Source organism: Cryptomeria japonica, chromosome 6, assembly GCF_030272615.1.
Source record: "Cryptomeria japonica chromosome 6, Sugi_1.0, whole genome shotgun sequence".
Classification (NCBI taxonomy): Eukaryota; Viridiplantae; Streptophyta; class Pinopsida; order Cupressales; family Cupressaceae; genus Cryptomeria; species Cryptomeria japonica.
The window spans coordinates 610,272,047-610,344,135 of NC_081410.1; the positions used below are offsets into that span (position 1 = coordinate 610,272,047).

General features: G+C 34.3%; 2 protein-coding genes and 1 pseudogene across 2 annotated transcripts; all 3 read left to right on the plus strand.

Annotated features, from left to right (window-relative positions):
* Window positions 1-6,532: 6,532 nt before the first annotated feature.
* Window positions 6,533-9,656, plus strand: LOC131037747 (iridoid oxidase). The gene is made up of 2 exons (XM_057969943.2): window positions 6,533-7,522; window positions 8,871-9,656. The coding sequence occupies exons 1-2, from the start codon at window positions 6,635-6,637 to the stop codon at window positions 9,501-9,503; spliced, it is 1,521 nt and encodes a 506-aa protein (XP_057825926.2). The 5' UTR covers window positions 6,533-6,634; the 3' UTR covers window positions 9,504-9,656.
* A 10,109-nt stretch (window positions 9,657-19,765) lies between these two features.
* Window positions 19,766-21,188, plus strand: LOC131037722 (7-ethoxycoumarin O-deethylase-like). Its single transcript, XM_057969905.2, has 3 exons — window positions 19,766-20,400; window positions 20,451-20,652; window positions 21,060-21,188. Exons 1-3 carry the CDS (start codon window positions 19,766-19,768, stop codon window positions 21,186-21,188), a joined length of 966 nt encoding a protein of 321 aa, XP_057825888.2.
* A 14,969-nt stretch (window positions 21,189-36,157) lies between these two features.
* Window positions 36,158-37,774, plus strand: LOC131037704 (flavonoid 3'-monooxygenase CYP75B137-like; annotated as a pseudogene).
* The last annotated feature ends 34,315 nt before the right edge of the window (window positions 37,775-72,089 follow it).

The following is a 72,089-nucleotide window of genomic DNA, read 5'->3' on the forward strand; positions in this document are numbered from 1 at the left end:
TTACATTTATGCTAGACAATTATTCACATTTTAGTCATGGTGCCAACACTTCTTATAGAGTGACTAAATTTGGGACAACTAAAAATATCATGCTATTTATCACCACAAAAATAATAGGTGGAGTTTTCTCCTATTTTTATTTTGCACTCATTAATAAAATGTCCTAGTTTATCATAGTTATAGAATTTTGTCCCTCTGGTCCCACCTCTTTCTTTGATGCCTCTATTATTAATGTGATACGCTGATAGCCTCCCCTACCACCTCCTTCTCTATAGTTATCATGGTATCTTGTAGAGGGTCCTACATCTTGAATTTGTGGTACCACATAGTGCATATTGTTAAATGCTCTTATACTTGCTCTCAATTGAAGCTCCCACTATTCATGTGCCAATTAAACATTCAGTGTTCTCATAGTTTGATGGTATGTCGTATACATACTCCTATCCAAAATCCTTCTCTAGTTAATCCATGAACCATTGGTTCATATTTATCGTCTTCATGAAGAAAAATTGAACACCTTGTTTTGTCATGTTTGTCCCACTTTCTATTTTATAATTTATACACATACTATATTTCTAGGAGAAATTAACCCTGTTAGTGTGGTAGCCCTCTTGGTACCTTAGATGGTCAAATATTCATTCCTTAGATGTTTTTTCATACTGTAATTTTTAAACCAATTTTTACTCCTTCTAAGTTGGGTAGAGGTATCAACTTTTTCACCTTTCATTAGGAATTCTTATTCCAACATTATGTTTCAACTCCAATTTGAAATGACCATTTTAATCTTTTCTCACTAAATCATTCTCCCATATCTTTGAACGGGATTCTAATAAATCCCTATAGGAAGTGGAAATCTAATAAATCTCTAAATGAAGTGGAAATCTTCTCATCTACTTCTATTATAATATGAAGTGGAAATCTAATAAATCCCTATATAAAGTGGAATTCTAATAAATCCCTATATGAAGTATTAAATCTTCTCATCTACTTTTATTATAATATGAGGGGTTAACCTTAAGATAAACCACTCAATTTTATTAAACTTTTATGTCAAGGTTTCTTCTAGTGTTCTAACCACACTATTAAATTATTATTCATAAATTTTTTTTGATTCCTCAATTTTTTTCATCTTCATTGTTTTATTAATTATTTTTTTTTCACACATTAGGTGAATGAAATATTTCAAAAATAAGTCACTCAATTATTTTTATGTTATATCATGCTTTGGGTATTCTTTAATGCACCATCTTAGTGCCTTGTTATTGAGGGTCTTCACAAAATAATATAATTGATTCTAATCATTATTAATGCCAATCGTACTCCAATGATTGTCTAATGTAAAGAGATGTTTTCTAGCATCCTTTGAGTATCTATTATCTCTAAAGTTTCCTCAAAAAAATATAAGTTTTTTCTGCACTAGATATTATCTCCTCTTCACCGATTAACAAATTCATTTCCTCCCTTATTTACTTCCTCTTCTTCCTCATAGCAACCCCACCTACAAGTATCCCTACAAATAAGGTCAAACTTCTCTAATTTCAATGTTGTCTTATTTTCTTTTAATTGCCTTAACTTATTTAGTTAGATTTTTCACTATAGTTTTGATTTACATTATAAACCATTCTAGTTATTTAATATTCACGATTTCCATGTCCATTGAGGATATATCTATCTCAATACTATAGTTTTTATCTATTGCATCTCTCTTGATGCTTCTCACACTTTTTTGAACATTTTTCATTATCTTTCCTCTCAGTCCTAGGATTGTTTCAATATTCTTTCTTCTTCCTTATTTTCTATCATGGTCATTAAATTATCTTCAAACCTAGATCTTTGATCATCTTACCAATATTTATTCTTTCTCTCTTGTTTCAACTTTTTTCATTTAATTGATTTAATTTATTCATCATTAACTCTTCTCTTTTTAGTACCTTAATTTATCAAGGGGTAATATACAAGACACCTAATACTACCACATCTTGCTTTTTAAAATCTATAATTATCTCTATCTTATTTTATATTCTAATAGGCTAATATTTACAAGACATATAGGTTTTAGTGCACTTATAGGTTTTTATCATTAATCTCTATTAGGTTGCTTTTTTTTCCTTTTTTTCAACTTAATAAGTATAGATCCAACCAACCTTTAGAAGTTTTAGAGAGGCATTCATGGGGATATCATGGCTCAATCTAAAAGCCTTTTTCAGGGGATAATGTGTTGCATAGGACTAAGAAATGAAATACCTTATCAAAGTAATCTAGATCATTGATGAGGGTGGTACTCAAAAGAAAATCTCTATAAATTAAGGGTAGATCTCCTATAAACTAAATATATGTATTGTTAGGGTGTGAAGAGGGATACATTTTTCTTGGATATTGATAGAGTTTTTTTTGGATATGGAGGCCTTTTGATTAGTCACTCTTTTATTTTTTAGAAAGGAAAATTTAAGCTTTTTCATATCAAAGAACAAAGCCGAATCCATATCTACTAAAGTACAAGCAAAATCCGCATAATCCCTAATAAGGTTTTGATGCCAAATACCAGCGGAGGACCTAATGATTCAGGATCGAGAAGGGGAAATATTCGAAGCAACTAACACACAAATTTTAACCAAAAAGAAACCATCCTCAAATACAGAGTGAGAAAGTAAGAACTTGCCAAAAGAATCCCCAATTTTCCTTAAGATATCAGAATCAACAAATTGAGAAGGCAACTGAGGAAGTTTAAACTAGGAAGAAACCTGTTTGGAGGAGACCCAAGAAGGCTCAAAGAAAGGTTTCCAAATCTCTACAAATATCAATTTTTTTCCCAACCAAAAAAATGGAACCTCTAAAGCCTTATCCCTAGCTTCAGATGAATCAAACACAACAATGAAAGAACTCGCAGATAAAACTTAAAAAAAAAAGGTGCCATACCAGTGCGAATGAATCTTACATTGTAAATTTGAAAGAGGAATGGCATCACCCCAAACCTGAATTATAATTGCAAGCGCTTGGAGATCATGGGCCTTCTTACCCAAAGAATTATCAAAGACATCAATCAAGAGTACCCGAAGCCACACAAACTGCGACTTCAAAGTATCCTCCTCAAGATTAGCTAGAGGATGACCATTACCAACAGCACCAACCGAGATTTCCCTCAATGAAGAAGAATTAGGGCATACCCCCGACTGTACCACAACCGGAGCCTACTTCGCAGAGAAAACCCTAGCCCCCTCGTTTGCCACCCCATTAAAACTAGGCCTTGCCTTATTGACATCTTTGGAAGCCCTAAAATTTATAGTGCCCAATCCATGCCGTCGAACACCCGAAGCCTTATTCCCAACCTTTTGACCATGTCCACCCTTCTACCGAAAAAAAACTATGGAAATAACCAAAGACTAGGAGATAGTGAAAGTCTCGTCGTTGATCAGCTACCCGATGCAAACCCTCACTGCCATATCGAGCACCTTGCTGAGGAACATAAGAACGAAACCCATGTGAATGGCCATATCAACCCACCATCCTCCACGGAAAACCCACTGAGGCACATGGTCCGTTTGTTAGCCAAAAGGATCTGCAGGTGGCAGCGGATCTGCCATCGCATCGTCTCCCCAGCCAAATTTTGGGATGCCCCCTTGCATAATGGAGCGAAAAATAATGTTAGCAGTAAAGTCCATTCCTATACCCTGGGTCAGTAGAGCAGGAATTGGTACACAATATAAATGACCCCATACCTTTTTCCACTACGAAACGGAGTCGAACCTGTGACCTCGAGGGATGTACCCCAAGCCCCAACCAACTCTGCTACAAGTGGCGGCCAAAATTGTGATTTTTCAATATTCATATTGAATCACAATTGAAATCTTCAGACATCAAATGTTTGGTGTCTAAATTGTCCTCACTGTGTTTACACTCTGCGCCAATTGTCCTGTGCATGCAAAAATAGCCAGCAAGAAGAACCAGGAATTATGTTTAAATTATGATCTTTAAATTATAAGATTATAATATATAAATTACAATCTTTCTACTAAGTACTTGCATATCTGTTTATAGTTTGATTTGATTACAATTTTTATATAAATTACAATCTTTTCACTAATTACTTCCATATCCATTTATAGTTTGATTTAAATATTAAATATTTTCGATTAAGTTTTATTTGTCATTTAAATTATAGTTTTAAACATAATTCATTTGCCAAACAAAGCAGGAACTACAGATTGAATGTATATTGCAATTCAAAGTATAATGGAAATTTTTAGTAGATGAAAATGTAATAGAAATCATTAGCTGCATATGATGAGCTCAATACCCAATAAAATATGCCAGAGACAAGGGTATAAGTTTCGTTAATCAAATCAGATCTAACTATATAAAATGAATGTATGAAATTGAAAGCAATAGCGTGGGCTACCCAAATCATGCATAAAAATATATACAATTAATATCAATTTACCAAACAGTGTGAGATCTCCATCCTGGACTACTGGAACTTTTCCAAAGAGATGCATGACACAAATACAAATTACAAACAACATAACCCATTAAAATTTGATGAGGAATGTGCACAAATTTTTTTGGCAAATGCAGGTTTAGGTTGACAAATATGGCTGTTGAGGTGCCTTACTCCAAAGCAAGTCTCAAGGAACACCATCAGATAAAATTTACAGCCACCCATCCAAATAACAAAAGAGAACAACTTAAATTTGCATTAAAATCATAATTATCTCTCTATATAATAGTAGCCCATTATTTCTTCTTTATTTTGCAATTGGAACAATAATAGTTGCCGGGAAGAATATTGAGCCAGAACAACTCTGAATGTCATATATCAATGATTAGCAATAGATTCGTCAAAAATTAAATGTAAATTCAATCCATATGTTGCATACAAATGTTGGTGTTAATGATTTAGTGTTGTAAAAGTGTTGTTTTGAATGTTTAGTTTTTGGTTTTTTACATTTACTTATACTATGTATCTTTTGAATAGTTCATTTTAGTTTTATTTATTTGTTTTTACTTAAAAGGTATTACAATTGATTTACATTTTAGCTGCATTATGACTTGACTTCAAAATTGTAAATATCACTTACAACATCAAGATGCACTTATTCAATCTCTAACATCTGCAGGCCTAACTTACATTTAAATATTTCAAGCAATTTGTGAACGATTTCTTAGTGCATGTGGCTGTGTCCATTTATTTCAAGAATCTATTAATCTGCTCTTTAAATTTCCAAAGCAATTTGGAAATGATTTTTTATGTTTTTAACCATATTGGCAATCTATCTAATTGAAAACATTAAGAATATATAAATCTGTTTTTTAATTTCCCAAAAAGATTTGTAAATGTTTTTATCCATCTTCATAATCTATCTACTTGAAAACATTACACTCTCAACAGGAACTTGACATCTCTTGTTTATTTCTATATTCAACCTTTATTACTACCATAAATCCTAATTAAAGATTCTTTTGGAGTATCTACATATACGGCAATACTACGTAATTTTAAAATAATGACCAACTATATTATTATTTCTTTCTAATACATGAATAATTGAGCAACTGAATATCTATTCGCAAGTAAAAATCAACATTATCATTCATTAATTGCTATATTCAACCTTGGAGTATATAGATATACAATGATAACATGCATGTTAATATATATATATATATATATATATATATATATATATACAACGTGCATGTTACTACCCAGAAGTCAAAACAATAGCTATAAGCAGTTAAGTTGCATGTAGAGACAACTAAAATAAATCATGGAATTCCGATGTACCATTTAGGATCTATGAATGCACCACGTTAGCTATATCGACCACTACAACTGATATGCTTCCCTTAATAACAACTCATATAATCTCTCAATTACTCATTATTAAAAAATTGTTGAATGTTTTGAAGATACCCAATCAACCACTTGCTACCTACCTATAATATATTAATGGAATCCCAGGACAAATTATTGTGTAGCAGGTGGCATGACCCTTCATTGGGTAGTTGTGAAAGTGAAGGTTGAAGTGTAAAAGAAAATGAGTTACAGCTCATTTGGCTTGTTCCCTCCTTACTCAACCTCAACAAAGAATTGGTGTCAATCATGGCTTCTCAAACGCAAACACAAACACGGGGGGCAGAAAAAAGAACGGCGTTATAAATGGCAACTGGATAACAAAGAATGCATGCGTGCTTTAGGCTTCACCACATACACCTTGGAATATATACGTAGTAAGGCTGACGTGGAGGCTTAGATGACAGCATTTGTTAAACATATCATGTGAAAGATAAGAGGGTGGTCACATCACAGAGAGAAATGGCGGACACATTTAACAACCTTGGAGTATATATATATACAGATGACAATAGACATTGTCAAATATGTTTTTATACACAGATCGAACATAATCATGTTCGATAAAATATATTACTCTTATTGTCATATACATATGACAATGGCCGTGACCGAATATATTTTTATATATACACGTTTCTTCCGAGGGAAGGGCACCTTTTTGTCAGATGTCATTAACGTTGCGCTTGCTATCTTGATACTAAGCGTTTTATATATAGAGATCTTTAATGTATTGTTGCTAGAGTCCCATTGAGTCTCCTTGGCAGATCTGAAATCCATTCAATGGAAGAGCAATGGCTCATTTGGCTTTCTGCGCTGGTGAGCAGTGTGCTGTCGTATTTCTTATTAGATCTAATCGCCAAAAGAATGAGGAAAAGAAGAGAATATCTTCCTCCCGGACCTCCTGGCTGGCCTATTGTGGGAAACCTTCTACAGCTGGGGAAAAACCCAAATGAATCTTTGTGGGCTCTTTCTCAGAAATACGGCCCTCTCATGACTCTCTCTCTCGGCATGAAAACTGCTGTGGTGGTTTCATCCTCTGAAATGGCAAAGGAGATCTTCAAAACCCACGACCAAAACTTTGCAGGACGGCCTGTGTTAGAAGCAGTCAAGGTTCTTTCTCACCACAAATCCTCAATAGTGTTTGCTCAGTATGGAGATTACTGGAGGAAATTGAGGCGAATCGCCACCACAGAGCTTTTCTCTACCAGCAGACTCCAAGCGCTACAACATCTCAGAAGAGATCAAGTCTCTGACATGATTCGAATGGTCTTCGAGAAGAGGGGACAAAGTTTGAACATTGCACATTTGGTGTTCTACGAGGGTCTCAATCTCATGAGCAACGCCATCTTCAGTAAGAACTTGTTCGATCCCAAAAATCCAGACTCTGCAGAATTGAGGAACACTTTTACTGAGTCGCTGAGGTTGGCCGGAATACCCAATTTGGCCGACTTTTATCCATTTTTGAGATTCCTGGACCCTCAGGGCGTGAGCCGTGGTGTGACCGTCCATACTAAGCGACTACATAAGTTGTTAGATGTATTCATACAAGATCGGCTGGCGGCGAGGAGGATAGGCGTGGATCTTCCCAAGGAAAAGGACTTTCTCGACATTCTGCTCGATTTGACTGCAGATGATTTCACTCTAGTGAACGTCAGGGCTTTAGTTTTGGTAAGTAATTGCATATTCTCTTAGTTTTTCACATCAACTTTACGATCTATTATTAGGATTAGTAAGAAAGAGATTATCGAGAGAAAAATGAGTCTGCAAGAGATTTTGGTTGTTTTGCTTGGTCATCTTGATAATAGATACGTCTAAAATATTTATGAAGAAAAATGATTACCTAGCATAATTGGGAATGGCTTAAATCACACACAATTTATACTTCTAGGCTTAAAAGTGTAAAACACTCAGAGTTGATTGACATTTTCTAGGCTTAATATGTTGCTTAAGGTGTGTGTTCACACTAAGAATACACTTCTAGGCTTAAAAGTGTTAAACACTCAGAGTTGACTGACATTTTCTAGGCTTAATATGTTGCTTAAGGTGTGTGGTCACACTAAGAATACACTTCTAGGCTTAAAAGTGTTAAACACTCAGAGTTGATTGACATTTTCTAGGCTTAATATGTTGCTTAAGGTGTGTGGTCACACTAAGAATACACTTCTAGTCTTAAAAGTATTAAACACTCAGAGTTGACTAACATTCTCTAATCCTAATATGTTGCTTAGTGTTTGTGGTTAAAGGTCGGTTGTATAATCTAGATATATTCAATCTAAATGTCATAATGTTTTTACAATTAGAAATGAGTAACATTTTTTTATTACCCTGCAAAAGTAAACAAAAGATACTTCTAAGAAGGTCCAATGCTTCACCTCTATGAGCATCACCTAGATGCAATGAGTGCTAAGTGGACCATTCATTCTCATGAGAGATGGGTTCTTGTGAGCCACTACTTATGAAATATGGGTCAATGAGTTTGACTTGAAAACTACATAGTTGAATCCTAATAGCAATATCATAAAACAAAAGATAATTAATTGATGTGGAGTCTTCACTCAATGGTTAATTTTTTATATTAAATATTTTAATAAAAAAAGAAATTTTTTTTAATAAAAATAAGATAATTATTTATTCTTTTCTATGTAAATAAATTATAAAATTGTTATAGACTATTTGATATTAAATTATTTGATTTATAAATAGAGTACACATAACCAATCATAACATCTCCATAATAAGTAATTCTCTAGGGCCTTAAATCACAATAAAATAAAACTTACATGTTTAATTGTATGTATGTTAAACGTTTATTTATTTCTTATATAATAAAAAACTAAAACATGTATGTTTGTTTTTATTTTTTTAGAAGTAAGAAAAGGTAGATAGCTCCACCAAGCGATTTCTTTTAGTTATATGAATTAGTTTGTTGTTCAATGCACACTTCAACTCATATTTTTCATTTTCAATAAAATATAAATTCGTATGGTTGATGGATCACTTCTTTATGATCATGTAGGAATTTTTGGCTGCTGGCAGTGACACTACTACTACAACAATAGAATGGGTTATAGTGGAATTGATTGCCAATCCTCGTGTAATGAAACAAGCACAAAAAGAATTAGAAGAGGTAGTTGGCCTCAACAAAAAGGTGGAAGAATCTAACATAAACCATCTACCTTATCTCCACGCTATAGTGAAAGAAGTGTTTCGACTACACCCAACACTTCCTTTGGCAGTTCCTCACAAAGCAGATAACTTATGTGAAGTAGGGGGGTATATGATACCCAAGGACACACAAGTGATTGTGAATGTGTGGGCAATTGGAAGGGATCCTAAAAATTGGAAGGAACCTTTAAAATTTATGCCCGAGAGGTTTTTTAATTGTGAGAATAGTAAGATCAAGTATAAGGGACAAGATTTTGAGTTGATACCATTTGGAGCTGGAAGAAGAATTTGCTTAGGACTTCCTTTGGCTCATCAAATGGTCCATTATACTATTGCTACTTTAATCCATTCATTTGATTGGAACCTTCCAATTGGGATGAATTATGAGAAAATAGACATGGCATATACCTTTGGAACAGTACTGAAGAAGGCTATAGAGTTGCATGCAATCCCCACACCAAGATTACCAAATAATCTATATTAGAATAATGTGTTAGAAATAAGGGTCAAAGAAATTTATGATAAGATTTTTCTCCTAAAAATATTACTTACTAGCTCTATTATAGGGTTTGGTGTAAGTTTATGTCAAGATATTATGAATGATTAAATAAATACTATGAAAATGCGTAATGCGTAATGCCTACATGCCATGTATTTTTGTTTCACTTTATTTTGTTACTAATATCATACTTATCAATGATGTTTTCTATTTCCATCAGTATATATTCTTGATGATATGTTGTATTTACATTATAGATGCTTAATGTTAGTAGATTTCCACAATCCATGAATTATATTGTTGTAGCAACTTTTGGATTAGATTGCATGTATATTTTTTTAATCAACGTCTCGGATCACACTCTTTGATCCGTAATCAGGATGATAGAGAGAATAAGGAGATTAAAAATGGGTTGGTTGTAGAACTGAGTAGAATAAATAAAAAGGGGAAGGGTGGAGGTAGAAGGTGCATGAAGTACAAGGCTAGGACAAGAGGGAATAGTTGACCTACATAGAAGAACTAGAAAATAATTCAAATATACCCAAAGCAACCTAAAATACAAAAATGGAAAGAAAGAACAAAAATAAATGAGACTAAAAATATATATCAAATTTTGAAAAAACAAACAAATAAAGAAACAAGGAAAAAACACCAACTAACTCATTGTTTGTGTATAGATTTTTTCCTTTTAGAAGAAAAAACAAAACCCTCTGCACCCTATTGATAGAGACAAATATGCAACAAATAGTTGGAGAAATTGATACTTAAATTAGCAACTTTCCTCTATATTTAAAGGTACAACTCCCTGTTATGATATAATTGGGGTTTTCACAGGTTATGCTTTTGACCAAAAAGTAGTAAAGGCAAACAAAAACAAAATGAAGGAAAGAACAGAGCTTATAAAGACACAAATAGGTAACTCAAAGTTCACCCATTAGTTACACATGATGAATGGACATAAGAAACTAACAGTTATCCTTCTCAAATGATGTAAATGCATCGAGACTCAAAGTTTTGTAAACATATGCATCCATAATAATAATAGGAAGATGAATTCAAAGAACTGATTGTAATTACCTAAATTTCTGGTGGCAAAAATTTTCTCTTGTAATTGGCCATTGTGATTATTAGCTTGCCTTTCTATCTTTCCTAGCAGAGTCACTGTCTCCCTATACCCTACAAAACAAGTTTGTTGCATCCATGCAAGAGCATATAATCCAAGGATAATGTCTTCTTGTTCATTCTCTAGCCAATTCAAATTAAGGTTAACTACAAGAAACTGATCATTATGTGGCAGAACCATTCTAAGAAGAATAATTCATGTTGATACATTTCTTCCGCTAGCTTCGAAGATCATAATGATCAAGTGGAAACATGATAAATGCCTTCGGCAAGAAATGCCATCATTAAATGCTATAACTCATGCCACCACCTTTGCATTTATTTCACCATTTAATTTGCCATTATGGAGACGTACATGCAAATCTTCATAGGATTAGGTCCTAGAAAGAGTATAATGCACAGTGATCAACAAGTTAAACATTTCAAAGCACGATTGCACAAATTCTTGAATCCTCTAATATCTTGATGCCATCATGACTCCTTAATCACTTAGTATGACCTATTATTTTCAGAGGAGTATTGGATTCTTGGAAAGGTCAGGCATTTGAACATCAGTGGAAGTGATGTCAAAGTTCCCAAATCAATTGATTAGTTGATAGGTACTAGTAATCATCACAAGGATTACGAGGTCAGGACTTCTTAGAACTCAGGAACCTTAAAGACAATTCCAAAACACTAAGGTTCATTGATCATCACTTGAGTTGGCACAAGGATGAGAGGAAATGGGGGAACAATCCTTTAAGGAACTCTGGAAGTAGAAAATCTCGGTTGCGAAGGGGAATTAAAGTTCGATAGTGCAACACAAGATGCTCATGAGGATGAGTTTCAAGACCAAAGGTGGCAAATGAAAAATTGGCTGGGAGGAGAGGAAACAATAATATAAAGAAGACAAAAATGCTTGTATGCAAATAAAGTTAGAGAAAACAAAAGAAAATAGAGAACTTGAAAAAGTTTTAAAAATGAGCCGAAATAACTATACAATCTAATATGGTATAAAATGAGCATGTTGCTAATAGGGTCTATCATAATAATATAAAGACAAAATGCACTGAAAAAAAAAGAAGATAAAAGTTCTATGAAGCAAGATAATTGAACTCAATTAAAAATGAATAAATGAGAAAGTAAATAAATTAATAAAACTAAGAAAAAGAAAAAGAGAGAAAGATAAAAAGAATGAACATACATAAACAAAATAAAATTACACAAGACAAGAATGAAATTAAAAAAAATTAGAAAAATAGAGAAAGATAATAGAGGGGGGAATAAAAAAGACAAGAACTAGCTACAAACAAGAGAAGGGGAAAGTGGGGGACCTACTAGCAGGGGGACAAAGGAACCACAAAAGGGAGAGCAAGGGGAAATTAAAGACAAGGAATAGGGAATCCAAGGGGATCATCTCAACAAGGTCACGATGTGCGGAGAGGAAAGGGACGACAAGAGGGGGAGGGGTGAAGCAAAAATATGGCTACACCAAGAGGGGTTTGTAGTGGTGAAAGGAGGGGTTGAAAAAGTTTTTGGATACAAAGCAAATACTTAAGCCATAACCTTCATCACGATTGAGGTTAGTGGGATGGTTATTTATTACAAAAGGTTGTCTATGTATTATGGGATGTACACATTCAGACATAATTTTAGAAATTTAGTAGTGGTTTGGCTTCACTATTCATTATATTTGTTATGTGTGATTATCATTATATTACCTAGTTCATCTATGATATCTAAATTTTTATAGCTTTACGTGTGTTCAATTGATGGAGTTAATTGATATTTGTTTTAACTTATATCATATCATATTGGATGTCCATGTTGTTCTTAGTATATTTTTTTGTTGGGAAAATATACCTAATATTTTATTGACTTTCCATGCATAGGTCTTTCCTAATGGTGGTTAATTGGACATAGGTGATTTGGATAAATATTGTAGGTTAGCCTTCCTCTATCTCACTTTATTTTAGCTACATGATGTGTCATGTGTATCTCTATGAAACCGTGATTTGAATTAGTATTGATTCTAGATGCTTGTATTGTAGATAAAAATATAAATTCAATGGTTCATTTATATTTTCAATTTAACTCTTGATTTCTCTTGTAGTTTCTAGTTTTTATAATGCTTGATTTGGAGTTTTCACCAATAACCTATGTGCTAGAGTTGAAGATTTATTTATTTTATTTCTTTCATAAAAATATCTCATGCATTTTTAATATTGTGAATGTAGAAACCTAAGATTAACCGCATCTAACCACAATCAATTTTATCCTTCTAGAATCAACTCAAGACCCTTTAATTTAACCTTCTCAATCACATTCTAGGAATTAATTAAATAAATCAAAACTATTTGTTTATTTAATTTATTATTTACCAATTTTCTCTATAGTTCACCCTTAATTAGATGAAACCATATTTATTCCATTTGTATCTTTATCCCCCCAAAATTAAATAATTATAAATTATTTATTTAATTACTCATTTTCCCCATCAGTTAATTAGTTGAATAAAATAAATAAATAAACTAAATTAATCCTTTTGCACATTTCTAAGAATGCTACAAGATCCACTTTTCACATACATCCCAGTTATCTACAAAACATTTCATCAAAGTCTAGCCATCTATTTATCCTAAAAGATATACACCCTCTACTTCACAAATGTGACTTTCACACATGTGTTAGATCACTCACTTGTCTAATATCACATCTCTGTGTGATTCTCACATGTTTCTGAGATCATCAGCCACACATCCCCATGATCATTATAGCACATGTGAGTCCTTTCACTCCCCAACAACTTTTCAAATTACATCAATTGTAGCTACCCAAATCCTCTTGATCCTTATCCTCTCTAAGTGCACCAATAACAAGGTTTCTCTTGGAGGCTCCTTCTCTTTCCAAATCTTGCAGTCATCCTTAACTATTAATCTCATGGATCAATCTCAATTTTTGATCAATCATCCTCTTAATCTATGAATCAAACCTCTCTCCAAGTTATTAAAGGAGGATCTTCTTAAACAAAAGTCATGCTAGTAGTTTGAAGAGAAACCCACATACAATGTCTTAATCAATCACATATCTTGAGAAAAACCACACACATTCTTGTGTGTGCACAACAAGAATTTTTGAGATGTCTTTTATAAGCCTTCTTAACCTAGGCACACTACCTCTTCAAGATCAATTGAAAGTGAATTTGGAATCAATTTAAAGGTTCATTTTCTTGTATGTGAATCTTAATTACATGATTTTTTTCTTCACATTCACATCTTGACATTCTTATGAGACTTCACATCGAAAATCCAAGAATCTTTCAAGTATTTTTTTAATCTTAAATTACATTTTTTGGTTCATTTCATCTACCCTATTTTTTCATGTTTTCTTATAGGTGTCGACACACCTACCATCCAAAAAAGAATCTACTTATGGCTTGATAAAAAACTTCACCCTATACTCCTCATCTCATTTTTCACATTTTATTTCTTTTTGCTAGCATTTATTTTGGATCTTTGTGCTCTCATATTTTAAGCAATTTCTATTGAATTTTCTAGTGTATATTAACTCATTTATTTTATAAATATTCCTTATCTTTCAATATCAATTTATTTCACCATGGTCACTTCATAAAGTGATTCATCTTATTTCTTATTACTCATTAGCTTCAAAAATTGAAGCCTTGAAATTCGGTGAACCCAATATGGAGTGATGCATTAATTCTTATACGATATTGAAAGTAAGCTTGTGGATTAAACTATGCTTATTTATTTAAACAACATTTCAAATCATGCCCTATGATCCATCATCAAGAATAAAAATTAGGTGATTGATTGTAGATATAGTTTTATATAGGTTGTGTGAGTTGAGGGAAATTAAAGATTAAAAATTAAAAAGTGAAAAATTAATTAAAAATGAAATAAAAATAATTAAAATATGTATAAAAAAGAGAAAACAAGAATAAGAACAAGAAAACAAGAAACTAAAAACAAGAAGAAAGAAGAAGAGGAAAAAATTAGGAAACCAAAAAAAACTTTTAAAAAAATTAAAGAACAAGAAAATAAACACAGTTTAATCCAAAAGCTTACTTTTAATATCTATGGACTGCGGAAAACCCATACCCTCTATTATTTTGTGATGTTTGTATTTTTTTTATTTAATACCTCCAATCCTAGAAACAAAATCTCTCACTCTTCTCATTTTAATATTTGATTTATCCATTTTCCATTTTTTATCTATATATCAACACGGTAACTTGTTGTTTCTTGAGAGGTTTAAATCTATATAGTTGTCACTTCCATGGCATAAACCTTAGAAAGGTAAAAAAGTCAGCCAAGTTAGGTTTCCTAGTCACCATAAGTAAAGCACTAAAATTATTCTTGAATCCCGCAAAGGCTACATTTTTTTTGGATCTCTTCTCATAGGTTGCATCTTTTTTTGTGGATAGTTGTGTGTTGGCACTAAAATTTTGGTTGTGTGTTTTGAAGATCTCCTTTGCCATTTCAGACTAGGAAACAACTGCAACAATTTTCATGTAGAGAGAGTCGTGATTAGGTTGTATAGTTGATAAATGACATTGCTAAATGTATTTGAGTTGAAGTCATATTAAGATGGATGTTCTTTTAATAGATATTGATTCTTCATTGCTACAAGCATCACCTAGACATAATGGGTGCTACTGGTAGGTGAATCTTTTATATACATGAGAGATTGGCTCAAGTGAAGTATGAGTCAATGTCTTTGACTAGAAAACTATGCAATTGATTCTGATTAAAGAACATAATTCTATACAACATGAAAATTACCTCCTCTTCATCATTAAATAAACTAAAGGAGATCTATAAAGTGTTGTGATGGATGGAAATATTAACACACAAAAAATAAGAAACTTATACAAACACATAAACATATATTTCTCAAATGCTACAACACATCATCCTCATTAATCTATTGATAACCTTACATATGCTTCAAATTCTACAACATTCATGATAGGCTAATACCTCTTCCTAACACTATGAAAAAAGCTACTACAGCTTTACTCTTTATCTTTGATGATTACAATGAATAGATTCATGCAATAGCTGCTAAAAAATAGTTATGTGCCAATAATAGATTCATGCAATATAAAACTATTTGATCTAATTTTATTATCTTCATGAAATTGTTAAACAATCTTGAAAGCTTCATATTCTTAAGACTACTTTCCATTTATCTGCCAACGTGCTATCTTGTTTTGATTTCAAATTTCTCACCAGAATTGCTATCCTTTCTTTTCCTTCAGACTATGGAAATTTTGAAAATGCAAGATATTGTTGACTCTACCCAATATTTTTTCATCAATGCATGATGGGCATCCTTAATTTTGATCATGAATGCTTCAACATACTCAAATTCCCTTGCCAGTGACTACAGTCTTTTCTCTTTTCTCTTATTTCTTTTTGATAATCATAACAAAATCTTTCTCTTCAAGTCAAGCATGAGATCAAGTGTTCTACTCCACTAGTTGATGCCACTTTGTATCATTAGATTGTTGGGAGTATCATCTATCTAACTTACGCCTCCCTAAATATTTATTTTGTGGTTGGCATTGTTTCACACTTTATGCAAGAACCATATGAGCTTCATTAGAAAGCCGCCAAAAACATCTTGCATTATACATAGGGTACTCATTATTATGAAATTCACTATGAAATAGATAGAGAATTGAACTTGTCTGGATATACAAATTCTAATTGGGAAAATGATCTTTATGATCATAAGTCCACATCTGGCTACAACTTTTATCTTGATTGTAGCCCCATTTATTGGTAGATTTAGAAGCAACATTTGATTACTCTTTCTTCAACCAAGTCTAAGTATTGGAGAGTTGTTAATGTTGTTACTAGGGCTCTTTGGCTTTAAAATATTTTGACTAAGTTTGGCTTCACTATTCCACAACTAAGTATCCTCCTTTGTGACAATTAGAGTGCCATCCAAATATAAAGGAATTTGATTCAATATTGGTGAACCAAGAATATCAAGATCCATATGCACAATATTAGGGAGTTCATATAGGAGAGGGCCATTAATTTACAATATTTTTTGACAGTAGAGAAAATTGCATACATATTCACCAAACCTTTCACTAAGAATAAGTATCATCACTTGTTAGCTCTCTTGGGGGTGGAATATATTTCTTCAATGAGGGTCACTTGAACTTATCTCTCCATTCACTCTTATGGGGGGGCATTTATCGTCAAATGAGGTTTTGTCCTCTTCTTTTTGAGAGAATTTTCTATTTTTTCTCTCTTTTGGGGAGGATTTTGTTTTAAGTGATTTCTCTCATTTTCTCCATTTGTGAGAGATTGCATTTGTACACAGCCTAGTAGTCAGGGCTCATCTTTGCATATTTTCACATTTTTTGTTGCACTTAAGAGGTTATTGGTGTGAATATGGGTATTACCTAAATAGTTTCACTATTAGGTGCCTTTCACATCTTACCGCTTAAAATTTCTTACACATACGATAACTATCACATTATGTCCCATATCATAAGATTAAGACATTTGTCATAATCTTGTGTTGTCCTATGCCTCACCTTGGCCTATATATAACCAAGTGTCTCTCATACGTTATACATCCTTTCTATTCGCATTCTTTGATAGGAATACAATTTATTCTTGTCATAATGATTTTATAAGTATCTTGTGCTTTACATAGGCCTTTAAATCTTGGGTGGCTATCTCCATAGCTAAATATTACAACCTAGAGTAGAGTTCTTCTAGAGCCTCATCAATGAGAATTTTTTTGATAACCTTATCTAATACAAACCAATTTATTTTTAATGAGAATACAAATTATTGACATGATATTTTTTTGTATTTTATCACTATTTAAAAATTATTAAATATTGGTATCATTTTACAATTAAAAAATAATTAAAATGTTGATGCCATTTCTATATAACACTGCAATTAAAAATTATTGAATATTGATGTCATTTATATAAAACATTACAATTAAAATAATTATTAATTACTTTACCAATTTTATCAAATTCAATATCTATTTCTGTTGATTTTATCTATTTTTAATTAACCAAGAACATAAATAATATCCCAAATCAATAATGTTTGCCTAAAAGACATTTTTTAACATTTATCAAAAAAATTTAGTTCCTACGAAGGAGGATAGTTATGCATTCATTCAATTCTACTTTTTCAATAATTTAACCAATCATAGCATAGAATTAAAAAAATTGAACAAATATTCTTAGTTATTTTTAATTATCTATTTTAAATAATTGTAAAAATATCATTTATTTTGTTTCTAGATTAGTTATAGTAAGCACAAATAAATTAAATTTCCTCTCTTATTTATTACATATTTCAATTCATTAATCAAAAGTCAAATCATGAGAATCAAAAATTTCTTTATAATTTATTTTTATATGATAGTGAGTACATTGTGCAATGTACTCTATATTTTTCATTGTTCATGCATACCGACAATTACCTATATCTTCTTAATTCATATAATTTTGTCAACTTTATTATTATTATTCTAATCTATTTACAACTATACAAATATTCATCCTAGCTTACCAAGCAATAAATGATGTCTGCCCTTATTTAAACTTTACACATTAAACTGCAATCAAAGTCCACTAAAGTGGCTCAAATTCATTGAAGAGAAGTTGGTGCGCATTTGGTACAAGTACACCATCAATATTTTAATACCAATACTTTTATCATATTTTTTCACACAACTTTTATCACTACGTTTTTAATACCAATACTTTTTATCTTAAATTAAGACTAGTATCCATCCGACAATGCTCGTAGAATTTTAGAGAAATGATGGGAACAACATAAAACATATTGCATATCCAATAAATCAGATGGACATGTTCCAATACCAACTTTCAATTAATATACCTCCACCCTATGGCTAAGAATAGTAGGGCTCTTGATGAACCAATTCTATTGGAATGCAAGGTTTGCAACTAGAACTCCCACTCCATACAATTGTAGAGTGAGTATTCAATAGCCTCCTCGTCCCACCCACCCCAATGGCATTAGCTTGTTAGAGTAGGACCCTTACAATTCTATAGGCAAACCTTCTACTATTATTTTCTCACCTTTATAACTATTTTTTAATTATATTTTATTGTTCAATTTAAAAATAAATGTATTCAAGATAAGATCATGAAGCATAACATTTGAGTTTGATATGGCACAAAATCTTGGTTACTTTGTGCTTGGCACACATTCAAATGGATTATAAAGCAATTTTCATGTCCCCGACAAAATACAAAAATATTATGTACCTAGTTTGTTTCAAGTGGGTTTGGCGTCGAATGTACATACTTCCTAAGGCTTTGTAAAGCCACAAAATAAAAAGTATTATTTGAGCTTGGTTTTATCAAATTGATATATGTTTGATTTTATATGGACAATTTTATATTTTATGTCTTATTAATTCCAAGTTTGCTAAACAATAGAACAAATAATTGACTACGTTTTTTATTAATTAACAAAAATATTTATTTACAATCTAGCAACACTCGTTTTCAACAATTAAATATTTATTCATATCTCTCTCTCTATCCCTCTATCACAATGTTACATTATCTCTCTCCGTGTGTATCTCCCTTTGCCTCTACCTCTCTCTATCTATTTCTCTTCCTCTTCCTCTTCCTCTTCCTCCATCTCTATCTATCTATTTCTCTCCCTCTTCCTCTCCTCCTTTATCTTCATCTCTACTTTTACTATTGACATGAACTAGATATAAACTTGAAACATTGCAGTCTCTTGTTTATATCACAATTGAAATAACAAAAAATATTATTCTCATTATCAAAAATATTATTGTCATTATAAAATACATTTTTATAAACATAAACACAAATGAAGAGAGAATAGATAAACATGGTGCCAATAAAATATACAGGTCCAAATATATAATACAAATGGATTCCACGTTTCTAGCGAGGGAGCTTCTGCTTGTATCTTTATAGACTTTGGCAGATTCCATGAATGGCCTGCTTGGTATCTTTATAGACTTTTCTTACCATGATGCATAGATTTATATATATATATACCAATCTTCTCAGGAAACAAAATCAAAATCATTGCTTTCCAAGCAGATCTGAAATTCATTCAATGGAAGAGCAATGGCTGATTTGGCTTTCTGCGCTTCTAAGCAGTGTGCTAGCATATTTCTTATTAGATCTAATCGGGAGAAGAATGAAGAAAAGAAGAGAAAATCTTCCTCCTGGACCTCCTGCCTGGCCATTCGTGGGAAACCTTCTCCAGATGGGGAGAAAACCGAATGAATCTTTGTGGGCTCTTTCTCAGAAATACGGCCCTCTCATGACTCTCTCTCTCGGCATGAAAACTGCTGTGGTGGTTTCCTCCTCTGAAATGGCAAAGGAGATCTTCAAAACCCATGACCAAAACTTTGCAGGACGGACTCTGATGGAATCAATGAAAGTTCTTTCTCACCACGAATCTTCAATCGCTTTTGCTCAGTATGGAGATTACTGGAGGAAATTGAGGCGAATTGCCACCACAGAGCTCTTCACTCCCACCAGACTCCACGCCCTGCAATATCTGAGAAGAGATCAAGTCTCTCAGACAATTCGAATGGTTTTCAAGCAGAGTGGAAAAAGTTTGAAAATTGCACATTTGATGTTCTACGTGGGTTTCAATCTCATGAGCAACGGCATCTTCAGTAAGAATTTGTTCGATCCCAACAATCCAGAGTCTGGAGAATTGAGGAACACTTTAATGAAACGGTGAGGTTAACCGGAAAACCCAACTTGGCCAACTTTTTTCCGATTCTGAGGTACCTGGATCCGCAGAGCGTGTGCCGTGATCTGGCTATCCATGAAAAGCGATTACATAACTACTTAGATGTAGTCATACAAGATCCGCTAGAGGCGAGGAGGAGGGGCGTGGATCTTCCCAAGGAAAAGGACTTTCTCGACATTCTGCTCGATTCGACAGCCCATGATTTCACTCTGGAAAATATCAGGGCTTTAGTTATTGTAAGTACCCTTAGAATTTTAACATCATTGTTCAGATTTTCATGTCAGATCGAGGAAGGAAAAAAAAGTTTAGTTGGTCGATCCACATTGTTAGAGGAATATAGGTAAAGTATTATTAAATATATTTAGTTTCTATTGATGGACATTTTTGCATTCATATGCAAATGTAATACGTCTTTGATTTAATAAAATGAATACTATTTTCTATCTTGGACAACTAAACATAAGATGATAAGTTTTTTTATTTTTTAGGACTAATAAAAGGGTAAATGAACTATAATAATTCAGAGATCTTTTAGTTTTATGAATTGGTTAGTTGTTCAACGCCTTCTTCAACTCCTATGTTTCGTTTCCAAAGAAAAGAAAATTTTATGATTGATGAGTGATTTTCTTTTCATTATGTGTAGGAACTTTTGTCTGCTGGTAGTGACACTACTAGTACAACAGTAGAATGGGCTATGGTGGAACTCATTGCTAATCCTCATGTAATGAAGCAAGCACAAAAAGAATTAGAAGAGATAATTGGTCTCAATTGAAGAGTGGAAGACTCTGATATTGATTATCTACCTTATCTTCATGCTATAGTGAAAGAAGTTTTTCGACTACACCCAACACTTCCTTTGGCAGTGCCTCATAGAGCGGACAATTCATGTGAGGTGGCAGGGTATATGATACCCAAGCACACCATGGTGATTGTGAATTTGTGGGCAATTGGAAGAGATCCTAAAATTTGGAAGGAACCTTTAAAATTTATGCCAGAGAGGTTTTTTAATGGTGAGAATAATAAGATGACGTACAAGGGACAAGATTTTGAGTTGATACCATTTGGAGTTGGAAGAAGAATATGCTTAGGACTTCCTTTAGCTCATCAAATGGTTCATTTCACTATTGCTTCATTCATCCATTCATTTAATTGGACTCTTCCAATAGGGATGAATTATGACAAAATAGACATGAGTGAAACCTTTGGAATAGTATTAAAGAAGGCTATAGAACTGCACACAATCCCCACACCAAGATTACCAAACCATCTATATTAAAACAATATGTTAGAAATAAGGGTCAAATCAAATTATATTGAGTTTGTGGTTCTATAAATACTACTTACTGTTGGTGTGAATAAGGACATAATCTTAGAACTAGTTCTTGTTTAGCACCTATTCACACATGTTAAGTTTAGTTAGCATAGTTTAGTTGTCACATGAAACAATTATTTAATATTTTTCATATTAGTTATCTTAGGTGTCATTTTAGATAGAAATTGGGTAGCATCATGCATTTAAGTTTGTTTCAAGGACAGTTGTAACTACTACATCATCTCTGGCCTATATAAGCAATCTCTTTTGTAACTTGTATATATCAATTCATAGAAATTTCTTATCTAGCATTTTAGTTCAATCTTCGTTGTTCATTATTGCTCAAACTACAACATTCTTGTGTGGTTGGATAGTTTCTTAGTTGATCCCTAGAAGTATGACCAACTTTATGATTGGCTCCTAATCTTTCAAATATGGTATCAAAGCTATGTCCAATCAAATTCCTTTCCCATTCAAAGAATAGAGTATTTGATAGAGATCCATTATTTGTTTCTCTCACAATCTAGTTTGCAGATCTGACATCATTTCGACATGGAAAATTCCTCCAATTTTCAAAAATTGTTCATTTGGGTTGTTGTTATACCGTTAGCAATATTATACAATTTCTCATTCTATTCATAGCAGCTACAATACTACTTGCTAGTTTTCATTGAACAATGATATCATTGATATAATAGGTTGATATTTGTTGTTCAATGTGTCTCTATCATTCAAGTTCAAGGTTCCTTCCAATCAGGTTGAGGCATCATGAGTGCAAATTACTATTGGAAGCGTATTGATAGTCAAGTTTTTTATTTATAGTGAACATAATTTAGTCAAGGTAGAAATCTATGAGGGACTATTTTTAATAAGGCAACATTGACTTTGATGATTATTTGTTCCATCACCTTTATTTTCAAAGTGGTATTCTTGTTGCAAGGTAGTGATTATTCTATTTTCTAGTTCATGACAATTAAGTGCTCCTCCCACTTTGGCTTGATCTCATATACAACCATCTTTCTTCCATGCAGACTTAGTATTTGTGAGTTGTAGTGACATTAAACAAGAGCTGCAAGCAACAAAGTTCTTGCTAGGGAGTGGTAGGAAGGAAGTGTGGTTGTTTTGTATTGTTGTTGATAGAGTTGGTAGAGTTTAAGCAATACTAAGACCTAATAGATTTTTATTTTGATCTAATCAAAATCAAATTTCAAATAAATAATAAATGCAACTATTAGAATCATTGGGAAGGCACATATGAGCATATGCAATATCTACTTAACACATATACACAACATTGCAATACCAAGTAGAAGAAGAATATATATATATATATATATATATATATATATTGACATGTATTGACATATATTTGTTAAATGTGTCTTCTTCCATTCTTATCTGGTCACATTGTTAACTCATTTATATGGAATTTAAAAATGAAAATGCTTGTTCTAAACATTGTTTGCCAATTAACCATGTTGTACATTTTAAAGATAAAAATAGTATAGTGGTAATTAATTGTGTATATTCATTTGATTTTTCTAAATCAGTTTCTTTGTGGACTTCCTGACTATTTTGAGCTTCTTTGTGGGCTTCTTGGTATAGTGGTAATGAATTGTGTAATTTCATTTGCTTTTTTTGAATTAGTTTATTTGTGGGCTTCTTGACTATTTTGAGCTTCTCTATGGGCTTCCTGGATATTTTGATCTTTTTCATTAAAAAACCTACAAAATTAACATGGAGATTGGCTAAAATAGAAATCAGTTATTCAGTGCAACCAAATTTTTGAAAAGAATAACAACTATATTGCACATAGAGATTGCCAATAGGCATGAGTGATCTAATTTTTAGATGGCTATTTTGTAATTTCTCAGACTTCCACTTTTATATTTGTACAAAAATCTTAGCATTTGAATAGAAACATCATAAAAAAAATTATTTGATAGTTAAGGTTTACCCATAAATTTAACCCTTAGTAATAAAATGCATTATATTTGACAATTGGCTTCCAATCAAATAAGCCATGACGGAGAAATTGAACTCTATCATAATATGATCTATTGCCCCCTCCTTTAGCTTGTTTCAAGTTATATTACAATCATACTTTGCACTATCTACATGTCCTTAAAAAAAATTGTGAGGATATAGTTTCCCTTTTTCATCTAGAAAGGGTTGAGAAACCACATAACAATCATACTTTCCCATTTAATTGAGTGCACCTGATGGATTGCTCTTTGTTTCAAACTGGGGCTTCATTTTAATTAGGTTATTTTTACTGATGCACCCCAAGTCTAAATCCTTTCAATTTAATTTTTTACTCTACCTAATTTCAGCATAGTTATTAAATTTTTGTCAATGCCCATTATGAGTGCATATAACAAATATAAATGAAAAAAAACTGTCTATATTTCATCTAAAAAAGAATATAATGGCAGGGTAATTGTCACATCTTATACTACAAAATAGAGAGTACAAAGCGGGATATCAATTTCACTTTTTAACCTAGAACTCTCACCCTTCTGCTACCTTCCAATGCATTGGCAAGTGTATTCTAGAATTTTCATTAGAACCATCTTGCTGGTGACATGAGTTAATTGGTCATTGCAAACTACTAGACCAAATCTCATTAGCACATTAACAATAAAAGCATTGCACAACCATTATATAACCAATCAATGCTAAATGACAAGGAAGAACTAAGATTGCATCATCTACATAAAGTAGTTAAGAATCATAAATAGATGATTTCACCATTTTAGTTTTTTATAAGGAAAAATAAAAAATATGAAGCTTGGGCAGATCCCTCAAACTAAGAATATTTATATGATTTTATGGTAACATGAATCTTATGATTCAACGTGCTTGGAGTGTAAGAGTATTCTGAGTATTAATACTTCTACTAGTACTTCAAAAAAAAAAACATCTAAAAGAGAATATTATAAAATTTAAACCATAGAAAACAAAGCAATGTTATTGCTGAATATATTGAATTATCTTATGATTAAATCCTATATAATTGAACAACTCAACTTTTAATGCATTGCTTGAGTTTTGGGTTCCATTGACCTTCTTTGGTTAATTGTGGCATTCATTTAATTTATTTATTTCTCCTACCTTAAACTTAGTTTTATATTCAACATAAGAGATCCTCTCCAAGGTTTCAATGGCCTTTGGTTCCCTCTATGCTCATCCATATTTTGTCTATTGTAATATGTATACAAATCCTCTATTTTTCTCACTAGTAGGTTTTCATTGTTAGACATAAAATATTTTACTTTTTGGGCTTCTTTATTCATTTTGTAATGATGCTTATCTAACTACTAAAGTGCACATTCCTCAAAGGAAATAGAAGCATTTGACAAAGTGATTTCATAAGTCTAATAAAATGCACTACACAAGTTCAATTTGACAACACGACAAGGACATAGGAGCTTCACTTAGTGAACCTGGGTTATAGCACTTGAATTCATGGTGTACTAAAGAATCCCTCTATTTTCAAAAAATATTGCCCTAAACTCTTTTTTTGTCACCCCCTCCCAATACACAACTCGAATTAAAAGCCCCCCTATTTTCACCAAATCTTGTATTTTTCATAGCCCAGATTAAAAACCCCCCTATTTTCACCGATAGGAAATATATTGTACCTCTTTTCTCATTGGTTTGTTCTTGATGACCACTAGTCTCCCCTTGATGGTTTTCAAATTCTGTTCTACCTCCTCCAAAGTTTCCTCTTCCTTTATTGTTCTTTCCTCTACCTCTGGCCTCCTGCTCTTGCCTCCTCTTGACCTTCTCTTTTACTCTTGTGTCCAACTAAAAACATTCTTCTACACTCCTAGGCGTAGTTAGACTCAATTTGTCTTGTATGCTATATATCAACCCAATCATATACCTTGCTATTTTCTCCACTTCATCTTCATGGTGCCCTGCCCTCAAGCTCAATTTATGAAACACCTTTGTATATGTCATCACATCCATTTCTTTTTGCTTTAAGTTTTGCAACCTCTTAAAAATTTAGACCTCATAATCACCCAATAGAAATTGGGCCTTCACCTTTGCTACCATTCTGTCCCAAGTATTAATCTTGGGCTTTCCTCTTCTCAATCTCTCTAAATGAGTGTAATTCCACCAAGTCAGTGCTGACCCCTTCAACTTGGTCTTGCCCAACTTCACCTTTTAGTCCTCTGAAACCTCCTTGAAGTCAAAATAGTTTTCAAGGGAATCTATCCAATCTAGTACCTCCTCATTATTGATCTTGTCACCATGCATTCGAAAGTCCAATTTCATGTCAGAATGGTCTCCTTTGACAGCCTTGAGCACCGTTAGAAATTTTTTCTCTTTCGGCCCCAACTGTTCCTCTTGGAGTATATTCTGGGGAGCTTCATTCTCCTTCTCACCTACTTATTCTTCCTCCAGGTCACTATCCACATTAAGAACCCCAGTTATCCTCAAATTTGCTTCCAGTGCTGCTATCTTGACCAACATACCATCTTGGTTCTCCTTGGCTGACCTCACCTCTTTTGTGAGGACTGCACTTCCCTTGGGAGGCATCTTGCCCTCCTCCTATGCAATCACTATTTCCACTCAGAGTTCACACACACAAAACTCCCAATCAGAACCTAAGCTTTGATACAACTTGATGCAAGACAAGGAGGGAGAATCGGTCTAATTGTTGTTAAAAACCCTAGTTACCATGACTAACCAAGTCACTATTGAAAAACTGCTATAACTTCTTCCTCCAACGAATTAGAAATACAAATCACTAGCAAAATGGAAGGAAATTTAATTATTTATCCATACATATGTCTATCCAATAAATTTGGATCCATACAACACCATACACGTGCAGAAAACAAATTAATTGTAGAAAAATGAGCTTCCAATTAGTTTCCAATGATTTCAAATCAGATTATAGAAATTCAAATTTTCAGAATTCACATAGCATCATCTGTTTCCAACTGTTGTCTTATATAATTTATACCAAAATTTAAACTTTCCTGCAATCCAAATAGACCTTTGGACCGCATGACTGCTCGACTCCCAAATCTGGAAAAATTAAATCTAGACACTAACATCGGAATAACAATCCTGAACTGACCAATCAATGTTGGACATCAACTTCGGAATAGCAATCCCATTCCGAGGTCTTGATCACCCATCAAAATAAACAATACATGTGGAGTAATCATTTTATGCAATTCTGATAGAGTAAACTTACCCCGATGTCCCTATTTCGACATAGCTATACCAAACAAGGCATTTGGATGTCTATCGGCATAGCCATCAAAAGTTGGTTAAATAGTATTTTCCAAACCTGATAGAGTAAACTATCCCGGTGACACTTTATCGGGTTAACTATTCTGATGATAAATTTTTACAACACTGACGCTTTATTGAGTTAACTATCCTGGTGACAACATTGACAACTTTTTACAAGAATGACACTTTATCAGTTTAACTATCTCTATGACAACATAATGACAACTTTTGAACAACTTTACAAACTTGCAAATTATGACTCCAAATTTGACATATAGACCTAAAAACATGAAATAACATTACAAATGATCTCAAAAGACCTTATTGAATCAAATGACATGATCCCTAACTCCTAAGACTCAAACACCTAATTGACATGATAACTAGACTCTAGGTGCTCCTACACCAAGTTTGTAAGCTTTATTCAATTTGGAAAGTAGATAGTTGTGGGTACATTAAGCTCAATGAAAGATTGTTATTCATATTAGTATGGGGAGGCACTTTCATTTATGCATGTAGGTGGAAGAGATGCACCTACCATATGTAATGTGCAAAGAAGAACTCACTTATATGCATAATTAATTAATTGATTTTCTTATTATAATTCATGTTGAGAATGGTAACTATAAAGTTATCTAAGTGTGAAATTTGGATTAAGTAACGAAGAGGAACTAAAAATATAAAGTTGTCTATGTATAAATTTTACCTAATTGAGTTTTGGGCAACATACCTTAAGTTGTAAATAGTTGCAATGTTAGCCTATTGAACTAGTTATGTTCAACCTATCAACTCAACTAGAATTTGAGAAATATTGTAACAAGTTGGGGAGGGTGGTGAACAATGACTATACTTACATTGTGGTTTGAAATTATATAAAAGCTTTGGCAAAGGTGGAATAGGATTTTGTATGCACTTTTTAGCTCACTTGATCTAGATGCACTACCTAGTCAAAAAGTCATCCTAGTTAGGAGGTACTTATACTGTGTGATTGACTAGAGTCATGTAGGTTCTAAACACCAAGTTCAAATTGCAATTAGGCCTAGACCTGTGTTTTCATCCTCATGAAGGGTAGGGCCACTTTTGAATTGAAGGTGTACCAGGGATTGCCAACTATATAGATGGAGGTAAAGCCCTTTGTGGTTGGTATATTTATAGATTTTGTCAACTATACTAAGATTTTGCAATGTTGTACAAGTTGGTATGTATACATATCTTTTGAGGAAACAAAATCATAGTTTTCTTAGCAAATCTTGTTTATTTAATGGAAAAGCAATGGGTGATTTTTATTTCTATACTAGTAATCAAAGTGCTACTTTATTTCTTATTATATTTACTAGGGAGAAGGAAAGAAGAAAAGAAAGGTAAACCTTCTCATCGACCTCCTACCTAGCCCGTTGTGGTAAACCTTCCATCCTAGGGGATCATCCATCCTAGAACTACTTTGACTCAGTTGCATTCATCCATGGAGTCTAATCTAAGATAAATCCTAATCAATTTGATATGTAATTTACAAAACCTTTAGCAAATGTTTTTCCTTTTGAACCATTCAATAAAAACCTCCTAAAGCTCATCTAATGACTGCTAGGAGTATTTTTTCATTGTATCAAATTATGTTTTTCAATCAATATTCAATTACATAGTTTATTACTCATATTTCATGATTAGTGGTTCACATGAGCTCATCTCTCATAAGCATGAATGCTTCAATCAACACTCAGTGCATCCATATGATACTAAGAAGGATGAAGTATTTAGAACTTTTAAGAGGTCATATATCCTAATACTACTACAATTCAAATATACTTAATCATGGAGTTTCTCCCAATGCTAGAAAGGTGAACCAATAATCCATGAGTGGAGGTTTATTTGCTAGTTTAAAACTATGTATGAAATGTATAATTATGTGCATATTAAGAGATCCTTTTACTAGTTGTCTTTGCTATTTTTATCTTTGTGTTATAGTTTGTTTTAAGGGCTATGAGTTGTATAGAATACAATCTTGTTATTTGAAATGCATTTTGTATAAAACACATTCTTCTTGTGATTTGAAATGCAGTTTGTAATGAAAATGGAGAAGTCTAAGAAAGACCTCTATTTAGGCATAAGTTGAATGGATATAATATTGGTGAGTGTAAAAAACAATATGAATTTATTGTTTACCTCTGTTTATTGTCGCAATGTGTTTATTTGTCTATGTTTCAAAATCTACACCCAAAACCAATCCCACTTAACGTACTATCCCATTTACAAAACCCTCGACAAATATCATTTCTTAAACCAGTTATTATAAATCTCATTTAATTCATATACAAATATAATCATTTTGTTCCATCAAAGATATTACTTTTATGACCAAAGTTAACACTATTATTGTCGAATACATACATACATATGATTGTTGTCATTATCAAATACATGTTTATATACAATTGATACTGACCATTATCCAATATGTTTATATATTAAAAATATATATATGATAATTATGTTCCATCAAAGATATTATCAAAGATAGCACTATTATTATCAAATACATTTATATTACAATAGAATATAAAAGGAACATGATCATGTTAGATAGAACACATTACTTATTGTCAAATATACACTAGTACTGTCAAATACATTTATATATATACACACGACAATGGCGGTTACCAAATATGTCTTTATATATACAAGTCTCATGCGAGGGAAGGGGACGTCTTTGTCAAATGCCATGAACGGTGCGTTTGGTATCCTTAATTTTTTATATATACGAACTCATCTCAGAAAAAATGACGTCTTTTGATAGATCACGATTTTTTTTGTATCCTTGGTATCAACGAAATCATTTTAGGAAAATGATTTTTATACATACAATATTCATATATATATTAGATCTTTAACGTATTGCTGCTAGAGTCCATAGAATCCCATTGAGTCACAGTGGAAATGATTTCACTGTGGTGAACGTAGGGCTTTAGTTTTGGTAAGTAATTGCATAATAAGTGCTATCAGGTTTTCACAATTCACGTTAAATGTTCAATAATTACATATTTTCTTAGTTTTTCAATTTCATGATCTATTATGATTAGAATGAGCAAGAAAGAGATCAAAATCTATTATCAGTATAAATATGAGTATGCAAGAGATCTTGATTGTTTTGTTCGGTCATCTTGATAATAGATAGATGTAAAATATCGATGAAGAAAAATGATTATGTAGTATAATCTGGAACGACTTAAATCACAAACACCAAGCTTACACTTCTAGGCTTAAAAGTGTTAAACACTGAGAGTTGACTAACATTTTCTAGGCTTGCTTAAGGTGTGTGATCACACTAAGAATACACTTCTAGGCTTAAAAGTGTTAGACACTCAGAGTTGACTAACATTCTCTAGGCTTAATATATTGCTTAGTGTGTGTGGTTTAAGGCTAGCCATATAATCTAGATATATTCAATCTAAATGTCATAACTTTTAACAATTACAAATGAGTAACAAATGAGTAACATTCTATAAGGATCACCTAGATGCAATGAGTGCTAAGTAGACCATTCATTCTCATGAGAGATGGGTTCTTGTGAGCCACTACTTATGAAATATGGGTCAATGAGTTTGACTCGAAAACTACACATTTGAATCTTAATAGCAATATCATAAAACAAAAGATAATTAATTGATGTAGAGGGCCTCAACTCAATGGTTATTTTTTAATATTAAATAGTTTAATAGGAAAAGAAAAAACTTTTGAATAAAATAAGATAATTATTAATTATTTTCTATATAAATAAATTATAAAATTGTTATAGACTATTTGATATTAAATTATTTGATTTATAAATAGAGTACACATAACCAACCATAGCATCTCCACAATAAGTAATTCTCTAGCCTTAAGTCATAATAAAATAAAAATTAAATGTTTAATTGGATATATGTAACTATATCATATATGTTTGTTTAATTTTTTCTTATATAATAAAAAACTAAAACATGTATGCTTGTTTAATTTTTTAGGAGTAAGAAAAGGTAGATAGCTCCACCAAGCAATTTCTTTTAGTTCTAAGAATCGGTTTGTTGTTCAATGCACACTTTAACTCATATTTTTCATTTTCAATAAAATATAAATTTGTACGGTTGATGGATCCCTTCTTTATGATCATGTAGGAATTTTTGGCTATTGGTAGTGACACTACTACTACAACAATAGAATGGGTTATGGTTAAATTGATTGCCAATCCTCAAGTAATGAAACAAGGACAAAAATAATTAAAAGAGGTAGTCAACCTCAACAAAAAGGTGGAAGAATCTAACATAGACCATCTACCTTATCTCCACGATATAGTGAAAGAAGTGTTTCGACTACACCCAACACTTCCTTTGGTAGTTCCTCACAAAGGAAGATAATTTGTGCGAAGTAGTGGGGTATATGACCCAAGGACACACAAGTGATTGTGAACGTGTGGGCAATTGGAAGGGATCCTAAGAATTGGAAGGAACCTTTTAAATTTATGCCAGAGAGGTCTTTTAATTGTGAGAATAGTAAGATTGAGTATAAGGGACAAGATTTTGAGTTGATACCATTTGGAGCTTGAAGAAGAATATGCTTAGGACTTCCTTTGGCTCATCAAATGGTTCGTTTTCGTATTGCTTCTTTAATCCGTTCATTTGATTGGAACCTTCTAATAGGAATGAATTATCAGAAAATAGACATGAAAGATACCTTTGGAACAATATTGAAGAAGGCTATAGAATTGCATGTAATCCCCACACCAAGATTACAAAATCATCTATATTAGAATAATGTGTTAGAAATAAGGGTCAAATAAATTTATGATGAGATTTTTCTGCTGAAAATATGACTTAATAGCTCTATTACAGGGTTTGGTGTAAGTTTAGGTGAAGTGATATTATGAATTATTAAATAAATATTATGAAAAATGCATAATGTACAATGCCTACATGTCATGTATGTTTGTTTCACTTTCTTTCATTACTAATATCATACTTATTAATGATGTTTCCTATTTCCATCAGTATAATTTATCAATGATATTTTGTATTGACATTACAGGTGTTTATTATTAGTAGATTTCCACAATCCATGAATAATATTGTTGTAGAAGCTTCTAGATTAGATTGTGTGTATATTTTTTCATCAACATTTCAGATCACACTCTATGATCCATAATCAGGATGATGGAGTGTATAAGGAGCTTAAAAATGAGTTAGTTGCAGACTTGAGCAGAATGAAAAGAAAGGGGAAGGATGGAGGAAGAAAGTGCATGATGTACAAGGATAGGACAAGAGAGGACAATTGATGTATATAGAAACACTAGAAAATAATAAACCAATAAACAAATGAAAAAATCAAATAAATAAAAGGAAAAAAAACATTGATATTATAAATATATATATATATAAACAAGTAAAGACAGTCAATAATTCAAAAATACAAAAAATAGGACAAAAATAAATGAGACTAAAAATATTTGTCAATTACAAAAACCAACAAACAAAGAAACAAGGAAAAAACACCAACTAAATAATATAAAGAGAATAAAATTGAGTATGCAAATAAAGCTAGGGAAACCAAAAAAATAGAGAAAAAGTTTTAAAAATGAGCTAAAATAGCCATACAACCTAATATAGTATAAAACGAGCATGTTGCTAATATGGTATATCATAATAATATAAAGACAAAAAACACTAAAAAGAAAAGAAATAAGATAAAAGTTCTATGAAGTGAGATAATTGAACTCAATTAAAAATGAATAAATTAAAAAGTAAACAAATTAATTAAACTAAGAAAAAGTAAAACCAGAAAAAGATAAAAAGAATGAACATACATAAACAAAAGAACACTACACAGAACAAGAATGAAATTAAAAAAAAATAGAAAAATAGAGAAAGATAAAAGAGAGAGCCTCCTCCCTCGGCTGCCTCTACTTTGGCTTCTTGAGGAAGTTTTTTGATGAATAGCTTTGTTTTTTGACTTTGGCCTATGGCCGTGTGACTCTCATGGGGTGATCTTGTATCCCCTGTCCTTTTTTTGTGAATATGTACTTTAATATTTTTAATTAATAGAGAAGGCCTATTCATCAAAAAGAAGAGAGCCTAAATAGAAAAAAGAAATAAAGTAACATTAAATATTAGAGAAAAAAGGGGGGAATAGAAAAGACAAAAACCGGCTACAACTAAGAGAAGGGGAAAGTGGGGGACCTAATAGCAGTGAGACAAAGGAACCCACAAAATGGAGAGCAAGGGAAAACAAAAGACAAGGAGGAGGGAATCCTAGGGGCTCACCTCAACAAGGCCATGATGTCGGGATAAGAGAGTGGCGACAAGAGGGGGAGGGATGAAGCAAAAATAGGGCTACACCAAGAGGGGGTTGAGGTGGTCAATGGATGGGTTGACAAAGGCTTTTGATACTAGAGAGCATAGGTTGCCATGAAATACTTAAGCCATACCCTTCATCACGACTGAGGCTAGTGGGATGGTTATTTAAATTATAGGTGGTTTTCTATGTGTTATGGGATGTACACATTGTGACTTATAATTTTAGAATATAGTAGTGGTTTGGCTTCACTATTCATTATATTTGTTATGTGTGATAATTATATATTACCTAGTTCATCTATGATATCAAAACTTTGATATCCTTGCATGCCTTGAATTGATGTAGTTAATTGATATTTTTTTTAACTTATATCATATCATATTGGATGTCCATGTTGTTCTATAAAAAAAAAATTGTTGGGAAAATATACCTAATATTTTATTGACTCTCCATGCATAGATCTTTCCTAATGGTGGTTAATTGGGCGTAGGTGATTTGGATGAATATTTAATGTTATCCTTTCGTTTCTCTTCCTCCTTTTGGGAGAGTGTACAATGAGATAGAAGGTGTGTCTAAGGGGATGAAGGAATGACCAAGTTTTTAGATATATACTCTAGGAGAACTATAAAAACCTCAATTTGTTAATTATGGATTATAATAGAACACTACCAAAAATTTAATTTCAATCTTTTGGAAGTATATAAATAACCACAATTTTGAGATCAATTAATAAATTATCAAAAATCGGGTTTAACAATTTACCAAACATATTTATAATAGATACAAATGTTACATGCAACCAAAATAGATATAAAACCTTGAAATGAAATGCCTATGAAAACTATAGTATTGTTGAACAAAAATCAATACCTATTAAAAATATCTATAGTAGCCTAGACTAGATTTCTAGATCCTCATCAATGCGACAACTTTAGATAATCATAACAACTAAAAACCATAATAAATTTTAATGAAAATACACAATATCAACATTATAACCTTTTGGCACAAAGGAGCATAGGAAGAACCCCGTCATGCATGCAAGCCTCATCAAGCTAATTCATGAGCACTTTAGCAAAAAGCCCCCCCCCCCCTCCCCCCCTATAATCCCACCTCGGCCTCCGAAGGGTATGGCATAGACGTTAGTTTCTTTGAGGATAATGAGAATTTGGATTCTGATTGGGAAGAGGAAGAGAATCCTTCTTCAAAGAAGGCATCCAAGAAAATAAAACTGAGAAAACCCTCAGGCAAGAAAGAAGTTGCAATAAAAACCCCCAAAGCCACCCCTCAAGATGTGAAGATAAGGGAGAAGGACATCTCTGAGAAAAAAATGGTCTCATATTCTGAGGATTCCCCGAATGAGAACACTGAAGCCCCTAAAGCTATGAAGGGTTCCTACACTTCACACCCGGCTACAGATAGGGAGAATCATCCAAGGTTTCCTGCTAATCTTAACCTTGAAGATCATTATTTTAAATCTGATAGAGAGTTTCTAGATGATATTTTGGCTATTTCTAGAAATGAGGCAGTTGATTATTTTTTGATTGATAAAATGGGTGTTTTACGAGATCAAGGAATTAAGCATAAAGAATAGGATTGTTTCCAATAAGCTAGATGAGTTGAAAACAAAAGGCAATGCCCAAAATGATGGTGCTTTATGGACTGAGGAGGAGAAGAATTTGATGGCAGAATGTCTCCAAAGGACAATAGAGCTTATGGAAAAAATGAAAAAAGATAATGAGAAAAAGATAAAGCATGTGGAAGGGGAGATGGATAAGATCAACAGTACAATGAACACAATAATGGCATATAGCCATAAAGTAGTAAAACAAACTGCTTCTACTCTGAGCACTATGGTGGAAAACCTTGAAAAAACCTAGCAGGGGACTCTTTTTGTAGACCTCGAAGTGGACAAAAACAAGAACACAAAGGAAGACTGTGGACCTTTGAAAAAGATGAGAGCTAATCTGAAGAGGAAAGTTGATGCTCCACCACTGGAGATACAGGAACTGAGGAAGGTTTCTCAGGATATGCACACCCTTGAGGCTGAGGTAGCTAAAACAATTAAAACTTTAGGTTAGCCTGGTTGGTGTTTTGTGCTGGCTTTTGGCTGGCTTTCAGTCTGTTGCTGTTGTTTTTTATTTTTTCTGTTTGGTAGCTTTCTGGTTCAACAAACTCTTAATGTTTTAATTTTTCTGGCTTGTAAACTCTATGGTTTTGAGTCCATGTAAAACCTATTTTTTCCTTAATCAAAAACATTATAACCTTTTAGTATTATAATATAATAAGAAAAAATTTTAAATGTTACCATCATTTTATAATTAAAAAATATTTTAATATTACTGTCATTTCTATATGATATTGCAATTAAAAAATTCATTAAAAAACTAAATACTATTATCAACTTATCAGCTTCTATATAATATGTATTAAAAAATACAAAATAATACCAACATTTTATCAATTTTTATATAAATAGCTATCAAATTTAATTTATTGTTTTTTACGAGGGGCAAAGAATAACAGCCCATAGCAATGATGTCTCCTAAAAGACAGTTTTCTAGAGTGTATCGAATTATATTGTTAATCACAATTCAAATGCATAGCTATCACTAGTTTTATATACGTTATGGTATATACAAATGACAATGGATTCCACGTTTCTTGCCAGGGAGGATGACATTTTTGTCAGATTCCATGAACGGTGTGCTTGGTATCATCGAAATTATTTTAGGAAAATGATTTTTATAAGGGAAAATGAGGTCTTCTGACAGATTAATCTGAGGAGATCTAAAATCCATATAAGGAAACGAAATCATTGCTTTCCAAGTAGATCTGAAATTCATTCAATGGAAGAGCAATGGTTGATTTGGCTTTCTGCGCTACTAAGCAGTACGCTGTCGTATTTCTTATTAGATCTAATCCGCAGAAGAAAGAAGAAAAGAAGAGAAAATCTTCCTCCTGGACCTCCTGCCTGGCCCATCGTGGGAAACATTCTTCAGCTGGGGAAGAAACCGAATGAATCTTTGTGGGCTCTTTCTCAGAAATACGGCCCACTCATGACTCTCTCGCTCGGCATGAAAACTGCTGTGGTTGTTTCGTCCTCTGAAATGGCAAAGGATATCTTCAAAACCCACGACCAGAATCTTGCAGGACGGATTCTGATAGAAGCAGCAAAGGTTCTTTCTCACCATGAATCTTCAATTGCTTTTGCTCAGTACGGAGATTACTGGCGGAAGTTAAGGCGAATTGCCACCACAGAGCTGTTCAGTCCCACCAGACTCCAAGCGTTGCAACATCTCAGAAGAGATCAAGTCTCTCAGACAATTCGAATGGTCTTCGACAAGAGGGGGAAGAGTTTGAATATTGCACATTTGGTGTTCTACGAGGGTCTCAATCTCATGAGCAATGCCATCTTCAGTAAGAAGTTGTTCGATCCCAACAATCTAGAGACTGCAGAATTGAGGAACGCTTTTACTGAGACGTTCAGGTTGGCTGGAAAACCCAACTTGGCCGACTTTTATCCGTTTTTGAGGTTCCTGGACCCTCAATGCGTGAGCCGTGGTGTGGCCGTCCATAGTAAACGACTACATAAGTACTTAGATGTATTCATACAAGAGCGGTTGGAGGCGAGGAGGCAAGGTGTAGGTCTTCCAAGGGAAAGGGACTTTCTCGATATTCTGCTCGATCTGACTGCCCATGATTTCACTCTGGTGAATATCAGGGCTTTACTCTTGGTGAGTCTTTGTTCAACGCCTATTCTGATTCGTGTTTTATTTACAAAAAAGAAAATTTATTATTGATGAGTCATTTTCTTATGATCATGTAGGAACTCTTGTCGGCTGGTAGTGATACTACTACAACAACAATAGAATGGGCTATGGTGGAACTGATTGCCAATCCTCATGTAATGAGACAAGCACAAAAGGAATTAGAGGAGGTAATTAGTTTCAATCGAAAAGTGGAAGAATCTGACATACATCATCTACCTTATCTCCATGCTATAGTGAAAGAAGTGTTTCGACTACACCCAGCACTTCCTTTGGCATTGCCCCATAGAGCAGATAACACATGTGAGGTGGCAGGGTATATGATCCCCAAGCATGCCATGGTGATTGTGAATGTGTGGGCAATTGGAAGAGATCCTAAAATTTGGAAGGAACCTTTAAAATTTATGCCAGATAGGTTTTTAAATGGTGAGTATAGTAAGATGAAGTATAAGGGGCAAGATTTTGAGCTGATACCATTTGGAGCTGGAAGAAGAGTATGCTTAGGACTTCCTTTGGCTCATCAAATGGTTCATTTTACTATTGCTTCCTTACTTAATCCATTCATTCAATTGGACACTTCCAATAGGGATGAATCATGAGAAAATAGACATGAGTGACAGCTTTGGAATAGTATTGAAGAAGGCTATAGAATTGCATGCGATCCCCACACCAAGATTACCAAATCATTTGTATTAAAACATTATGTTAGAGTACCTACTAGTTTTTTTTACCAAGTTTGATGTATATTTATCAAATAAATGTTATAAAAATGTATAATAGCTCATGTCTATGCATCTTATATGTGACTTAATATGATTTATGAAAGATATTTTGTATCGAGATCATGATGTTTGACTATACATTACTGTATGTATATGCAGTCACAATTACCATTTGATACTTTGAAAGATTTATTTATTTTTTGAACATTGGTTCGTCTTAACAGTGGACCCACAAATTTGTGATAGACAAGCTTGTGGAAAATATTTTTATGTTATAGATCGTTTTCTTATGGATCCAATCGAATTATTTGTTATTTCCTTCTTCTGTTGAATGTTTTGTGGCTACAAAATTACAAATACAACTGGTAAATTTAATTTTGAAATAACGTCTTGTAGCTTGTCTTATTAAATAAACTTTGATAGAAGTTCGGTAGATGTTCTAACGGTTGCCATGTTGATGGTACGATATGTTGAATATTGCACTACTGTGTTAATCATTATTTATCTACTATCTCAATCTTGTGCTATGTCATCTTACATGTGTTGATACAGTGCAATTGAAAATCCTCGTTTAATTCCTTACGTAAACCTAGATTTACAAATATTTGTTTCTTGAGTTCTCTATAATATAATATAAATGTAACCATAAGAAAATCTAGTAGCATAAGCAGATGTTGAGTAAGTATGGAATAATTAAGATGACCCAGTAGCAGCATTTGAACCAGAGCTAGTTGGACTAGTCAAATACATTGACCCAGCTGGTTCATCAGTAGATCTAGATATAGTAGGCAGGTGTTTTAAGCATTACTTTTCAAACCATTTTCGTTGGTACTTTAAAAATAAAACTTATAGTTGACTATTATATGGTGATTATTTTTAGAATGTAAGATTATGGTTCTTTATTAAATAGAATAAAGTCAAGTGGATTTAATTCTTGAAGGAACTCTACGGTTAAGTACATTTGAGTTGGAATACTATTCAAAGTTGGAATAGTATTTGGATGGGTAACCACCCAAGAAATATAGCATTTGACTTCTCCCTATCAACATCACCTAGACATAATAATAGCTAAGTGGACCATTCATTATCATGAGAGATAGGTTCATGTGAACCACTACTCATGAAATATGGTGCAATGAATTTGACTCAAACTACACAATGAGATTCTAATAATAATATCACAAAAATGCATGCTATAAAAAGTACCTCCTACTTATCAATTTTTTGAGACCCTTCTCACCAATGTGACCAAGCATTTGCTGTCATAACATTGTCTTCTATGTTGAGAGTTTCATCTCCAAAGCATTCACACCCTTAGGTACATAAAAAGTGTGATCAAATGTAGAAGCAATAGTCCCCTTTGCATCTTAATTTGACAATGAGGATGAAGAAAATAGGGCCCTCTTCTTGGACTCTATAGAAGGACTATTGCACTAAATGGTGCATGCATTCAACTTATACAAGGTTCTTATATGAACACCCTTAGCAAGCACCATAGAACCTATAATCGTCTTGCATCCACCTTGCATTAAAATAACCTACACACACACATCACTTAGTTTACTTACAAAGAGTAGATTTTGTTCCAAACCTAGCATGTGCAAAACACCATTGATCCCCTCGACTCTACCATCATGGAATCTAATATTGACTCTTACATGGCCAACAACCTAGAAATGAGAGTCATCACTGAGAGACACCTTCCCACCATCATATTCCTCATAGTTTAGAAACCAAACTCTATGTGAGGCCATGTAAAAAGATGCACCCAATTTTATCAACAACAAATCTTCTAATGCATGTGCTACCAAGGCTGCAAAAAATGCTTCACCGTCATTCTGAGGGGATTTTTCTAAATCTAAATTGGAGGAGACCTTCTTCTTTTTCTTCTTTTTCTCCTTCTTACAATCTTTATGGAAGTGAATAATTTTATCATAATTTGAACACTTTTCCTTGGACTTTCCAAGAGACTTCTATCTTCCACGAGATTTGAATCTACTTCTTTCATCTGTCTTGTCCTTCTTCTTTTCTTTCTCTTTTGATATACCACAAACTGCAAGAGTCTCCTTAGCAAACTCATAAGTATTGCTCCACATCTCTTTATAAAGTAATAATTCTACCACCTCATTCATATTAAACTTAGGAGTTGTACTCCTGATAGCCATAACAATGTGGTCCCATGACAAAGAACATAATGGAAGCATGCAATGATCCTCTTAAATCTTGTCACCATTAAAACCCAACTAATAAAAAATCATGTTAAAAGCATGGAGATGATAAACAAAAGATCTTATATCTTCCATCTTCAAAGAATACATATTATTTCTCAAGAAAATATTACTTATCAACGATTTATCCAGATAAACATCTCTAATCATTTTTGAAAGTTCTTTCTATTGGCATTTGGCATAACTGATGCAAATCAAGTCATGCAGTTGAAGTTGATGACTACACCGGTAAAGGATAGAAGTCTATTTGTGATGAAGAGATTGAGATTCTATGAATAGATGACATGGTCAGTTATTTGTGTTGTCATTGTTGGCAACTGGTGTTCCTGATATTTCTGATGTTTTGTTTTATCATCTAAGTGTTTTGGTTTACCGACAATGAGCTAAAGTCTATTAAATAGGACTTTAACCAATAAGGAAGAATTGTTTTGATTGGATCGGTCGATTGGCAATGACTAGTGATTTAGGGTTTGGATAGTGAACTTGTAAAATGAAAAGATGTAAGTGACCGAAACTAGAACTTGTGATGATTACGGGAAGGCATGTTTAAATTTCTAATGAAGTTTTCCTAAGGATTTAGTAGGGTTTAAGGACCGATGAAGAAATCATCAAACCGGTAATGATTTATGTTATGACGGTGATCAACAGTGAGTCTACTTAAAGTTGGTAACAAGAAACAACCCGCGTGAAAGATTTAATATCTATTTTAGCATGATTCAAGGAATATTTTCTTGGGAATTAGCGAAATGCTTTGGCGAGTGTTTTGAGGATACAAATCAGCTTTTCGTGATGAGTTATGATCAATCAATGATTGATATTGCATTGTACTTTCTTGTTATGATCTGGATAGCAATCTATGCTGATCTTTTGTGATCTAATTGTAAATTCATGATGTAATTAGGTTTTATGGCCGACCTAGTTGAGATGGCTATTTATCTTGACACAGTTGATGTTTATTGTGTTGGTGGTCTTAGAGAATGTGTTAAGCCATCCAAGTGAAGTGTGTAATCTACCTAAGAGTTGCAGAGTGTTGTGTATAACTGGATCTGATCAAGCAAGCACAAAAGTACAATAAAATATATCATTTTCTTACTATTATTCCCTAACAGTTGCACAGGTTAAATCCCTTGACCGAGTAGGTTCTAACAGGCCTTAATCATTTAAGTCCCCTAACAGGGTAGCTCTCAAAAGAGTGTTAAATCCTTTCACGAGGTTGATCCTAACAAATCATCAAGCTCCTAAACGAGTTGCAAGGCAAATCCCCTAACCGAGTGACTCCTGACAGGGTCTTCTCTTAAGCGGGCGTATTGTAAGATTCTAACAAGGCTAAGCTCCTAACAGGGCGTACTTCAAAATAGTACAAATATTTGTGGGTGCCTTGATTCACACCGTGGTTTTTTCCCTATTTGGGTTTCCATGTCAAAAACTTATGGTGTTCATGTGTGGAATGTTTTTCATGTGATGTTCTTGTTTAGATTTCCTTTAATGCATTATTTATGAGAAATTGGTTATGATGTTCTATCAGAAGTTTATCAGAGGTCACCAGTTCTGATAAGAAGTTGTTTGAGAATTTTTTTGATCTTATTGATAAGGTTAATGAGTTGGTAATTGATCAAGTTTATATGATTACTTTGGTGGTGAAATTATTGGTAAATGATTTGATTAATGTGTTAAGCAAATCTGATATAGAGGTTATTAGATCTCATTACAGAAGTTGAGATATTTGTTATATAGTTTCAGATCTGAGATAAGCTAAAATAAGTTTGATTTTGAGTTAAAGCTTGAATTGGTCTTAATATTGATTCACCCCCCCCACCTCTTAGTATCAACCAGATCCTCATAGGATTAACAATTGGTATCAGAGCTCTAATCCTCTGTGTCAATATGATGAAGAAAGAGGGTCCCAAGTTCAACACAAATAACTGCAAGATCTGGAAGGACAAAATGAATATCTACATCAAAGGTCTTGGTGCACAATATTGGAAGAAATTTGAAACAAAATATGTTGCTCCTACCACTACTCCCTTGACACCGAATGAACTTAGAGAACAACAAGATAACATGCAAGCCCTAGAAGCTATTGTAAGTACTTTACCTGATTCAAAATATATTGATGTTCAAGGATTGGAAACTGCAAGTGAGGTTTGGGAAAAGTTAGATAATATCTATGGAGGAGATAAGCATGTTCAAAGAGCCAAAGAGGAAATCTTGAGAGGAAATTTCGATGAGATGAGAATGCTAGAAGGAGAGAATATTGGACAGTATGGTCAGAGAATCAAAGAAGTTGTTGGTAGCATTAAAAGTGTTGGAGGCAATATAGAAGATGATACAATAATAAGTAAAATGCTCAGAACTCTTCAACCTCGGTATACTATAAGAGTATTAGCAATCCAAGAACTTGGATCTATTTTACGGGATAAGGTAACTGTTGATTCATTGATTGGTAAGCTTATAGCTTTTGAATTAAATAGTTTTGACACTAGTGTGACAAAATCTACTTAATCTTCCTTTAAAGCTTCTGTTACTGGTTCGTCTACTAGAAAAGGAAAAGATATATATCAAAATCATGAGTGCAAGACAAGTCATGGAAGCAACCGGGGAGATGAAAATAATTAAGATCAAGTGAGGGACCTTGAAGCATTGCTAGCAAAAATATTTCCAAAAGTCATTGGTAAGTATAGAGGAAAGCTACCTTTGAAGTGTTTCTCTTGTAATAAAATTAGTCATATTCCTGCTAACTTCCCTAACACCGATAAGAAAGAAAAGTTTAGAAGATTCAAAGGAAAGGGCAAGAACATTATTATATTGTAGTAGATGAAGGTGTGACTAACGAGGAGTCGGAAGAAGAAGATGACAATGAAGAAATTGTGTTTGTAGCTGTGAAGGAGAAACTCTTTCATAAAAAGGCACTAGTATCTCATATGGAGAATAGTGATGAGTGGATTTTAGACAGTGGCTTCTCACACCACATGACCGGAGACAAAAGTAAGTTCATAACCCTTAATGAATTTGATGGAGGTGTTGTTAGATTTGGAAACAACTCTCCTTGCATGGTGAAAGGTAAAGGTTATATATCTCTAAATGGAAAGACTAATGCTGATGATGTATTTTGGGTTGATAGTCTTAAGCATAATCTTTCAAGTGTTGGTCAGCTCAATGATAAAGGTTATTTGCTTGAATTTAAGAGTGGTCTCTGCAAAATTCTTGGAGATAATGGTGAACTGATTGCTGAGGTAACTTATTCCATTTGAATAGTAATGTTAATAATTTTCTAGTTGTAAGAATGGAAGACAGTTGGTTATGAAATAACAGATGTTGTCATATTAATTTTGATAATCTAGTTAAGATAAGCAAGTCAAGTGTTGTCAGAGGATTACCTCAACTTGTCAAACCAGATAGTGTGATATGCAAAGATTGTCAAATCAGTAAGATGACCTCTATTTCTTTCAAAATAAAGAATGGTATTTCTAAGAATATTTTAGATTTGGTACATACTAGTCTCTGTGGCCCTATGAGAACAAAGAGTTATTATGGTGATAGATATTTCATGATCTTCACCGATGGCTATTCTAAAATTATGTGGGTAACATTTCTGAGAGAGAAATCAGAAGCATTTAAAAAATTTAAATCATTTAAAGCCCTGGTTGAGAACGAAATGGGTAAGAACTTTAAGTGTTTAAGATCAGACTGAGGAGGTGAATTCACATCTGATGAATTTGTTAAGTATTGTGATGAATAGGGTATAAAGAGATAAATGTTAGCTCCAAGGACACCACAACAGAATGGAATTGCAGAAAGAATGAAGAGAACAATAGTTGAAGCTGCAAGAACCATGTTATTATAGGGTAATGTATCCAAAAAAAATTGGAGAGAAGCGGTCAGTACTATTGTATATACTCTTAATCGAGTACTGGTAAAAAGAGGTAACAATAAGACACCTTATGAGCTATGGTATAGAAAAACTCCTTGTGTTAGTTATTTTAAAATCTTTGGAAGTCAATGTTTTATCAAGAGAGATAACTACACTGAGAAGTTTGATGCAAAATCTGATGAGGAAATTTTTCTTAGTTACTCTTCTAAGAGGAAAGCATATAAATGTTACAATAAGAGGACTAAGAAAGTTATTGAAAGTGCTAATGTAAAAGTTGATGATTTATCTGATAAGTCTAAAGGTACAAGTAGATCTGAACTTGAAAAAGTATGATAATGAGGAAAAGTTTGTGATCATTGAGCCGGAAGAAAAGAATAATGAACAACTGACAAATGCGGAACTAGGTGATCAACTAGTAAGCAATGACAGTGAAGATGAAGAACCTGCTGAAGAAGATGCAGAACCGAGACATGCAATACCTAGATATGTCATACTGAATCGTTCACAAGAATAGATAATTGGTGATAAGAATGCAGGTGTGCAAACCAAGAGAAAGATCTAAGAGAATTCATGTTTGATATCTACAATTGAAGCCAAGACAATTAAGGAAGCACTAAAGGATGGTTATTGCGTTAAGGCAATGAATGAAGAATTATATCAAGTTGAGAAGAATCAAACATGGTCACTTGTTCCTAGACTGGAGGATAAAAATGTAATTGGAACAAAATGGGTCTTTAGGAATAAATTGAACGAAGAAGGAAGGATTGTTAGAAACAAGGCAAGGTTAGTCTACAAAGGGTATGCTTAAGAGGAAGGTGAGGACTATGGTGAAACATTTGCAGTTGTTGCTATATTGGTAGGTGTAAGAATGCTACTGGCATTTGCTGCATATAGGGATTCAAAGTCTACCAAATGGATGTCAAATCAGCCTTTCTAAATGGGATTCTAGACGAAGAAGTATACATTGAATAGTCAGATGGATTTTCCTTGACCGATGATAAAGACATGGTGTGTATATGACACAAATCTTTGTATGGTCTTAAGCAGGCACTGAGAGCATGGTATGAGAGATTACGTGCACATTTGATCAAGATTGGATTCCATCGTACTAGTGAGGACAACAATATTTATTTGAAAACTAATGGAGAGAAGATGCTAATAGCAGAAGTATTTGTTGATGATATAATTTTTCGTGGCAATGATGATATGTTTATGGACTTTGTTGATATAATGAAAAAGGAATTTGAAATGTCTCTAATCAGTGAAATTAAGTTCTTTATTGTCTTACAAGTCCAGCAACTGGATGGTGGTATCTTTATTTGGCAGACCAAGTATATCAAAGAGGTGTTGAATACTTTTGACATGAAAGACTGCAAACCGGTAGGTACACCGATGGTGACTAGTTGTAAGTTGTCAAAGGAAGATGATTCCCCTACTGTTAGTGAAAAAGAGTACATATCTATGATTGGCAAGCTACATTATGTTGTCCATATAAGACCGCACAATGCTCATGTTGTTGGATTAGTTCCTAGATTTCAAAAGGAGCCTAAAGAGAGTCACATGGTGGCTGTAAAGAGAATTTTTTGGTATGTCAAAGTCACAATAGATTATGGTTTATGGTATCCCTATAAAGGTGATTTTACTTTGGATGTCTTTACTAATGTTGATTGGGTAGGTAATGTTGATGATCGGAAAAGCACAACCGATGAAGCTTTTCTACTTGGAGGAATATTAGTGGCATGGACGAGCAAGAAACCAACTTTTGTTTCTCAATCTATAGATTAAGTTGAGTATGTAGCTGCATCAATGAATTGTACACAAGAAATATGGATGAGGCATGAGCTAGGAGGATTCAAGATAGATATGTCAAAACCAGTGACTATCTATTGTGATAATAGAAGTGCAATCAATATTTCTAAAAATCCCGTGTTACATTCTATAACCAAGAACATTGAATTTAAGTATCATTTCCTAAGGGAAAGCGTTCAAGATAAGGAGGTGAAGATGGAATATCTAAAGAGTTAAGATCAGTTGGTTGATATCTTTACTAAGCCCTTACCGAAGGCTACTTTTGAGTTTCTTAGAGGTAAACTAGGGGTTAGACCCCTACAATGGAAGAACTAAAGTGATGGAGATCCATCAATCCTGTGGATTTCATGTTTATTTTTCACTAAGGATTGATGAAGGTATAGGCTACTTCTTTGGGGAGCAAGTCTGATGTAAAATTCTGATTTAATGCTCTATTATAATTTTCTGATTTATGTAGCAGAGATGATGGAAGAGGCAACAACAGAATTAAAGAAAAATGATGCATTTACATCTTTGGCATTGTTGTCAAAGGGGGAGAAGAAATTCATAGAAATCAGATATGGAAGGAATGTGAGAAGTTGAAGATCAGATTGAGTGGAGCATTGGTTTAGGGGGAGATGTCAAAAGGAGAACCAACAGAGATATGATCAGAGATGTGATATCAGCAAGCAAGTTGATGATGATGATGGTATTTTGATTGTGTATCTGATTAGTGTTTCCATCAATGCCAAAGGGGAAGATTGTTGGCATTTGGCATAACTATTGCAGATCAGGTCATGCATTTGAAGTTGATGACTGAACTAGTTAAGGATAGAAGTCTATTTATGATGAAGAGGTTGAGATTATATGAATAGATGAAATGATCAGTTAATTATGTTGTCATTGTGGGCAACTGATGTTCCTGATGTTCCTAAGGTTTTGTTTTATCATCTAAGTGTTTTGGTTTACTGATTGTGAGCTAAAGTCTGTGAAATAGGACTTTAACTGATAAAGAAGAATTATTTTGATTGGATCAGTCGATTGGAAATTATTGGTGATTTGTAGTTTGGATGGTAAACTTGTATCATGGAAAGATGTATGTTACTGGAACCAGAACTTGTGATGATTACCGGAAGGTGTGTTTCATTTTTTGATGAATTTTTGCTAAGGTTTTAGTAGGGTGTAAGAACCGGTGAAGAAATCATCAAACCGGTAATGATCTATGCTATGAGGGTGATCGACAACGAGTCTACTTAAAGTTGGTAACATGGCACAACTCACGTGAAAGATTTAATAGCTATTTTAGTGTGGTTCAAGGAAGATTTTCTTGAGAATCAGTGAAATGCTTTGGAGAGTGTTTTGAGGATACAGATCAGATTTCCATGACGAGTTATGATCAATAAATGATTGATATTATAATGTAATTTGTTGTTATGATCTGGATAGCGATTTACGATAATATTTTATGATCTTATAGTAAATTCATGATGTAATTAGGTTTTGTGGCTGAGCTAGTTGAGATGGCTATTTATGTTGACACAGTTAATGTTTATTGTGTCGGTGGTCTTAGAGAATGTGTTAAGCCATCCAAGTGAAGTGTGTAATTTGCCTGAGAGTTGCAGAGTGTTGTGTATAATTGGATCTGATCAAGCAAGCACAAAATTGCAAGAAAATAAATCATTTTCTTACTCTTGTTCCCTAACAGTTGCTATAGGTTAAATCCCTTGACCGGGTAGGTTCTAATAGGCCTTAATCATTTAAGTCCCCTAACAAGGTATCTCTCAAGAGAGTGTTAAATCCTCTCACGAGGTTGATCCTAATAGATCATCAAGCTCCTAATCAAGTTGCAAGGCAAATCCCCTAACCGGGTGACTCCTGACAGGGTCTTCTCTTAACTGGGCGTATTGTAAGCTTCTAACAAGGCTAAGCTCCTAATAGGGCGTACTTTGAAAGAGTACCAAAATTTGTGGGTGCCAACTCCCATCATGGTTTTCTCCCTATTTTGGTTTCAACTTCAAAAACTTATGGTGTTCATGTGTGGAATATTTTTCATTTGATGTTCTTGGTTATATTTCATTTCATGCATTATTTCTAACAAACCGATTATAATGTTTTATCAGAAGTTTATCAGAGGGTTGCTAGTACTAATAAGAAGTTGTTTGAGAAAGTTTTTGATCTTATTGATAAGGTTAATGAGCTGGTAATTGATCAAGTTTATATGATTACTTTGGTGGTGAAAGTATTGGTAAATGATTTGATTAATGTGTTAAGCAAATCTAATAAAGAGGTTATTAGATCTTATTACAGAAGTTGAGATATTTATTATATAGTTCCAGATCTGAGATAAGCTAAAATAAGTTTGATTTTGAGTTAAAGTTTGAATTGGTATTAATACTAATTCACCCCCCCCCCCCCTCCTTAGTATTAACCGGATTCTCATAGGATTAACAATTGTTATCAAAGCTCTAATCCTCTATGTGTAGAAAGCCTAATCGCTTGAGGAAAATATTCTAAGGAATTCAAGATGATGAAGAAAGAGGGTCCCAAGTTCAACAAGGATAACTACAAGATCTGGAAGGACAAAATGACGATCTACATCCAAGGTCTTGGCGTAGAGTATTGGAAGCAAGTTGAAACAACATATGTTGCTCCTACCACTACTCCCTTGACACTGGATGAACTTAGAGAATAGAAAGATAACATGCAAGCCCTAGAAGCTATTGTAAGTACTTTATCTAAATCAAAATATATTGATGTTCAAGGATTGGAAACTGCAGGTGAGTTTTAGGAAAATTTAGAGACAATCTATGGAGGAGATGAGCATGTTCAAAGAGCCAAAGAGGAAAGCTTGACAGGAAAGTTAGATCACATGAGAATGTCGGAAGGAGAGAATATTGGACAATATGGTCAAAGAATAAAAGAAGTTGTTGGTTGTATATAGAGTACTGGAGGCAAAATAGAAGATGATACAATAGTAAGTAAAATGCTCAAAACTCTTCAACCTCAATATGCTATAAGAGTATCAGCAATCCAAGAACTTTGATCTATTTCAAAGAATAAGGTAACTATTGATTCATTGATTGGTAACCTTACAGCTTAAATGAACTAAATAAGTTTGACAATAGTGTGACAAAATCTATTGAATCTTCCTTTAAAGCTTCTATTACTGGTTCATTTGCTAGAAAAGGAAAAGATATATATCAAAATCATGAGTGCATGACAAGTTATGGAAGCAACTGGGGAGATGAAGACATTGAAGATCAACTGATGGAACTTGAAGCATTGTTAGTAAAGAAATTTCCAAGAGGCAATGGTAAGTATAGAGGAAAGCTACCTTTGAAGTGTTTCTCTTGTAATAAAATTAGTCATATTGCTGCTAACTGCCCTAACACTGATAAGAAAGAAAATTTTAGAAGATTCAAAGGAAAGGGCAAGAAACATTGTTATGTTGTAGTAGATGAAGGTGTGACCGATGAGGAGTTAGAAGAAGAAAATGACAATGAAGAAATTGTGTTTGTAGCTGTAAAGGAGGAACTGTCTGATAAAAAGGCACTAGTATCGCATATGGAGAATAGTGATGAGTGGATTATAGACAGGGGCTTTTCACACCACATGACCAAATATAAAAGTAAGTTCATAACCCTTAATGAATTTGATGGAGGCATTGTTAGATTTGGAAACAACTCTCATTGCATGGTTAAAGGTAAAGGTTATATATCTCTAAATGGAAAGAGTAATGCTGATGATGTATTTTGGGTTGATGGTCTTAAGCATAATATTTCAAGTGTCGGTTAGCTCAATGATAAAGGTTATTTGCTTTAATTTAAGAGTGGAGTCTGCAGAATTCTTGGAGGTAATGGTGAACTGATTGCTACCTGGAAGCAAACTAGAGGTAACTTATTCCATTTGAATAGTAATGTTAATAATTATCTGGTTGCAAGAATGGAAGACAGTTGGTTATGGCATAACAGATGTTGTCATATTAATTTTGATAATTTGGTTAGGATAAGTAGGTCAAGTGTTGTAAGAGGATTACCCTAACTTGTCAAACCAGATAGTGTGATATGAAAAGATTGTCAAATCGGTAAGATGACCTCTATTTCTTTCTAAAGCAAGAATGGTATTTCTGAGAATTTTTTAGATTTGGTACATATTGATCTTTGTGGCCCAATGAGAACAAAGAGTTATTATGGTGATAGGTATTTCATGATCTTCCCCGATGATTATTCTAAAATGATGTGGGTAACATTTCTGAGAGATAAATCAGAAGCATTTAATAAATTTGGCACAAAACCCAAAGCCTCCTACACACAACCCTCCTTTGCCAAACCCCCCCTCAGTTTAGGATTTAATTGCACAAAATTTGATCCAATTGATGGGGATTGCAAATGTCTATCATAGGATCCCTCGCCCGAACCCAATGTTTATCCCCTCACGTCCATCATAAAGAGTTTAGAAACCATCACTGAGGAGCACAATCCTGCTCTTTTGTGGCAATATTTTGTGAGGGAAAAATATGTGGATGGCTTGTCCTATAAGGAGATCAAGGATCTTGAGATATCCAAAGCTGATATCACCGCATTGTTTGTGAATCCCTGCACTGGTCAACCCATAGACCCCAAAAAAACAAAAACTTTCTATTAAATGGTGCACAAATGATGATATTGTGAAAAACCTTTGGGATCATTCGTAGATGGTTTTTGATAAACCACCCAACAACAATCTTGATGTCCCCTTCTACTTCATCAAAAAATTGTATGCTGAGTTTGTTTTAGGAAAATATGTGAACTACTTTGACATCCAATATTTCCAAGGTGTGGGTTTAGGTATGCCCCATGATAGACCTGGGGCAGTTAGAGTAGTCTAGGGCCCATATTTCCCCTCTCCTCCTATTGATCCCCCACCTCCAGTGCAGTATCTAGATATCATTTGTGAGGCGGTATCATGGACCATATTGTCTATTCACTCTTTGAGTATCCTTTTGGTTTCTCAGGCTAGGGCAATAGCTCAACCTTCTTTTGATGGTAGCAGTGCATCTGGTGGCACTATCACATCTTCCTTGGCTCCACACATTTGTGTGCCCCATAGTTGTATCATGTGTGGGCACCTATGCTTGGATCCAGTTGGACAGCCTATTGATCCTCCTGCGCATAGTGCAGATTATGAGGCACATGAGATACACGATGCACTAGATGTTATGACAAGGACTGGAGGATACCTTGGAGAGTCCTCACATGCTAGAGGCAAGGAGGCACCTTCATCATATGTTGATGATGTAGTCGTAAGATTTGTATTTTCAAAGTTCATTCTATATTTTAAATAAATATTTATAATCTAGATAATATTAAAAACTAATGTTTATTTACATGGTCTATTTAATAGTTGATGACATAGGAGGAGTTGACACAGATCGAGGAGGGCACCTTGATGACCATTTCATTTGGCCTTGATAGCTATATGATACATATATTATTGCACCTAGTCATTTGTATTTTATTATACATACATACTCATCATTTATATTGCCATTAATTAGATTATGTAGTAAGTTGCATGTATATCTTATTTTACTCTTGTAGGGAACAAGTAGCACAAGTGCGGGGCTGTGTGATTCGGGATCTAGTAGTGCAGCTAAAGATAAGGGAAAGGTAATTGAATGCAAATATGATTGAATGAATAGTTTAAATAACTTATAATGATTATACATGTCTAGACATAGATTGATAGTTTCGCATACTTGTTGTGTATATGTACAGAAAATTCTTGGCTTCACATCCTTGTTGACTACACCCACTCTACTTGAAGATGAAGAAAAAAAAGAAGAAGAAGAGATGCCTCGGGTACATGTGTTTAGTAGATATATTTCATTATAAATAGTGATAATTATATGCTAACTTGTATCAATTTCATGTTTGTGAACATATGTAGGTTGTGTATGAAAATATTGAAAACATAGCTCCTCTACCGGAGACATACATCAAGACTCCTCCAAAGCCGAAGAGAAAACATGGAGATGAGGTAAAAAAGAATAGTTCAATTATAACTCATTTTTATGTTAACTTTTTGAATGTGGGTTATATAATATAACTAATCTTAATCGTGGTTTGTTTTTTCTTGTGTAGGATCCTTCAGATTCGAGCAGTGTGGTGAAGAGAGTCAATTTTGATGATCCATCAGTAGCTTAGGATGTTATAGATAGTTTTGGGATTCTCACATGTCTATTTGGCATGTATATTTTGTATATGGACATACATTCATGTATATAGACATACATTTTGTTTGAGTTGGCGTTTATGTCATATTTGTGTATGGACATATACTTGTAATCATTTGACATTTTCATATATACGGAAGTTGATATTTGATCATATAAATTTGTTGCTCATGTGTGCATGGTGTTATCATTTTAAACTTTAATCTTCAATCCAATAATTAACAATGGTTAATAATGGTTATTTAATGAACAATACAATTCATTTCATTTCATTTCATCGTAAGTGTTGTTTGTATAATCTTCAGATTACATATAATTCATTTCATCTAAATTGTACGTGTTAAATTTGGTTTCCTTTGGAAACTTCACCAAATTTAATGACCTCCTTGCTCATCAGGCCTCCACAAGGTCAAATTTGGAAGACAAGTGTTTTGATGGATTCTCAAAGTAAATAAGGTGAAATACAATCATTTTTTATGTAATAAGGTCATCTAAACCAATATTTGTTATGTCTAGTCATAGGTTACTCATGATCAACAATAGTCATTGTCCATAGCTATTTGGTCTTCAATTTTTCTTGATGCTTCAACAACTTGACATTTGTAGCTATAATAAGGTGTGAATACATGAGAATGGTTTTGTGTCTCTCATAGTCTTTAAATGTAAGTATGGCATTCTTTGTAATCATGTATGTTCGCAACCAAGTTCTCATAATAACAACTGAACCTGTAGGATATGAGAACCCATCATCATCTATCACTGGTTGTGTTAGCTTCTATTTCTCTATACACATCATGCCAACCAATATTTTGATCTCTCTTCATTCCCTTGCGATGCAACAACTGCAAAAAACATGTCCTAGCTGTACAAGATCTGATAGACAGTCATACTCAAGTGAACTTTCCATGTCATCATTTGACAAGGATATTGTTTGAGATAAAGGAGTTAGATATTGTGGAACCCACGTATCAACCCACTCACTTGACTCGCATAGATCCCAATCACACCGAACATAACTCTGACAAAAACAAGCCAACGCTCATGTCCAAATGGTCCATGTACTTGCCTCTGAGCTGAGAAATGAATGCATCTTTGAATAATCTTTAATTGTTTCACAATCCAATCTATCTCCCACTTTTCCCTCCTCAACTAACCAAAAGAATCTGGCCACTGCTTAATCAAGAGTACCTCCATGTGACAATGATGAACTACACCAATAAAAAATAGAACGTGCATCAAAGAAATTTGCACCTGAAATCCTCAATTTCTCCTTAACTAGAGCTCTCTTCAAACATGCTCCTGCTCCATCATGGTCCCCCTTCCCATTCCTCACCTAAAAAAACACCAAATGTTAGGTATATGCCTCTCTACATGTATTCTACTCAACCAATAAAATATAAGTGCATTCTTGAATTGACCCATACAGTTATTTGACCATATTAGATGTTGATCAATTATAATATCTTTCTCATGCAAGAACTCAAAAAAATTCTTGAAAGAATGTTGCACATACTTAGAGGAGTGTGATCTATCATCACTCATATAAAAATGATACTCCTTGATTATCTTCATGTCCTCTTATGTACTATTAGGAGCATGTATATATAATGTGAACAAAAATAATAATATGGATTGAATTGTAGTACTGAGACTGTATCTCATTCTATGGTCACAATGTACAATTCTCTACAAAATCAACCATCGATACAATAGTGCCAATTGGGAAAGAGTTCTTACACATTCTGAACTATTGATCCAGCCACTGAGACCTATGGGTGTGCCTTGCATACTTGTAGAAAAGATTTTCCTTAAAATCCAAAATAAAATCAGCAACACTCATTTCTCTTGAGACTAACTCACATCTAGAACCTTCAACTCCACTCTTCAAAGTATATTTCACTGTCTCATATTTTTTTCTCAACATAATTCTTTCCAAACTCGTGTTTGCTGCCCTCATGAAAACATGAAACAAACTTTGACAACCCACCACATTGTGAGCACTTCTCATTCAAACAATCATTTCTTTAGAAATAGTAGCTCCATCATCTCTAGGGCATAAAAATAGATCTTGCAAGTCTCTTGATGATCTCAGAAATAGCATTGCACCACACTCCTACAACATCTCATTAGTATGCATCGTAGAACGAATATGGCATAAAAGTTCATGGTACATTGAAAACTCCACATGCTACTTGCAACAACAAGTATTACGAATCTTAAGAGGTACACAATAAAATGGCTTCAAATATTCAAAGGCTCTTTGTGATATTTTTAAAGTTGGATGCACTTCACAAATAAATTTGTACAACATTGTTTGGCTTGATTCCAAGAAATGTTTGGGATGCGGTGTGCGGTCTCGGTTGCCGATTCTTAATTTCAAAAAATCCTTTACATTGGGTGATACTCTAGAATTAGAGTGCCAAAACTATCAAAATTCCTCCTTCACATTGTCAGTCAACTTTCTATCAACACGTGGAAGCCACCCACCAAAATCTCATGTATCATGTTGAAGTGGATTGTCAAGTCTTTGTCTTCGTGCAAGTGCTCTATCTAAAGTTTTGGGGTTTATGTTCAAATCAACACAAGTTTGTCTCATTCGACGAATCTTCCTCAATTGATAACTTACTAAGGAAGTTGTAATCATTCTTTGAGCGACTCTATTATCTCTTTCCTTGGTATTCTTTCCAATGGAATTGAGAGAATTAATAGATTTTTGACAATAATATAATTTCTCTCCATCTTCTTGTTTATATGAATCTTAAATTTGTTTAGCAATGGTCTCATCTTTATCATCTTTAGAAATTGAACAAAAAGTTGGCATTTTCTTGGTCAGTGTCTTATTGCTAAAATTTTGGTCTAAAAGTTGTGTATCTTACAATCAAATGGTTCTTGTTGACCTCTTGCCTTCAAGATTCACAACAATGTTCTCATCAATTTCAAGTAACCATTTTGGGGTTTTTGAAGGTCCAGGATTTGGAATTTGTCTTTCATCTATGAGAGGGTCTTCATTTATGAATTCTAAAGTAATTAGGTGTTACATATTATTCACTTGGTTGAGCAATTCCACCTTCAATGTCAAAATTTTCCACATTTTCACCTCCAATGTCAAAATTTTCCACATTTTCACCTCCTATGTCAAAATTTTCCACATGTTCACTTCCTATGTCAAATGTTTTTACATTTACACCTCTAATGTCAAAAACTTTCATATTTACACCAAAATTATGGACACCTTCATTGTCAACTTCCAAATTTTCACTTTCCATTCTCACATCATCTTGAGCATTTTCATTATCACTTTCAACATTTTCAACATGTTCAACATTTTCAACTTGTTCAACATTTTCACTTTCAAAATCTACATTTTCATTTTCAATAACTTGTTCAACATTTTCAAATTCAATTTCCTCTTCACTTGAAGTAACATTAGCAATATTTAACATACCTTGTCTTCTCCTCATATGACCTTCTCTATCTCTTTCTCTATACACTTCAATTTGGTCATTTGAAAGATTTATTTTGCGTTTAGACTTCCGATGACTACCACTACCCATTTACCTCAACAAAGATGCTCCTAAATAATTGACAATGTAAGATTTGACTTTAAGAATCTCTCAAAAGCACAAATTTGTCTCAACCTGTCTAAAAACCCATGATTGTCGACATAAACCATAATGTGAATAATGTGGGCTATTGGAATCCACAAAATGGCCCACAAGCCTCTTTTTTATTTACAGAAATTAGATATCCAACTTTAATACATAAATTTGGGGTCCCAAAAATAATTCTTGTTGCCGCCTTTTTTTTACTGTTGCCACATTAATGGCAGTGGCAAAAATCAGATATCTGATTATAATCTGATCCGATTTGAGTACTCATATTTTAAAGAGAGAGAGAGAGAGAGAGAGAGAGAGAGAGAGAGAGAGAGAGAGAGAGAGAGAGAGAGAGAGAGAGAGAGAGAGAGAGATTAGGGGAGAGAGGGGGGAGGGGGTAGGGAGAAAGAGAGATTAGGGGGAGAGAGAGAGAGAGAGAGAGAGAGAGAGAGATTAGGGGAAAGGGGGAGAGAGAAATATTAGGGGAGAGGGGGACAGAGAGAGAGATTAGGGGAGAGTGAGGGACAGAGAGAGACTAGGGAGAGGGGGAGAGATATTAGGGGAGAGGGGTCATATGACCCTTTACGACCCACAACGACCCAATATGGTGTCATAAGGGGTCATATTGTGTCCTAAGGGGTCATATGGTGTCTTAAGGGGTCATATGGCATAATATGATCCCTTAGGACACAATATGACCCATAACGACACAATTTGGTGTTGTAAGGGGTCATATGTTGTCTTGAGGGGACATAGGATCCAATATGACTCCATAGGACACAATATGACCCATAACGACACCGTATAGTGTTGTAAAGGGTCATATTGTGTCTTAAGGGGTTATATGGTGTCTTAAGGGGTCATATCACATAATATGACCCATAACAACACAATTTGGTGTCGTAATGGGTCATATGGTGTCCTAAGGGGTCATTGGACACAATATGATACCTTACGACACCATAGGACCCACAACGACCCAATATGGTGTCATCAGGTGTCATATGTTGTCCTTAGGGGTCATATGGTATCCCATGACCCATTAGGTGTAATGTCCCTCACCTATTCTGATATGAAATTTCAGTCTTTGATCCCTTTGGAAGAAATTCGTCAAACACTTGACATAAGTCTTGTCCAAGTTACTTCAAATTTGTCTTGACATTACAAACTCTTGTACAAATAGTTTGGTGACTTGCTAAACATGATACTACAATCTAGAATGAAAGTACAACTTTAATTACTAAAGTTTGGACTTGTTGACATAAATTGGTATGCAAAAATAACAAGTACAATAGACTATCATTAAATCAAACATTTGGCAAGCATCAAATGAAGAGGGACAACCTTACAGCTCTTTCATTTATAAATCAAAATAGGCTTATTTCATTATCCGTCTTACAACAAATACATTGACCAAATAGTTATGGACACTTTCAGATTTGTCTAAAGATATATAACTGTTTTAACTTTCTCAATTAACTGAAAAATGCAATGGAAATATGACAATTTGAACCTGGTATAGTTGTAGTGAATTAATAAGAAATATCAACTATCAAAAAAAACCCAAGTGCCAAATCGAGCTATATGCAATTCCACCCCTTATTGTTGCAAGCGGTAGATCTGAGATGTCACAGTGACTGCATCAAAGGTCTCCAAATCGCCTCCTAAACTTATCGGTCTTGATGCTTGAGGTAGGCGCTACACTCCACTATGGACATTCAAGTCAAATCATACAGATATACCCCAAATTGAAGGTCTCCATGCTCAGATCCGATTTTCTGATTATGTACTGATGTCTCAGAAATATTCTTTTAACTGTTGTCAAATCCTTCCAAGAGTGTCTCTAACCTGATCAATTCTTCATCTTTATGACAACTCCTTCCTCTTTTAATAATTTCCAATTGTTTTCAAGTGCCAAAGGTGAGGTCTAAGAGTTTTGGGGAATGGTGGACCTGCTATAACTCGGCCTCTTGAAACAAATTTTAGATGCACTTTAATCACCAATAAATGACCTTGAAATAATCGTCTATGCTCACCCTTCAATCTGCAATCAACAAACTGTGGAACCGATGCAACGGTGGTGGGATATGAGTGAAAACAAGGGTATCAAGAGATCTACAACCTCCGTCAACAGCAAGCCAAAATCATGATCTACCTCCAATCTTCCTCCAAATCACTAATAGGATATCTCCAAAGTAGCCTAGGATGAATATTGTTGATATCTCCCAACCCTCCTCTTCAATTTTATCGTAGCAAAAAAATGTAGCAACGCCTGTAGCGCACCACTGTAGCGCGACACTATAGCATGACACTATTGGGGCAAGTAAAACTTCTAATAACAAACTTAATATGCATAGTAAGAAAGATTGCAATGTCTTTCTCTCTCAACTATAAATTTCTCTTCAAAAGAAGGCTTCACAATGTAGGCACTAATGTAGATCCCATCATGAACCTACTCCCAAAATGAAGAATTAGGGTTTCGTCCAGCCCTTCTCTCAAATCTGTTGAAGGTTTGCATCCTCAGAGACTTGACCAATGCCACACATTAGTCATTTCATCATATTCAAACAATGTCTAATCTCAGTCCCTTTTCCATCTCTTACCCACCTCTATTTATCTTTTTCCATAACCCATCATGATAAGCTTCTAGAAGAGGGTGGGTACACTTTATTTATTTTATTAAGTGACTATTTAATTAATATTTTGTTTTTATACTTTAGTCACTTTTAATTAAATTAATTAAATATAAAGTCACTTTTAATAAATAATTTATTTTAATGACTTTATAAGAAATTAATTTAATTAATTTCTCCTTATGATGCCTATTAGCCTAAAGGATAAAATTGGAGACATTACAAATCTGCCCCTCCTGAAATTGCTTGACCCCAAGCAATCTCCACTGCTCAACCAAAAACTGTGATAGAAAATCACCACCTGGATCCCAAATGAAAAACTGTGTAATGTCTCTGTCAACATGTCAAAGCTCCTGTAACACAAACTGTATCCACTGAATCATTTTGAACACCTCACCATGTGCCACAGGAGTGCAAGCCTCAGTCCTAGAAATACTTGGATCCCAAACCAATCCATCAATCCTACCATATATGATGAAGATGAGATGACTCCTCAAATCACCATGAATCACCCATTCATGAAGGCTAACCATCAATAAAATGTGGAAATGAACTCCCACATGCCAATGAACCAACAAAAACAACCACTCAACATCACTTAGATGATTCAGATTCGCAACATGAATAATGTCATAGAAGTCAAAATACCATTTTAAATCAAAGAGATCCATCTCATACTCACTGCCCTTCACATAGGTATGTCCACACACTCTCTTGTGCCAATGAACAATTGATGTAGACCATGCCAAATTTAAAAATTCTTTGGAAAACAAATCATGACAGCCACTAATCCATGCATAATCAAGGAAGATTAAATAACCAATCAACAAATAGATAGGTGCCATCTCATATGATTCCAAAGAGGGATACAATTCTTGACTAGCTAATCCATCATCTTCAAAAAAATTCAGAGTTAATCAAACCTTACCTATCATAAATCTGTTGAAGATAAAGATTTGTTTGTTGAGCCAACATATTGGCTTGCTTTGCCTTTTCTAACCATCCATCAATCAACTTTTGGGACTGCTCCATATCAACTGCTCCAAAGTGCCTGAAACTCATCCCAAAAAGAGATTCATTTTCAAAATTTCCATGTCCTCTACTTGTATTATGTGTACTAACCATAGTACTTCCTTTCCCACAATTAAAGGTTACCATACCACTGTTGTTCATGTATAGAAAATAAGGGTTGATTTCAACTTGTTTATCCTTTCTTTCGAAATCTCCATATGACAATGTGGTTACCTCATACTGAAATAAAGTATGACTACTGTGATAAAAATCAGAATAGTCATAATACCATTGAGTGCCATATTCACCCTTTCCAAGCACCTCTTCAAGGCAAGTGACATCCTCCTTACTTATAGATTCATCTTCACCAATTGTACCATGTGTAATGCCTGCAATTTCATGAGAAGTATGGAACATATTGATGTTGTCTTCAAATAGGTCAGTGATGATATCATGCCATTGCAAAATGACTCCTCCATCAGTTGTAGTCAAAACAATAGTGGCTACTCCACTAGGAAGAGGGTCAATTTCCATTTCTCCCAAGGCAGATATAAAAAATTAGAATGCTCAAGATCTGAATTCATGCCTCCAAACTGATCTCTAACTCCTAATTCTTGAGTATCATCAATAGATGATTCCAATGTATCATCATTCTCATGATGAAATGAATATATGTGTCTGCTATCAACAACATACCTGTCATTTTCTTCATGCTTCACAAGTACATCTCTATTGGAATTTTCACCCTCAACACTCACATTTTGTGAGCTAACACTTGGAGTCTCGTCTTCACAAGTTCCCCCATTTATATGAGAAATAATCTCATAAGAATGAAGAGGTAAACAGTTGCTGTCCAAAATCAGAATATTACCCTTCTCCTCTTTGCTTCCTTTGGAAGAATCTTCATTAATTGGCATCATAGAAGTGGCTGCTATTACATCATTATTTTCAGTCACTTCCCCATTAGTTGAAGACATATGAATTTCATTCTCTTTAACCATCCTCTTATCCATACATTTGTGATTCAACTCCCATGGACTTTTACAAGAGAAGCATAAACCTTGTCTTCTCATTTCATTCCTTCTCATAGTATGCTCTTGTCTAAACGCTTTTCCATTGTCACTTGTAGCTTGAGAAATTTCCTCCCTTTTTCGATTTCCCAAACCTTCTTAGAAATCCATGTTTGGTTTCTGGATCATTCATCAAAGCTTGCAAATACCTTATCAAATCAATAGTAGATTTGTCAAAAGCCATCTTCTCTCTATCCCTCCCCAACAGGATTGTAGGAAAGTGCTTTGATACCACTGTAATGTGCCTCACCTATTCTGATATGAAATTTCAGTCTTTGACCCCTTTGGAAGAAATTCGTCAAACACTTGACATAAGTTTGGTCCAAGTTACTTCAGATTTTTCTTGACATTACAAACTCTTGTACAAACAGTTTGGTGACTTGCTAAACATGATACTACAATCTAGAATGAAAGTGCAACTGTAATTACTAAATTTTGGACTTGCTGACATAAATTAGTATGCAAAAATAACAGGTACAATAGACTATCATTAAATCAAACATTTGGTGAGCATCAAATAAAGAGGGACAGCCTTATAGCTCTTTCATTTATAAATCAAAATAGGCTTATTTCATTAGCCGTCTTACAACAAATACATTGACCAAATAGTTATGGACACTTTCAGATTTGTCTGAAGATATATAACTGTCATATCTTTCTTAATTAACTAAAAAATGCAATGGAAATATGATAGTTTGAACCTGGTATAGCTGCAGTGAAGTAGTAAGCAATATCAACTATCAACAAACCCCCAAGTGTCAAATCAAGCTATATGCAATTCCACCCCTTACTGCTGCAAGTGGTAGATCTAAGATGTTATAGTGATTACATCAATGGTCTCCAAATCGCCTCCTAAACTTATTGGTCTTGATGTTTGAGGTAGGTGCTACACTCAACTATGGACATTCAAGTCAAATCATGCAATATACCCCAAATCCAAGGTCTCTATGCTCAGATCCTTTTCTGATTATGTACTAATGTATCAAAGATATTGTTTTAACTACTGTCAAATGATTCCAAGAGTGTCTCTAACCTGATCAGTTCTTCATCTTTATGGCAATGCCTTCCTCTTTTAACAATTTCCAACTGTCTTCAAGTGCCAAAGGTGAGGTCGAAGAGGTTTGGGGAATGGCGGACCTGCTAGAACTTGGTCTCTCCAAACATATATTTGATGCACTTTACTCACTAATAAATACCCTTGAAAGAATCGCCTATGCTCACCCTTCAATTTGCAATCAACAAACTGTGGAACCGATGCAACTATGGTGGGATATGAGTGAAAACAAGGGTATCAAGAGATCTGCAACCTCTATCAACAACAAGCCAAAATGACGATCTGTCTCCAATCTTCCTCCAAATTTCCAATAGGATATTGCCAAAGTAGTCTAGGATGAATATTTTTGATATCGCCCAACCATCCTCTTCAATTTTATTGTAGAAAATCACTGTAGGACCGCACTATAGTGTGGCACTCTAGTGCGACACTATAGCGCGACACTATAGCAGCAAGTAAAACTTCTAATAACAAACTTAATATGCATAGTAAGAAAGACTGCAATGTCTTTCTCTCTCAGCTATAAATTTCTCTTCAAAAGAAGACTTCACAATGTAGGCACTAATGTAGATCCCGTCATGAACCTACTCCCAAAATGAAGAACTAGGGTTTTGTCCAGCCCTTCTCTCAAATCTGTTGAAGGTTTGTGTGCTCAGAGACTCAACCAATGCCAAGCATCAATCATTTCATCATATCCAAACAATCTCCAATCTCAATCCCTTTTCCATCTCTTACCCTCCTCTATTTATCTTTTTCCATAACCCATCATGAGAAGCTTCTAGAAGAGGGTAGGTACACTTTATTTATTTTATTAAGTGACTATTTAATTAATATTTATATTTATACTTTAGTCACTTTTAATTAAATTAATTAAATATAAAGTCACTTTTTAATAAACAATTTATTTTAATGACTTTATAAGAAATTAATTTAATTAATTTCTCTTTATGATGCCTATTAGCCTAAAGGCTAAAATTGGGAACATTACATTAAGACATCATATGCCCCAAAAGACACCATATAGTGTCTTATTGGGTCATAGTGTGTCATAAGGTGGAAAAATGAACCATTATTACAATATAAAAAGCAGTGCCAATACTGCTTACAAAAATTTGACACCTAAGGGATGATATGTTGTCCTAAGGGGTCATAGGACACAATATGACCCCTTCCCCTCCCTTTATCTCTGTCCCCTACCCCCCCTCTCTCTCTCTCTCTCTCTCTCTCCTAATCTCTCTATCTCTCTCTCCCTTCCCCCCTCTCTCTCCCATCTCTCTCTCTCCCCCACACCCCCCTCTCCCTCCTCCTAATATCATATACTAATATATTTAGAAATTAATATATTAATCTCTTTATCTCTCTCCCTTCCCCCCTCTCTCTCCCCTCTCTCTCTCCCCCACTCCCCACTTTCCCTCTCCCTAATATCATATATTGATATATTTATAAATTAATATATTGTATATTAATATATATTATATGTTAATATATTATATAGTAATATATTAATAAACAATAGATTAATTATGTGCAAATTTAGTTATTGAATTTACTTATTAAAATCGGATATCCGATTTCTGTTGTACAAATTTAAAATTTGAAATTTTTGATTGGGTTTGCTTTGGGATTTGGCTTGGAAGTGACAAGCCTAGAAAGTCAACTGAAAAAATGTCTTTTTTAGTTGTAAAGCGGAAAATCGAACCCTAGGGTGTTCCCCCACTCCAAGGAGAGAGAAAGGAGGTCACTAGGGTTGGCGGTTTTCACTCAGGAGAGACTTTACATTCAAAAGAGGGGTTGAAACTCACAAGATCCAATCCCACACAATGCAAGATTGAATTCTAAATGAGTTTCAAGGGTTGAGACAGCAAGGATACCCTCTTTTGTAAAGAATGTAGATAGAAGGATTGGACTAGGAGTGCATGTAAAGTAAGAAAGATTCACTTATAAATGGAGATAGGGACACGCGATGAAGCTGCGGAATTGAAATGAGCAGTAAAATGTCGAGACGATGATGTCCTGCAAATTTGAGCGAAAGTTGACAGGACGATGGCGTCCGGAGTGCACACGGTCCTTCGAAAAATCCGCGAAACGAAGGGGGATCTGTTTGTCTCTGCACAAGGATTCCAGATCTTTAATTACAACCGCGTACCTACAACCTACACACAGAAAAGAGAGGACAATTGGGGGGTTAGGGATTAGGGGTTTGCCTTTAGGTCAAACCCTGGTTTTGGAATTAACCAAGAAATGAGAATGTTGTAAATGTAAATGTTTGTAATGTAATCAAGTACTGATACCTTGTTGTAAGAATGTTTGTATTCTTACATGCGAAGGTGTAATGATGTTGTATGTTGTATGTTGTATGTGATCTCCTCTTCAATGGTTGAATCCTTGTCTTGAATGCAACACCTAGCCTTGAATGGAGACTTAGAATGCTCAATTGCTTGAAGGAATGCTTGAATGTTTGAATGTTTGAATGTTTGAATGTTTGCCTAGCGCTTCCGCCTCTTGCACTTGCTTCACTTCTACCCTTTTCTGGGAGGGGAAATGTAGTTTATATACTTGTCAATTAGGGTTAGGAGACTGATTTTTCTAACCTTAGGCCGACCTAGGAACATTATTTTCCAAATTGCAAACTTGAAGACTCGATGCCCAACAAGAGACCGGGCCCAAAATAGGGCCAGGGACCAGGGCGCTGGGCGCCATTGTCCTGGAGGACCAAGGCGCTAGGCGCCATGGTCCTGAGGGACCAGGGCACTAGGCACCATGGTCCCACCTCCCAAGATAGTAGGGTGCAAGGAGGATCAGGCCAAGGTGCAGAAAGATGCAGTTTTTGATGTCGTAAACAGGTTTCGGGGTCTCCATTCAGGTTCAACATTGTGCCGCCATTGTGAAGACCCAAATGCAATCGAAATTGCAAGTGTTGCAATTTTAGGATGCTACATTTAGCCCCCACTTTAGCGAGAGTATAAGTGTATGCCCATACTTCCGGTAAAGTAGAAGGAAATAACATTGAAAGACTTTCACCACGTCAAGGAGGCAAGATACACCAAGCCCCTAGTGGACCAAGGATCTTATGACTTTGAATGACAAAGTAAAAGGGAAGACCACAAGGGAGAACCATGACTGTCAGTAGTAAGGTTCCCTCACCATGAGTCATGCAAGAAAAATACCAAAAATTTTTAAGGCAAAGCTAAGTTCGCCAAGAAATTTTCAAGTATCTTGAAGAGATATGGATGGGGTGTATGCCCCCTACGTTAAAGCAATCGTACACGCCTCATCGGGGGTGATTGCTTTAAGGTAGTGATACACATAAGAAATGAGAAGGGAAAGGAGCATGTTATCACAAAGATTTAGCCCCCAAGTGTGAGATAAACCCAAGGATAATAGACACAAAACACAAAGCACGAGGTGACTTTTCTTTCCTCGGGGTAAGTATGCTGTATGATAATTCATGTATATCATATGTATGTATGCATAATTTTTCTTCATTCCCCAATCAAGGAAGGTCACCTAGAAGAAGGGAACACATGTGTCTTTTGAGTCAACATGAGAGAGACCAAAAGAGATCTCAATGCTTTGCATCATCCTCAAGTAGACAACACTAAGGACAACAAATAGAAGAATGACAATAACACATAGAAGAAGTAACAAAAGAGATCAAGAGAGGAGGAGAGAGTCTGCTATGCTAATGAAACTAGTCTAGCACGTCATCTACCCCCCGATCTTGCTAATCAATATTTTAGGAAGGTAGGAAACACGCTAGAGGAGGAACATCCAACACAGCAGATGGAGCTATCACAAGATCCAAACAAGGGCTATGTTCATGTTCCAAGCCACATTGTTCTTGTCTAGGAGCTAGGATAAGTGCTTTAGAAAATTCGTTAGATAAATGGTTATCAACATCAACATATTCATATTCACTATCAGAAGCAAGAGAAGTAACATTTTCATCTATATCATCATCAAGATTTATAAAAATAGGATCTTTAACTCATACAGGATCAAAACCATCATGCATCTTATGCTTAGGAGATTTTGGTTCAATTTTCGGTTGAGGCAAAAATGGAATAATACTAGCTGAAGGTGTTTTTGGGGATTGCAAAGTTTGAGAAGCAGCTGCATGAGCTCTAAGACGACGCTTTCGTCAGCGTTCACGTGCAAAATGATTTCGTCTAGTCTTAGTAGGAAGTTGAGAAGATTGAGGAGGAGGAATGTTCTCATCCTTATCACTTGGGTGTTTAGGTTGTGGTCTCTTAGGTTGAATAATAGGAGAAGAGGAAGGTCTCTTCTCTTTATAAGAGGAAGGAGGAGGAACTCCTCCATATAAAGGAGGAATATTTGGTTTAGGAAGGAGACCAAGTCCATCATGACGAGGAGGTATAGGTCTACTTTTAGAAAGTTTACTAGACATAGACATAGTCACATCCATAGGAATGGGTTGGGAATCTTCTTGAGGAAATACATTAGTTTTATCTTTCAAAGGAAGAACTTCCTTCTCAAGAATGATAGGAATATCAAGTTTGGGTGTTCTAGGTTCACTTAGAGATAGGATAATATCTTTTTTCCACTTTTGATAAGATTTGAAAAGATGATCACTTTGCGATGGAAGAGATTGGAATTGTTTAGGCCAAAAATAATCAATAGGAACGCTAGAAGTTCTTTCAGCTGGTTTAAAGAGACTATGATTGACAGTAACAACTTCACCATTATGGGGAAATTTCAAACACTTGTGAATAGGAGAAGCGATAGCTTTCATGGAAGATAGCCAAGGATAGCCTAGCTTCACACGAAATTGTTCGGATGATGGAATAATAGCAAAGTCCACATCAAGGGATTTGTTATGGACCTCAATAGGTAATGTAATAGAACCAATTGCAGGAGAAGAAAATGCATCAAATAATTTCACAACCACATTTGTTTTGTCATAGATCACTTGATTCAATTGCAAAGTAAAAAGAAATTCTTCAGTAATGACATTAACCATGCAAGAAGGATCAATAAGCACTCCACAGCAAGGTGTATTCTTGACTTTTGCAACTATATATAAAGGACCATCAGCTGCCCTGATAGTTTCACTGGAATCAAATGTGATGGAAGGTTCTTTAGGGATTTTCTGCTACTCTACAAAGTTAATCACATTTGGAGTCATAGACACAAGATCATCAGGTGAGAAAGAGGAATCATTAGTCTCAATCACATTAGAGGTATGAGAAGGTAATGGATCAGTAAAAATCTTAAGATTTTGGTTAGGAAGAGCTACAGATGTGTTGCCTTTATGATTCACACCTGAAACAGAGATAGTATTATTATCAATCAAATCTTGAATTTTACCCTTTAAAGCAAACATTTTTCAGTATCATGCCCAGGTTGACGATGAAATTGACAAAAAGATTTGTTATCAAAATAGGGTGACTTCACCTTTGTAGGATCTATTTGGTTTATAGGAGGGAGAGTAAGCACTTTTTGTTCCAATAACTTATTCATAATACTATGCAATGATTCATTCAAAGGAGTAAACTCTCTTTCTTTATTGAAAAACTTTGAAATAGGAGGCACACCTGATGCTGCATTCACATTGTTGTTTATGATGTTTTCATTGAACTTAATAAACTCTCTGTTTGGTTTAAACTTCCCAAATGGTTGTTGACTACTATCACCCTTATCACTCGGAGCCATAGGATTTGCTTGTTCCATTTGACTCACAGTCAGTTGATAATTGTGAAGAGTTGCACACAACTATTGGAAAGAAGTAAACTCAGAAAACAGAAGTTTTTCTCTAATATCTTTTTGTAAATTAGAAATAAAAATTCTTTGAATATCATTGTCAGGTACTAGAAAAGAAATTTGAGCACACAAATACTTATATCTACCAATGAAATCAGTCACTTTTTCTTTAACACCTTGTTTACAATGCATTAAATCAATCAAAGTAACTTTAGGACCTATATTGTTTTGAAATTGTTGAATAAAAGCATTTGCAAGTTGTTGGAAAGAAGTAATAGAATAGGAAGGCAATGAGCAATACCATTGTAGAGCCTTATCTCTTAATGTTCTAGTAAACAGTTTGGCAAGCAACCTTTGGTCATGAGCAAAATCGGTACATATTGTTTGAAAGGTCTTAACATGTGTTAGAGGATCACCTTTACCATTATAAAGCTCCAATTGCGGGACTTCAACATGCTTAGGGGGAATAGCTCAAACAATGTCAAGAGAAAGTGGGCTCGCAACATCAAATGTGAGCGCACTAAACTTAGATTGATTCATAGAGGCAATTTGTTGTTGTAAAGAAGAGACAGTTCGTGCAAGATTGTTAATGGTTGCTTCAGTCGAAGAGTTCATATTAGACATGTTAGATTGTGATGGAGGTATTATGTTATTGAAAGAAGGTATTGATTGAGAGTAAGGTGGCGGGACACGATGATAGTTAGTCATAGGAGATGATTGGGAAAAAGGAGCACTACAAGGAGGAATGGAATGGTTGAATGAATTGCCCCCTTGCATCATGTTCATTTGTGGAGATGTAATAGGAACACTCATTGAAGGAATGAATGAAGAAATCAGATTGAATGAAGGGAGAGGGTTGATTGAAGAAGAGGGATTGCTCCCATGACTGGTGATCATAGGTGGAATGTTTTGTATTGAAGTAGTCATTATGTTTGATGTAAAAGTAGGTATACTAGCAATATAAGTTGTTAAAGGAATAGAATGATTGACTTGAGTAGGAGGTTGTGTATAACCTAAAGTTTTGGCACAACTCCTCATAGGCATCACATTCGAATCCACGATGTGTGCAATACCACGCAAAATATCAATTCCATTCTTATCACTTTGAACCATATGTTTTAGACCCTCAATTAATGAAAGAGCTTGACTATCGGGGTATTCTTGAGACATCCATTGCTGAAAATCATCAAATTGGTTATCCAATTTCAAAAGTTGTTCTACAGAAACCTCATGGAGAGCTTCTTCATCATTAAGAGGATTAGAGGAATTACCCATGTCCTCATTGAAAAGGCCATTCAAATTAGGTTCCATCTCCTCAGTAATTAAACCTTGGAAAGACTTAATTCTAAGGCTTCGTCTAACGGGAATAGTGTAAGTAGGGCTTATTGTTGTAAAAGTCATGCACTAGAGAGAGAGAGAAGATTTTGAATTTTGAAAATAAAGTTGGCAAAATTGAACAATGAGATAATGATTATCCAATTTGAACTTTGTGAAAGAAGAGGGAAACACAACTTCCAAGAAAGGTAGGCACAATTGAAAATTAGGGCCAAGGGGGGTAGCTCTTAATTTTAATTGTTATCTTGAAAATTGAAATCTTGAATTTTGAATTTATTTTTGAATTTAGAGGTAGCAATTTTCAATAAAATCAGCCAATCTACTAGATTTAAGCTATTAAATGCAATCATGACAATCTCCTGAAATTTCAAAAAAAATGTCGGGGACCGTGGCGAACGGAGTGCACACAGTCCTCGCAACTTTTTTCAAAATTTTCAAGGATGAAAGTTATGATGATTTTAAAGCTAATCTGAAAAAATTGAGTGATTTTACGATCTGTAGATAGGCCAAATTAAAGTTGCAATCTCAAAATTGAACCCTACCAAGATTGTTGAAAAATGCAAAATTTGAATTTTGAAAAAGAGAGGGAAACTGAAATTTTGAATTTTATGATTTTAGAGGGAATACTAAAAGCAATGCAAGCTTTGAAATTTAAAAGTTGACTCAATTTCGTGCAAAATTCAATTTTAAAAGCGGAAATCAAAGTTGTTGCAATCAAACACTTAATTTCAAAAGTCAAAAATTGCAAAAATTTGAATGAAGCACTGAAACTTTGAATGAATGCCAACACACTTTTCAGATTTAGGACTGTAAGAAACACAATTTTAACACAAAATTTTAATTTCAACAATTTTTGAATGATTATAAGCCTTAATCCAAGCAATCACTAGACCAACTTTGACTTTAATTTTGAAAGTGTTAGAATTGATAAAATCAGCCAAGATTCTGGATTCTAGCAGAAAAATATAGTAAGATCTAGCTCCCGAAATTTCAGAAAAAATGTCGGGGATGATGGCGCTCGGGGTGCACACGGTCCTCGCAACTTATTTCAAAATTTTTAGGGATGAGAGATATTATGATCTTGTTGCGGAATCCAAAGTTACAGCCGATTTGGAGGTGTTTTGATCAGTGAAATCATTGGTCAAAGATTGAATCAAGAGGGTTTTAAAAATTAGGGTTTTGACACTTAACCACTTAATTTTCAGAATTAAAGCACAAATATGAATTGATAATTTGCAATAGGAGGGTAGATCTAAATCAAGCATTAACAAATAAACATTTCACAAGCTCAATTACTAAAAAGAAAATTTAGGGTTTTTATGCAATTAACCTCTAAAATTTGCCAAAGATCAAACATGGAAATGTAATTAAGGATGCAAATTTTTCAGATCTAACCATGAAAAATCAGAATTAGGATGTTCACGTCGGGTTCACCAAAATGTAAAGCAGAAAATCGAACCCTAGAGTGTTCCCCCACTCCAAGGAGAGAGAAAGGAGGTCACTAGGGTTGGCGGTTTTCACTCAGGAGAGACTTTACATTCAAAAGAGGGGTTGAAACTCACAAGATCCAATCCGACACAATGCAAGATTGAATTCTAAATGAGTTTCAAGGGTTGAGACAGCAAGGATACCCTCTTTTGTAAAGAATGTAGATAGAAGGATTGGACTAGGAGTGCATGTAAAGTAAGAAAGATTCACTTATAAACGGAGATAGGGACACGGGATGAAGCTGCGGACCTGAAATGAGTAGTAAAATGTTGAGACGATTCTGTCCTGCAAATTTGAGTGAAAGTTGACAGGACGATGGCGCCCGGAGTGCACACGGTCCTTCGAAAAATCCGCGAAACGAAGGGGGATCTGTTCGTCTCTGCACAAGGATTACAGATCTTCAATTACAGTCGCGTACTTGCAACCTACACACAAAAAAGAGAGGACGATTGGGGGGTTAGGGATTAGGGGTTTGCCTTTAGGTCAAACCCTGGTTTTGGAATTAACCAAGAAATGAGAATGTTGTAAATGTAAATGTTTGTAATGTAATCAAGTACTGATACCTTGTTGTAAGAATGTTTGTATTCTTACATGCGAAGGTGTAATGATGTTGTATGTTGTATGTGATCTCCTCCTCAATGGTTGAATCCTTGTCTTGAATGCAACACCTAGCCTTGAATGGAGACTTAGAATGCTCAATTGCTTGAAGGAATGCTTGAATGCTTGAATGTTTGAATGTTTGAATGTTTGCCTAGCGCTTCCACCTCTTGCACTTGCTTCACTACTACCCTTTTCTGGGAGGGGAAATGTAGTTTATATACTTGTCAATTAGGGTTAGGAGACTGATTTTTCTAACCTTAGGCCGACCTAGGAACATTATTTTCCAAATTGCAAACTTGAAGACCCGATGCCCAACAAGAGATCGGGCCCAAAATAGGGCCAGGGACCAGGGCGCTGGGTGCCAGGGACCAGGGCGCTGGGCGCCATGGTCCTGGAGGACCAAGGTGCTAGGCGCCATGGTCCTGAGGGACCAGGGCGCTGGGTGCCATGGTCCTGAAGGACCAGGGCGCTAGGCGCCATGGTCCCACCTCCCAGGACAGTAGGGTGCAAGGAGGATCAGGCCAAGGTGCAGAAAGATGCAATTTTTGATGTCGTAAACAGGTTTCGGGATCTCCATTCAGGTTCAACATTGCGCCACCATCGTGAAGACCCAAATGTAGTCGAAATTGCAAGTGTCGCAATTTTAGGACGCTACATCAGTATTCCTTGATTTTCCAGACATTACACTGGTGGCTCATGACTTTTTTTATAGCCAAAATTGATAAAACGAAAAATGATTTTTTAAATACATTCTCATCTTTCCAACAACATAAGGCTTGTCTTGTTTTGACTTTAATAAATAATAATTATTATTTATTTTCTAATTGAATTTTGACAAAAGTCTTGATTGATAGACTGATTAAAAAACACTCATAACTTTCAAATGGTATAACATTTTTTGAATCTGAAACATGTGTGACATCCTATGTTTCGTCTACTACAGGAGAAAAAAATTAAATATTAATTTCATACGGTTTTGACCAAGTTAAGCTGGTCAGACATAGGAGTTTTTGAATTTTTGAAAAAGTTGTAGTAAAAAATTCATAAATAATTATTTACTTTATAAAAAATTTATTAAAAAATATGTGTCACATCTGGACATGAGTAATACTTATATTATAATTTTTATTAAATAATATTATGATTTGACTGTGCTTAGGGTGGTCAAACATATGCCTACTTCTTATCTTTTTCCTGAAATTTTAGTACCACTACATTGAAATTTTGAAATTTTCATCAAATAGGATTTTTTTTCCCAAAAACCAACTAATAATGTAGGGGCGATAGTGAAAATTTTCTTACAAATCTTAACTATTATATAAGTAGAAACTCATTTAGAAGGAGTGATCCCCCCAAAACTTGTTGGCTAAAGTTGAATTTTGATGGGATTTCCTATGGTAACCTAGGTCAGGTGGGAGGGCGTAGAATGATAATAGACTCACATGGTGGCTTAATCCTTGCCTATGTTGAATTTTTTTGGTGCCCAAACCTCTAGTGTGGCTGAACTGGCTGTAGTGTTTCACAAGTTAGTTGCTACTAGGGAGAAGGGTCTGAGACAAATCATTGTGGATGTTGACTCTCACAATGCAATTATGATTCTTCATGTGTTGTCGAATTTACATTCTTTTCCATCATGAAATGTTTAGTCCTGACTTGATTTGAGTTATGTTTAATTGAGATGCT

What these genes read in the sequence shown, in the direction of transcription:
- LOC131037747 (XM_057969943.2), top strand. Translation starts at nt 6,635, where the DNA reads ATGGAAGAGCAATGGCTCATTTGGCTTTCTGCGCTGGTGAGCAGTGTG. An exon ending in ACGTCAGGGCTTTAGTTTTG is followed by an intron (nt 7,523 to 8,870) that starts GTAAGTAATTGC and finishes ATGATCATGTAG; the next exon opens with GAATTTTTGGCTGCTGGCAG.
- LOC131037722 (XM_057969905.2), top strand. Translation starts at nt 19,766, where the DNA reads ATGGAAGAGCAATGGCTGATTTGGCTTTCTGCGCTTCTAAGCAGTGTG. An exon ending in AGGAACACTTTAATGAAACG is followed by an intron (nt 20,401 to 20,450) that starts GTGAGGTTAACC and finishes TCCGATTCTGAG; the next exon opens with GTACCTGGATCCGCAGAGCG. An exon ending in ATATCAGGGCTTTAGTTATT is followed by an intron (nt 20,653 to 21,059) that starts GTAAGTACCCTT and finishes CATTATGTGTAG; the next exon opens with GAACTTTTGTCTGCTGGTAG.